Source organism: Sylvia atricapilla, chromosome 5 (assembly GCF_009819655.1).
Source record: "Sylvia atricapilla isolate bSylAtr1 chromosome 5, bSylAtr1.pri, whole genome shotgun sequence".
Classification (NCBI taxonomy): Eukaryota; Metazoa; Chordata; class Aves; order Passeriformes; family Sylviidae; genus Sylvia; species Sylvia atricapilla.
In genome coordinates this window covers 13,101,201-13,173,289 of record NC_089144.1, presented here as the reverse complement: position 1 = coordinate 13,173,289, position 72,089 = coordinate 13,101,201, and the positions used below count along the sequence as shown (strand labels likewise).

The window sequence follows — 72,089 nt, the reverse complement described above, 5'->3', positions numbered from 1 at the left end:
AAGGGTGAAGATAATACAGCATAGACATTAAAAATGCAGTGTGGTGACAGGATCACCAGAAGCTCTTTCAGACCCTGGTTGTGCAAAAACCCTCTGGATCTTTCCCGCTAGAACATCTCCCACTTGTCACCCTCTTGCCTTCGAGCCATCTGTTGCTCAATACTCTGATTCTTAATCTGATCCTGGAAATGCCAAATCAGCATCATAAGGATCAAAGAGGGAAAGAAGCACTAAAGAAGGGAGTGCCAGTGTGAGGTACATGAGGAGGCAAAAAAATTAGCTCAGTTTTAGGAGAGGCTTCCCTATGCTGTGCAGGATCTGATAAAGTTCCAGATTTTCTGCCAATTTCTTAATTGTCACTTTCAAGTTACTTAATTCCACACCTAAGTGTTCCAAGGTCTTGAAACAATTTTTATCATCTCACGTAGTACCTAGTGTGAACTATGTGTCCTTCATACAAAGTACAAACAAGGGAGCACCTGCATAACCCACCCAGAGAGGAAAAGCAAAGCAAGGCTCTACATGTTAGATACATTCCTCATTTATCACAGGGTGTTTAGCTATGAACTCTCAGCTATGGAGATGGACTCCTCCATGGACAGTTCCTCCTAAGAGGGTCTGTTGAACAGATCACCCCCATTTCAGTATTTGAATCAATTCTCATTTCTCCACGTACCTCTGAATGACAGATCTTTTGCTATAATGCTGCTCAGGGGGAACTGAAAGGATGAAGGTGTTGATGGTTTTTTCCTACCTGATTCACCAAGCATGGCTCCAGCTTCTATCTCAGCAGCTTTCAGTGTGTTCACTGACAGCCTGTGTGTCTGTTTAGAGAAGCAGGGGTGTCCTGGGGTGCCCTGAGTGTGAGCACTGGTTGTCCATGTGTAGCCCTTCACAGTTCCTTGACTGTTTTGAGCCACTCCAACCAACCCTAGCACGCTGGACACAGGAGAATCAGCCTCAGTATTCCTCACTTGGTTATGGTACCTTTTTATTTTTGCACTATCAAAAGAGTCTTAGAACTTAGGGGAATGACATTTTTTATGGAAGCTTGTAATGTCTAAATGTTAAAGGCACCTGAAGTATCTCTAGCTTAGCTAAATCTATCTCCCTCTTTGCTCGTTGAAGAAAGTTAGAACACTGGAGAAACAATTCACATCCTTGGAAATTAGTCCTCTTCTGCTTTCTCTATAGTCCAGAGGGAAGCTGAACTGATTGCCCTCCTAATCTCACTGAATCTACTAAATAAATGGAATTGTTTCCCAAATCCTCTTGGGTGTAATTTTCTAATTTATAATTATCCTCACATTAGCACTGAGGATAAATGCATATATAGGTATTTAAAGCAGAGTGACTGGAACTAGACCAAAGAGTGCTGTGTGTGTAGGTAAGGATGAGATACTTAACTGCTGCAGTGATGCTAGGGCTCTTGCTCTATGCCTTCACTGAGGGGAGAAGACACTGGGATCTTCCTGCCTATACGAGGGCCTCATTATAATATTCTTTTTTAAAGTCTTCCATTTCATTTACTTCAATGCTAAAAGCATATCTTTGCTTTCACAGAGCTGGAACACAGGATCCTCTTTTTTTTTTTTTTTTTTTCCCTAAAGCATGCATGACCTAAACAGCTCTTGCAACATACAATAATAATAATAGTTGACAAAAAAGAAAAGAAAGAGCACTGTAATCCCAGTAATTAAAAATAAGTATTTACTATAATTATTCCTTAAGAGAAAACCCTTAAATGTTCCTAGTTTGCACCAATGTTACTTGCACCATGTTTGCCCAATATATTCTTTAATTAGTGCAATGCTCCCTTAATCCAGAATTGCAGGGTGTGGACCAAATACTCCATATCGCCCAGGCTGCATGTTCTGGACCTTCACCACCGTCAAACTACCATCTTGGCAAATGGTGCAGAATCTGCAATCCTGCTTCAGCTCTTTGGAGGACAGTGGTGGAAATCTCCAGTCTTTAGTTGAGGAGTTTTGGTTTTGTTTTCATTTCAGAGATTTTTCCTTTGCACATTTCATAAATTGCAATAATGCCTACAGCTAAAGACACAAATGGCAACCTGCAACCTGGTACTTTTTAAGGCAATGCTTAAGCCTTGGAAGTCTTGGGAGAACATAGTTATCACCCGTGTCATGATTTCCAAGGAAGTGGCAACCCGAAGACCCCTTGTTTGCAATGACTTTTTTATAAAGTTTCATTAATTTTGTCATTCTGATACAGAGTTTAAAAAAAAAAAAAAAGTAGCATAAGTCAAGGACAAATATTTAGCCACTGAAGCTGAAAATCTACCTCCAGCAACAGTGTCACTGATTTTAATTTGTCTTGACTTTTAAGGGTCAAAAGTATTTTTGCATAAACTTGACTGATATTTATAAACAAAATCATCATATTTTGAGGAAGGAAGAAAAGGAGGGCTTGACATAGCCACTGTGCAAATTGTTCTGTTTCCTAATTAGTTATCTGTTATTACCCATATACATAAACTATAGTATTTGTAATCCCCCAAAATACTTCAAATCATACCAATATAAATTATTTTGCTCTGCTTGTTTTAAAATATACTTTGAGTGCTTATGGATCATCCCAGAGTTAGATAAAACAGATAAAACAGTTAAATCCTTGCACTGCTGACATGACTCTTTCACCTGTGCTGCTGACAAATATGGGACTTAAGCACCAGAGCTAAAAAATAGTAATTCCAATATTGAGAGTACAGCAAGCATATAGCATGGCTTAAGCGGCATTCAAATCCTGTTTTCAGGACACATGGACTTTCTCCTAAGTCACCACAATAGCCTGTGGCTTTCTAAATTTGATTTACAATATCACAAAGACTTGAAGCACAGGAGAGAAGCTGTACCAACCACATCATGGGGACCCTCAGGAGACAGATTTGAGGTTAATCTTTAGAAGCACATAAGAGAAAAATTGCTCCAATTAAACAGTCTCTAGTGTAAATGAACAAAGACCTATTTGTAAGAGGAAGTATCAGAAAAGACACAAAAATAGCTTGTGCATTATGAGTAAGAGTCACGACAGGAAAGCCACAAGTGAAGTGTCACGTGAAAAATCTACTTACATGCACAGTCAAGGAAATCCTTCACCCAGAGATGGTAATTTAGATGTTCTGGCTTAACCACAGAAAGAATATAAGCTTAAACCAAGCAAAAATTGCTTTTAGGGATCAAGGTAAACCTAGTGTTGGCTTTCAGTCAGACAGGCCAATGCAGAAAGTACCCAAATGGCCAAAGTGGTGGTTAATAGTTGTATATCACATTTCTAGGACCAGAGAACAAACCCCTACTAGTACTTGTGCATGACAACTAATTAAACCATAGAAAAGTCATTTCAATTCAGGAGACCTGTAAGTGTTAGCAGGATCAGAAATCTTGTTCTACTTTCCTGACAGCAGACAAGGTTAGACTTTTCTAAACTCCTAAATTCAATTTTAGAATTCAATGTAGATGACATTGTAGTCAGCATCTCTCTTGAGGAACTTGTTCTCTGTATTTTCTTACAGACTCACTCAAAATTCACTTGATCGAAGAATCACCCTAAATAGGATTATATTTTTTGACTACATAATTCTGCAGCTTTGTGCATTGCACAGTTCTACAGCTATTTGCATTCAAACAGCAAGGCTGTGGCCCACAGAGAAAGACGTGAACAAATCTTTCTAACTCTTCATCTAGTTTTCTGAAAAGTTGTGGTCAAACTGTGAAGTTGGCCCCACGGTGTTTAATGAATTCACCCAACTAAATTAATTAAGAGCACCAAATGATTAAAATCATTGATTCTGGTTGAACTTCAAATCTGTAATCAGGCAAAATTTGTTCCTGGACATTAGACAAGGGGTTTATTCTAAAAGCTTGATAAAAAAAAAAAAAAAAAAAAAAAGCTTAATTAATTACTACTGTCATCATACATTGTCCTGAAGGCTCAGTGGAGAATCTGCACTTTTCAAAACAACCAGTTTCTTTGAAGGGCATAAAATGAGAATGTTTACTTCTAATTATGAAGTATGAAGGCTGATAAATGTAAAGAGGCCACAGCACAAAGGGTTGGTCTAAGCAGCAAGTGGCAATATGAGTTATGTAATTGTGTGTAAAGAGCATTTGGATGATGATGGCCATCCATTTTTTAATTAAGTGGTGAGACAATTTACGTCAGATGGTCAGCTAGGACACCATTCCTGCTTGTTGGGAGTGTCCCTTCAGCATGTCCATGTTGTGGTTTAAAAACAAACCAAGTAAGAGGCTCTAAGTCAGAAATAAAATTTAATGAGAAGAAAAGAAAAATAAAATAGAATAAAATAAAATAAATACAAAAAGAAAAACCAGTGTCAGAGTCAGAATACAACCTGATCAGGGTGATGGAAACAGTCCAGACGAGGTGGTCTTCTTGAAACAGAAATCTTGTAGAAAGGTCTGGTAGCTCCGGTCCTCTGGGAATCCAGTGGAAGAGGGCTGCTTCTACTGTCCCAAATCCCAGCTTATATCCAGGTGAGAATGCTTGGCTCTTCCCCATGGGCGGAGCATCTCACAATGGGATGATGAGTCATGGAAGAGAGCCTTAATGGCCCATTAAAGAGAGAGATAACGCCCGGAGGGAGTTATCTCTGAGTCATGCAAAAGGCATTGATGGGCCATTAACTGAAGATGGTGATAGAATACACCCTAAACTACAACCCAGGACAATCCACCCCTTATTCTATTACCATCTACAACATGCCTAAATCAATACATTCTTACAGATGAATGCATATATACATACAGAATGAAACCTTACACACTGCTCTCACTTAAAATTAAGTCTCCCTGTGGTACACAACGGGTTTCTCCATCTTTCTGCATTACCCACCAAGTGTAGCCAGGTCCTTGAGCAAAGACAATCCCATGGACGGGTCTGCCTTTGCCTGAAGTGGGATTAATCCAAACACTCTTTCCTAAAATGCCCTTCATGTGTACCACAGGTACTTTGTCTCCATCCACTGTGTGTAAGGGTTCAGACTGGGCAGGACCACCTCGATTGACAGACCCTCGGGTGTTAACTATCCATGTGGCTTTGGCTAAGTTTAGTTCCCAATTCTTGAAGGTTCCCCCACCAAGTGCCTTCAGGGCAGTCTTTAATAGTCCATTGCACCGTTCAACTTTCCCGGCAGCTGGTGCATGATAGGGAATGTGGTATATCCATTCAATACCATGTTCTCTAGCCCAGGTGTTTATAAGGTTGTTCTTGAAATGGGTCCCATTGTCCGACTCAATTCTCTCAGGGGTGCCGTGTCTCCACAGGATTTGTTTTTCAAGGCCCAGGATGGTGTTCCGGGCAGTGGCATGAGGCACAGGGTGGGTTTCCAGCCATCCAGTGGTGACTTCCACCATGGTCAGCACGTACCGCTTTCCTTGGCGTGTTTGGGGAAGGGTGATATAGTCAATTTGCCAGGCTTCCCCGTACCTGTACTTCAGCCATCGTCCACCATACCACAGAGGCTTCATTCGCTTGGCCTGTTTGATTGCAGCGCAGGTTTCACAGCTGTGGATGACCTGTGAGATGCTGTCCATAGTAAGGTCCACCCCTCGGTCACGGGCCCATCGATATGTTGCATCTCTTCCCTGATGACCAGAGGCATCATGGGCCCAACGAGCTAGGAATAATTCTCCCTTGTGCTGCCAATCTAGATCCACTTGTGATATTTTCACCTTGGCAGCTTTGTCTACCTGCTCGTTGTTGCGATGCTCCTCATTAGCCCGGCTTTTGGGTATATGCGCATCCACATGTCGAACCTTCACGGTCAGCCTCTCTACTCGGGCGGCGATGTCTTGCCAAATGTCAGCGGCCCAGATGGGTTTTCCTCTGCGCTGCCAATTGGCCTTTTTCCAGCGATTCAGCCATCCCCACAGAGCATTAGCTACCATCCATGAGTCAGTGTAGAGATAAAGCCTCGGCCACTTTTCTCGTTCAGCAATTTCCAAAGCCAGCTGGACAGCTTTAAGCTCTGCAACTTGACTCGATCCACCTTGTCCCTCGGTAGCTTGTGCAACTTGTCGTGTGGGGCTCCATGCTGCAGCTTTCCATTTCCGGTTAGCTCCTACAATTCGGCAGGAGCCATCAGTGAACAGAGCATATCGTCTTTCAGTCTCCGGTAGCTCATTATATGGTGGGGCTTCCTCAGCGCGTGTTACTTGCTTTTCTTCTTCTTCTTCTTCAGATGATAATCCAAAAGTTTCACCTTCCGGCCAGTTCGTTATAACTTCCAGAATCCCAGGGCGATTTGGGTTTCCAATGCGGGCGCGCTGTGTAATGAGGGCAATCCATTTGCTCCATGTGGTATCGGTGGCATGATGTGTGGAAGGAACCTTTCCCTTAAACATCCACCCCAGCACTGGCAGTCGGGGTGCCAAAAGCAGCTGTGTTTCAGTGCCAATCACTTCTGAGGCGGCTTGAACTCCTTCATAGGCAGCCAAGATCTCCTTCTCTGTGGGAGTGTAGTTGGCCTCGGAGCCTCTGTAACTTCTGCTCCAGAATCCCAATGGTCGGCCTCGAGTCTCCCCAGGCACCTTCTGCCAAAGGCTCCAAGACAAACCATTGTTTCCAGCTGCGGAGTAAAGCACATTCCTCACATCTGGTCCCGTCCTGACGGGGCCCAGGGCTACTGCATGAGCAATCTCTTGCTTGATCTGAACAAAAGCTTGTTGCTGTTCAGGCCCCCAGTGGAAATCATTCTTCTTGCGGGTCACCAAGTAGAGAGGGCTCACGATCTGACTGTACTCAGGAATGTGCATCCTCCAAAAGCCTATGGCACCTAGGAAAGCTTGTGTTTCCTTTTTGTTGGTAGGTGCGGACATGGCTGTGATCTTGTTGATTATCTCTGTGGGGATTTGGCGACGACCATCCTGCCATTTGACCCCCAAGAACTGGATTTCTTGAGCTGGTCCCTTAACCTTGCTTCTTTTAATGGCAAAACCAGCTTTCAGCAGAATTTGGATAATTTCTTCTCCTTTCTTGAAGACCTCCTCTGGTGTATTCCCCCATATGATGATGTCGTCAATGTACTGCAGATGCTCTGGAGCCTCACCCTTTTCCAGTGCAGCCTGGATCAGTCCATGGCAGATGGTGGGGCTGTGTTTCCACCCCTGGGGCAGTCGGTTCCAGGTGTACTGCACGCCCCTCCAGGTGAAGGCAAACTGAGGTCTGCACTCCGCTGCCAAAGGAATGGAGAAGAAGGCGTTGGCGATATCAATGGTTGCATACCACTTTGCTGCTTTGGACTCCAGCTCGTACTGAAGCTCTAACATGTCTGGCACAGCAGCGCTCAGTGGTGGCGTGACTTCATTCAGACCACGATAATCCACCGTCAGTCTCCATTCTCCACTGGACTTACGCACCGGCCAAATCGGGCTGTTGAAAGGTGAACGGGCCTTACTGACCACCCCTTGGCTTTCCAGTTTGCGGATCATCTCATGTATGGGGATCACAGAGTCTCTGTCTGTGCGGTATTGCCGACGGTGTACTGTTGCTGTGGCAATTGGTACTTCTTGTTCTTCTACTTTCAGCAGTCCCACAGCAGAGGGGTCATCTGAGAGACCAGGCAAGGTATTCAATTGTCTGATGCCTTCTTTCATCACTGCGGCTATCCCAAAAGCCCAACGATATCCTTTTGGATCTTTGAAATATCCATTCCTGAGATAGTCTATGCCGAGGATGCATGGGGCCTCTGGGCCAGTTGCGATAGGGTGTTTCTGCCACTCCTTCCCAGTTAAACTCACTTCGGCCTCTAATACAGTCAGTTCCTGGGACCCTCCTGTTACTCCTGTAATAGAAATGGATTCTGTTCCTACATACCTTGATGGCATCATGGTACATTGGGCCCCAGTGTCAACCAATGCCGTATATCTTTGTGGGTCAGATGTGCCAGGCCATCGGATCCACACAGTCCAGTAGATCCGATTGTCCCTTTCCTCTTCCTGGCTAGAGGCAGGGCCCCCCTATTCCTGGTCATCGCATACGTTGTTCTCTTCCTGTAAATGAGTTGCTGAGGTTCCTTCAAGAGGATCAGTCATATCATCATTCCTGTAACGTCTGGAGTTCTGTGCACGAGAGACCGGAGCAACACTGATTCTAGATGAGCTTTTTGTTGTAGGCATTTCTCTTTTCAGTTCACGTACCCGGGCTGCTAAGGAGGAGGTAGGTTTTCCATCCCACTTCTTCATATCTTCTCCATGCTCCCGAAGAAAAGACCAAAGGTTACCTCGGGGTGTGTATCCTCTCTCCCTGGCTGGGGGACGCCTGCTCCTAATCGCAGAGACTCTCGTCGGCTCTGGTGAAATATCGTAAATTTCTTCCTTAAGTTCTTTTTTCAGTTTCTGATGGCCTTCTTCAATTAAGTTCCTGACTTGCTCAGCCAGTCTTGTTTCCACAGATGAGACATGGGCACGAACTGGGGCGGTGACAGTGTCCTCGTAAATCCTTAGTTTATTAGCCAGGACACCCACCTTGTCCTCACCTTCTCTCCATTGCAGTGTTGCCAGGTAACGTGAGTACATTTCTGGTCCAAGCCGTGCAAATCTCAACCACATCCGTGATGTGCACTGGACATCATCTGGGCTCTTAGGAAATCTCTCATCTTCTGCAAAAATGATCTCCAGCACAGCCAATTCCCTTAGGCATCGGATACCTTGTTCTATTGTGTTCCATTTTCCTTGGTGCACTAGGAGGTCTTCTTTACAAAGGTATCTGTCTTTCACACTTGTTAGCAGTCGCTGCCAGAGGCTGAGAGTTTCTTGGGTTTTTCCAATTCCCTGGTCAATGACCACATCCCGGGACAGTGATCCCAGTTGCCTGGCCTCAGTTCCATCCAGAATGGTGTCATTGGCTGCAGCATCCCAGATGCGGAGCAGCCAGGTGAGGATGGACTCGTTGGTCTGACGGGTGAATTCCCTTCGCAGGTCACGCAGTTCACCCAGAGATAGAGAGCGGGTGATGATCTCTGTCTCTGTCTCTTCAGCTGAGTGCGAAGGTCCTGCTCCATCCTCGTCAGTCGCTATGCGGACTGATTTGCTCCTTGATTTCTTCTTCTGAGTGGTGGCAACTGCTACTGGTTTAGGCTGTTCCAGTTCAGTGACGGTTTGTGTGGAGATGCTGACAGCACTTTTGGTTCCTTTTTCCTCTGTGAGAGTCTGTGTAGTCGTCGATGTTATTGCTTTGCTTCTTTTTACCTCTTCTACTTCTTTAAGAACATGCTCCAACACACCATGCAGTGTTTTGATTCTAAGCATGGTGCAGGCTGTACAGAGAAAACCAAGCAAGACTAACAAGAACATTATGCTGTCCTTGGCATCCAGAGGGTACTCAATATTTTCAAAAACTGCTGTGTCCTTCCTGAAAAGCTGGAAAAAATCATTCTTTACTCCTCCCCACAGGGGCTGGGTGAGATTGTTGAGGCTCCAGACGTAGCATCCTAGACTAGAACAAGAATACAAAACTGGGTATATATTCTGAATAATGTTCATTGCCTCAGATTTTATCAAGCAATGGACATAATAGACCAGTAAAGCAATTTTAGTACCATATCCTGGTCTATGCAGGAGTATTAAGGCCGGCAGATAGTGCCCCATGTTTGGAAAAATATAGAGAGATAGGTATAAGACACATGTAAGCATGTTGGGCATCATAACAGACAGGTGTCCTCAATAAGATTGTAATTTCTGACTTTTCTTATTGCCTCTGCCGCACGTTGGGCGCCAAAAATATGTTGTGGTTTAAAAACAAACCAAGTAAGAGGCTCTAAGTCAGAAATAAAATTTAATGAGAAGAAAAGAAAAATAAAATAGAATAAAATAAAATAAATACAAAAAGAAAAACCAGTGTCAGAGTCAGAATACAACCTGATCAGGGTGATGGAAACAGTCCAGACGAGGTGGTCTTCTTGAAACAGAAATCTTGTAGAAAGGTCTGGTAGCTCCGGTCCTCTGGGAATCCAGTGGAAGAGGGCTGCTTCTACTGTCCCAAATCCCAGCTTATATCCAGGTGAGAATGCTTGGCTCTTCCCCATGGGCGGAGCATCTCACAATGGGATGATGAGTCATGGAAGAGAGCCTTAATGGCCCATTAAAGAGAGAGATAACGCCCGGAGGGAGTTATCTCTGAGTCATGCAAAAGGCATTGATGGGCCATTAACTGAAGATGGTGATAGAATACACCCTAAACTACAACCCAGGACAGTCCAGCTCACTGACTGCTGCAAGTCAGAACTGAAAAATGAGGTCCTGGGAAGGAAAGGGTTTCTGGACAGGAGAACCTTGAGCTGTCTCTTTCGTAACAGAGGATCTCCTAGAAAAGGAGTTCAGCATTACAGAAAGACTTGAACAGGCATTTCTTCTTTTGTGTGTTATTTTAAGCATTCCTCATCAAACACCAGGTTGTCCCCAGCCCTTGATCTGTTTCTTTTTCTTGATCATTACAATCAAGCCCCTTTTTATTCATTGATTAGATTTCAGCTGGATATGTTCACTAACACAAACCTGAAGCAATACAAACAGAGGGATTAAAGAGAATGGTAAAAGTGTAGGAGTTGCTTCATTATTTTAAATCACATTTATGCCAAATATCTAAAAATGGCATGTGGCAGCTGGATGGGCAAGTCAACCCCTTCATAGTTAAGTTTGTAACATAATCCAGGCACTAGTGGGGCTTCTTTATTGTCAAACAGCATCAATAAGGAGTTCCTAGAAATCTCCTGGAAAGAAACCTACGTTCTAAAAAATCATGTTTAATGGCTTCATCATTCACTATTGATTAAAATTTAGTTTTTATCACAGGTCATATAAAGGCCAACATTTTATTGCTGAGCTAGAGATCAGATCTAGAAAAAGATTTGAATGCAAAGTACCTCACACAGGGAACAAAACAAAACAAAAAATCCATACCTGCATATGTTGAGGATGATTGTTTGAAGGATCATTTTTGCAAGGCCAAACTCCAGCTCATGGTGCCATGGGTAATCTCCCAGCTCAGATTGCTCAGCTGAAGTATGCTGGAATTCAGGATTCAACTGACTCAGCAATAATTTATCAGGTGAAATACAGCTGCATAATGGAGGCAAAGTTTGGTGTAGTAAAAATGAGAGTCCCAAAACTCTTAAAATTGAAGAGTACTCTTAAAAGTGAAAGTAAGAGCATTTATAGGGAAAAAAAAGAAAAAAAAACCTGAAGTAAAATAAGTACGAATGTGAAGCAAAACAAATCATTATGATGTACTTTGTTTTTTCCACACAAGCGTTAAGCATTTGAAACTGTCTAAGGTTTAAACAGGGAGAGGTTTCCCTTAAGGATCTGTAGTAGTCTTACATTTGTATGTACAAAGTGTATTCTTGGGTCACATTGCAAAGTGCAGAAAATAGTGGCAACCTGAAGTCAGATACAAGTCATAGGACAATCTCATAATACCTGAAGTGAATTCTTACTCCTTTTCTTTAGTGTAACATCTTTAGATAAACCAAGTAAATAGACATTCATTTGAACTTGAGCTGAATGAAGATCCGCAAGAGAAATTATTCTCAGAAGTGTTAGCTGAAAAGGATATGTCCAGAGGTCTCAGGTCTGACTTCCTGCTTAAATCAAGAGTTTTACCAGCTGCAGCTCTCCTTAGCTGTGCACTGAAACTCTCAAAGGACAGATTCTCCACAGTCTTCCAATTCTGCATTATCCTGTGCCCATTAAATAAAGAGGCTTTTTCTAGTGTTCAAAATTGTTCAGTCTCTGGCTCTCTTCTCATAGATCTGTCACTGTTGAGAAGATTTTGGTTTTCACTTTACAATTTCCTCTCAAGTAGTTTTAGACTGCAGTTACATCTCCCCTTAGTCTCTAAAACCACATTAACCATATTTTTGTGGTCAGAAAGTCAAAGCTAATACAGTTTCATACTATCAAGGAAGTTCATGCAATTTTATACTACAAAGACTAATTGGTTCTACATTTAGGGGCTGAGATTTTCTTAACATGGATTGGATTCTTGTCTTGTCTGGATTCTCTAACTTTTCAAAAAAAATAGTGCACTGGAACTAGAACATTTTCACCTGCAGAATCTAAAGATTTCTTAGATTGTGTGCACAAACTAACTTCCTCTCCTACTAAAAACCTCCTATGGGAGCATGAGTTTGTGATCAGGATTTCTGCACTAATTTTGATGATATTTGCCGACATTTCATTTCAGACTTGAAGCTTATGGGGCTCTCACCTTAGGAGCATCTAGTTCTGTCAGAATTATGTTAGAAAGGTTCTAGATCATACAAGCAGACAAAAACCTTTCAGTTTGGTGTTGCCTCAACAGAAGCTCTTGCTGGTGAGCATACCAAGGCTGTCAACTGCACAACTGTGTCATGACAATGAGTGCAGGGGAGCCATGAAAACTGCCAGAGCTTTGCAAAAGCAGAACTCCTGTTTCTAACTCCTTTCTAACTTCCCTTTCTCCTTCTTTCTAACTCCTGTTTCTAGTTTTCCTTTCTCTTAAGGTTTCAAGAAAAGTTCCCATGTCTTACAGCATGTTTACCGCTTTGTGGATAGTGGATGGTGGCTACACATTTATTTCAGTTCATGTGAGTGGCACATAGCTGCTGGCTAAATTTGTCTCCATGTGTTGTCACAATCTCATCAGCACTCATTCCTTTCTGTTTCATGTATCACCTCAGCTCTCTGCTGTAAATTTGTCCTATCTTAGGACAACTCTGCAAAAAGTGATTATCCTTCACTGGTGCCCTTGCACTTGAGTGCTTCAAAACTGGCATCTAGCCAAGATCATGTAATCTCCAAATGTCACTGGACTTTCACTTCTATGCTAATCCAGCAGCTCACATTTGAAGACACATTTTAATGAAAACCAAATATGTTTTAGTGAAGCTCAAATTTTTGTTCTGTCCTAGAGAACAATCACAATAAATTCTGCATCTTGCAATATGCTGGGAGTCGGGTGGCTGGTTGGTTAATCACAGCTTAGCCTCACCGGGGCCTCACAGCTTCAACCAGGACTTCCCAGTCCACAGCCAAAGCTCCTGGTGCCAGAACGGACAGCAAATCTCCAAATTCCCTCCCTTTACTGTGTGACAAGTGCTCCCCCACTTTTCGAGTGGGATGACACTAAATATATTGCTAAGTGAAGAAATGTGGGTATTTTGCAGAGGCATGGAGAACATGCTGGGGCCTTTCTTTTATCTCAAGTCAGAAGAAGCTAACCTAGCAAGGAGAATCTAAAATAAATATTTTTAATATTTAACTAAGCTTATCAAGAATAGTGGATTGGGCAAACAATAAGGTGCACATCTAATACTGCCTTATTATTACAAAATCCCTAATACTTCGTCATAAAAATGGCAAAGATAAATGGAAAATATAAAGCTATATGTAAATATAAAATTTGATTATATAAAATAAAAAACACACTTAAGCCATATATAAATATAAAATATATTTTATTACAAAAATATAAGATAAAAATAATTATAAAATATAGGTAACATAATAGGTAAATATAATAAAAATCGAATTATATCATAAAAGTGAGACCATTTAGGTAGAAAAAAGTATTTACATTTTATTATTGAATATTTTCTGAAAAAATCATTATGTGTGCATTTGTCATGTAAGAACTGTGAATTCTGTTTTATGTTCATCAAGAACAAAAAAAAAGATAATTGTTTATTATTGTTGGTCAATAACTGCACACGTGGCAGGGAATTCTGAGATTTTTTTGACAGGCTACTAAAAAAACAAGTGTGTGCACAACTTTTGGTCAAAATCATGTATTTAGAAATACTAACAATACATTTTTTTATTATTGGAGTGAATTATTAAATCATATAGAGTTCAAATTTATATATATTATTCAAATATCTATATAGCAAACTTCTGAAAAATTTCCTAGGGCAAAAATGAGCACAAAGGGCTGACAGAAAGAGTCAGGCTGGAGCAGGACACTCATAAGATGAGCAGCCTGCAGCTGTTCACTTACTTGATAGCAAACTGGAGAGCTTTTCATTTTTTTAGCATCAGCATTTTCCCAGTGCTCTATTACAGCAGAAAATTATCAGCTGCTTTAACAGGTCCTTTAAATTATTAATCCAGTGCACTGTTTTCTTTGCAAAGTGATACAATTAGAGTATGCAAAGGTTTGATTTTAGATCTTGTTTGGCATAGTGGAACATGGCCAGAAAGATCCCTTTGCATTACAGAGGGCAGAGCTGATTATGTTCTGCTACACACACTGAAATACTCTAAGTCAAAGTTTAAGTGAATTATTTAATATCAAATGTCTAAGGCTAAAGAACTCAATTCTTCAGTTCTCCATGCATGATGAATTTCCTTCTGCCGTTGGAAAGACTTTTCACAGATGCAGAGATTTGTCCGTGAATTTTTCGATGGCTGTGGTGGGTCACTGCAGCAAGCACTGTTTGCAGGGAACTGTGGAGGATGTAATATGAGTTTACTGCTGAGTCAGACATTTTGAAATGTGTAATCCAACAATTGCACAAGTAGCCTTTATTCTAAAATAAGTATTTTTTAAAGGAACACTGGCTGAAATCCTCAACAAAATGGAACTCTGATTATTATTTTGAGGAATAAGTGATAAGTGACTGCTGTGGTCTTTAAAGTAGGAGGCAATCTGTGAAGTGCTTGGTGGAAACAGGTTTTACTAAGTCTCTAGCTGTGCCTCTGGGAGTGGCACAGAACTACCAGCAGCCAGCTGCATTTTATGTAGCGCTGCTGAGAACAGTGTGTGAATATTTGTATAAACAGTTTGTCCTTGTTATTTTACCGAGGGGAAAAAAACTGTGCAGTTTCCAACTGTGTCTAAATTTGAGCCTTCCTGTATCTTGAAGAGTAATCACGTTTTTGAGTTAAGTAAGCAGGAAGTGGCTTCTAATCACTGAGCAATCGGGGGAGGACCTGTGCTCTAGTAATGTGCTTGGGGTTTGCTGAGCCATAGCTCTGGGAAATGCAGGGATACTGGGATAACTGCTCCTCTGAAGCATTATCTGTGAGACCATGCGATAGCAAGAATTAACTACAAAGAACTTAAACCCCTTTATATTCACCTATAGTGCAACAAATTTCTCAAATTCACTGTTGCATTTTGTTACAGAGGATGAGGGAGAAAACAGAAACCACCGAGTGTTCTGTGACTGTGTTCATTACATACACATGAACATGTTAAGGATAATTAAATATCTTCTGCTACTCCTGCAGCTCCATCATGGAGGCAACCCCGCTGATATGCTTGTTCCTTAACAGTTAAGGGCACAGAAGGATATTTCACACTGATACAGAGCAGATTTGGAAGAAAATCCCTGGAGTGAGTAGGATAATTCAGCAGTAATTCAAAAGTCCAGACCAGGCTCCAGTTTTTCTGTTTTAGAAAAGCATTGCTATGTTTTCCTTCCGTATTTTTTCAGACTTTACTTTGCTGACTTGGATTTTTTGTTTTGTTTTGTTTTGTCACAGGAGTTCTTTTTTTTGTTTGTTTTCTCTGTGTGTGTATGTAAGACTGCTTTCAAAGGTTGCAATGAAATGACAAAGCATAAGAACCACAGCAGCCTCTGTCTCAGTCTTGAGAAAGCATCTAAAAACCCATAAAGATAATATATCCTCTTCCCCAAGCTTTGTGTTCCCCTGGAAAAGTTCCATATCCCCCCCCTTCTAAAGAAAAAAACAAATCTTTCTACATATTTTTGATCCATTTGGTTTGGGTCTTTAGTAGGGAATATCGTGCAAATGACAAAAAAACCCAGTGAGAACAGAGAAACTGCTGGTGGTGCTGGACAGAGGACTCTGGGCAGCAAAGGGCTGAGTGGCTGCTGGTCAGAGGGAGGGTAAGGAGGCATGATCACATGCACCTTGTCACATTTACTGACAGCAGCAGCTCCACTAAGCAGCATTCTGCAAACTGAAAGGTCAGCGTCCCTCAGGGGTAACAGCAAATCACAACTGGGAGGTCCCTTTACAGCTGGAAATGGGTTGGGGGGTTTGGTGTTTTGAAGTGGGGTTTTGGGGAGGTTGTTTCTTGTTTCACCAAATCATAGCATCTACATTGCTGATACATTGCAGCAGAAGGAAAATTCACGGGCATAGTAATGAAAAGTCGTTCAATTCAAATTGGTAACTTAAAGGGGTTAAAAAGTATAGCCTTGCCCTCTCAATTATCTGTTACTCTTTGAGAAAGTTTCAAAACTTCAGTCCAGTGAGAATTAAAAGACCAAATTCAGAAATTGTTACCTAAAACACAAAAATAAAATGTTCTTAAACAATCTATTCAAAAAAAGGCATTATACCAAGCTTACCTGTCAATAGTTATAATATCATGAAAGTTTCAGAAGTATTTTGAAGACAAACACAAATATACATTTTTCATTCAAGAAACAGATTGATAAGAAATTAAATTTTCACAGAAAGTATCTATATTTTCAAGGAATTTCTAATTACTTTACTGGCTTCCATGGTACAAATCTGCAAAAATGCAAAGAAATTAGAAGTGAGATGACACTAAGTACTAGCCCATATTACTTTAAATCCAGTTTCTATACAGCTAGAACATTGAAACTTTCCAGAAATTATACATACACATCATTTAAACACAGTTCAATAATTTCTTTCATGGTGTTTGTATTAACACAATGCAGCAGTCCCTCAAAATAAACACATCAGGGCAACTGTGTTTCTCTAAGTAAAAGCCATGTAGCCTCTCTCAAAAATACTTAAAGACCTAAACATGAAATTATATTGCTACAGAAGATGCAGCCCCTGCTTCGGTGAAGCAGTAGTATGAAAAATTAAGACGAGTAGCATTTGAAATTACAACTTTCACAAAGCATAGAATTACATAGAATATTCACTATGCCAACTAGAAAATAACTAATAAGAAGAATCAGCCAGAGATGTTGTTTAGTCCATTAAAGGAAATTCCCCCAATGTGTTCCTTTTTAGAAAGCAATCTCCAACAGTTGTTTTGCAGAACCAGCAAAAAGAATTTTAGAAGCAGCATTCACTAATAAAGAAAAACGCCACCAAGGCAACAGATAATCTCTGTGGGAAGTGGAAGTCCTTGACTTTGTTTACAGCCTCCAAGAATCAAGGTCATTATGTAGAGTGTATTCAACATTTATAAAGATTTTTAAGTATTTCTGAAAATGTGGATGGAAGCCAGCCATTAATGAATGTCTATGGACATCAGCCATGTCCGTGACAGTGGCCATGACTATGTTACTCAGACTTACAATAATCCACTTAAGTTTTGAAAGAGTGAGGTGGAAGTGTTTTCTGACTGAAAAATGTGCAGTGGTGTTTTATTTCAGTGACAGCAATGAACCAGCAAGAGATGACATAAATATGTCTATGAAATAGGGGCATTCTGACAATTCTTGGGTACCAACTTCTACAGTCAGAGGCATGTGCTTGTGCTCAAGGGCAAACACAAATAAACTTTTTAACTTGTCTCTGTTAATCCTTACACCTCTTTCTTATAAATAAATCTGAAACTCAGGTGTTGGATGTGAAGGTTTATTAAGATAAAAAAGTAAAAAGTAGAAAAAGATGAAGAAAAATGGGGGAAAATAAAAATATATAATTTGCACGAGAAAAGTAAGCCAAGAAAGTAGAAGGTGTCTCGACATTTTGGAAGCCACTTGCCAAAAAGAGGTGTAGCAGGAACATGTTCTAGGCAGGGTTTCCATGCTACAAAATGTTCCAAATGGAGCAACACAATGGTTTTCAGTTTTTATAAAAATACCTGATGAGTTTGCCAAAAGGAAACTGTCAACAGATTGGACTAATACCAATAAACCTTGACATAGAAAAGGTGAAATCAGCTCAAATGGAGACTTGTCTTGCTAGAATTATATTGTACTTGAGATAAATCGATGATAGCTTGAGAGGCTGCCCACAGCCATTTCTGTCAATGTTGTTCTGAGAAACCAGATTGCCTTGTTTTTTTCTCTAACAAGCAGAGTCAGAAATCACACTTCATTCCTACAGGATATTGACTCGCTCCTATTAATGATTGATTTGCCCATGGGCAATGAAGGCACCTGCTTAGAAAAGAGAAAAAAGACCCAAACATCTGCACTTCTCCCCTGCCATGGTTTATGGCAACTGCAGCTTTACAAAGGTGTCTCTCTGGTGAGTGGGCTGGTGCACAGTGTTGGAGAGAGGGGAAGAGGAGCTCCCTCCACCGCCAGGCATCAGACACCATCCTTTATTTCCCTGTCTCCTGGGAGTGAGCAGTAGCAGCAAGTCCAGCCTGACACATTTTCCCACCACCTTCCTTTTCCCTCCTTGTAGGAGGAGCTGCTCAGCCCCAGCCAACCTCTCATCCCAGGTCTATTTCTTGAAGAAGCAAAATTCAGTATTAGTTCCAAGGCTTGTTCTGTCTTTAGTGCTTATATTCAAGGAGGGATATCTGTGCCAGGTAAAGCTTGAATCTAGGAAGACACTGAGACACAACATGAAGAAAAAATGTGACTCCAAAACAAATAAAGATTAATCCTATGGTTCCATTTCATTTCCTATGAAATGTTTTATAGAACATACAATAGGGAAGATGTAGCACAACATGAGATGAGCACACTGTAATCTTGTTTTCTCTGAAATCTCTCCTAGAGGATTGCATTACACTTACCTGTCTAAGGGTAGCTTCAGACTTTTAATTTAATTTCAGGTTCCCATTAGAAGACATAACTCTTCTCTTCTTTGGGAGACTACTTTTAAACTCACCCTAACATAAAACTTTGTTTATAAATGTATTTGTTATAGATGTGGTTTTGTGTGTCTGTTTCAGTACTTTTCCAAACAAATGAAAAAACTTGGCTAGGAAGAGATTTCACTAGTTCCTTCCCAATCTGCATATAGAATTTGCTTTCCCATCTTTTTCTATCTTTTTATGAACTGTGTGATTTTACATTAACAGTATTTTTATGTTAGAGCTTCAGTCATATATGTTATAAAGTCCAGTAAAAAATTACTTCAGCCTTAAGAAATACTAATAAACACCTTTTTTGGCTTTGCTTTAAATCTCACATCTTAGGCAAAAAAAGAGGCAAAATGGGGGGAGAAAAAGGATTTGTGGGAGAAAGGGAGAGAGACAAACTTTATCAGTTTGGGGATGGGAGCTATATTGGTGGGCTGTGGCTTGAGGTGTGATCATGTATTTGTGCCATATTATTGAAACATAGACCCTGGAAGTCCTTAAGAGGAGCTGCATGGTGTACCTTACAAGAATTTAGTTATACATAACCTTTGTCCTTATCACTGTCCCTGACTGGGAGGGCCCCACACTGAGTACATCTGAACAAACCGCCAGGGAGGATGTGGAGAACCCACAACCAGAATGATGCTAAAATCTTAAATTCTGCTGCTAGTGCTGCATTGGAGCTCTCTAGTGGAATACATGCTGCAGAGCTGGCTTCTCTTATTTTGGCTGCCTAACAAACCACACCAAAATATGGGACTTGACTGTTATTCTGAGGTCCTGTGAAGCGGTGTACAAACAAAGAAGTTAACACATTTCCTAGTATTCTTTTTTTAATATCTAGAATGAGTTTAGTTTACTCTAAACTCTTTGAATTCCTCAACAGCATCATCTGGCAGAGGAGTAATTCTTCTGTGATTAAGGGTAGGGTTTCTGGACTGCCAGCACATCATGTAATTTGGCTCACATTTGAGAATTTTCTCTATCTGAACACAGATAAAAATCAAAACCACAGGACGAGACCGAGCTTGATTCTCTGTTAGCCATATATTTTTACTGGTTACTTAAATGTTCAAGTCATTTGAATAGATATGCCTACCTATTGAATGGTCCAGCAGAAGTGAGATAGGACTGCTGTGATTTGAGTAACTGAGATAAACAGGAGGTGACCAGCACTCTCTGTTATCCATTCATGGATACTGTAATCTAAAACTCTTATCTTTTCTTGTGCTCCCTCTTCTTAAGGGAAACTCACCTAAGTGGGGCTGCTGAGAGAGTCACAGCCTGCAGAGGGTGAGCTGACTCATCCCCTATCTTATTTCCTTTTTACACTGCTATTCAGCCTCATGTTGCTCAGAAGCACCTTTTCAGTCCCTCATTTCAGATCCAGTATCAGTACAGGGCTTCAGGAAGACCCTTGTCCAGTCCTGCTTTATCTTTGGATCCCTCCACTTCCTGATCTAACGTCATGAAATTAAGGGGGAATAGCTGAGGAAAATATATACAAAGGGAAGTAATGCATATAAAATTAGAACAAGTGATATGTGGATTTCTACTGCATCTAAGCACTCGTGAAGAAACAATACAGCAAAAGGTTCTGGTTTGTGGGAGCAGCTGAGGCTGAATAGAAAAGATGTACAGCAGTCTATAAACATTGCCAGTGGAGTTACTGAAAGCTTTTTTTGAAGGAAGGCATGCATTCATGCTTATAAATGTCTTGCTGATCAGTTAGTTGTCATCAGTGTAAGGAATCAGCTCCTACATTCCCTGAGTTATTAGGGACCCTGACACACATCACTAACCATGCTTTCGTGCCTGGTGTTTCCACAGAACTTAAATGCACCAAGTGAGTATCAGGATTTTTCTGTGTAGAGCTGAGCAGAAATGCAGCACAAGTCAGTCCATAACTGGAAAATCTATTGCTGAACTATGAATATAATTTCTGACTGCCTAACACATGACATAGGACTTCCCTGAAATCTTGTTTGAACAGCTCCACTCTTGCAAAACTCCCTCTTTGGCGTCTTTGTAATTATCAATCAGTGAAACAATAAGAGATGGAGGGGAAGGAAGATCAGGAACAATAAAATAAGCCTAAATATGAGGAGGTTTCAGCCCAAGACCTGTGTTTTTTATCACCACAGAAGCAATGTTCTAGTTTTTAATAAGTGTTCAACAGAAGAAGGAAACAGGCAGTAGTTAAAGTACATTAAAGTAGTTAAACAATTTCCTCACCCTTAACAGCTGTTTTCAAGTCTTCAGTGCATCCATAAAAAATCAAAACATCCTAGGAATTTCTGAAATAAAGATCCATTCACATCTCTTAAGTTAATAAGGCTCACACAAATTTATATGTTTCTCTTGTGGAAAGCACACAAAGGATGTGTGCTTCCTTTGTGTGCTTTCTAATGTTGAAAACACACAAAGGATGAGTTTCAGATCACCTACTCTGGTGACAGTGAGAAACCTGAAGAACAACTAAGAATCTTGGGATGAATTAAGAAAATCCCAGTATTCACAGTCCAGCATGAAGTCACCCTGAATGTGGTCAGGTTCAGATTTATATTTTATGCTATAAGGTCCTTCAAAAAAATCTTGATCAAAGCAGCCATGAATATTTCTCATAGATATAATTCTCATCCTCAATCAGACTTATAAGGTGAGTTTAACTCTCCATAAATAGGGCAGAACATCCTTATTCTGGTTTTACCAGTTGTCCAGTACTAGATATGAAGAAAAAATATGTACATTCTTGAGTACCTATCCACTGCAGTGAACTGAACCACTAGCCTACAGAGCCATCTTACTTTATGATCTCCCTCTTAACATTTTCTTGTTGGTGGTAGTCTAAGTTAAATTTCACACTCATGACCTCTTTGGAGAGTTGAGGCACTCTCCTGGAAGTGACAGGCTCCTACTACTGACAGCATCAAGAACCTTGCTGCCCAACTTGAGCACTCTGACTTAACCCACAGGTCCAGGTCAGCCCCAAAACACACTGGAGTGGCTAATCCAGGTGGTCAGAGTAATTCTGAATGGTCATTTTGAATCTGGATGAAATCAGAAACTATACTGAAGTAAATAGGAATTCCTCTGGACTAAATTATTGTGCAGCTTTTTTTTTTTTTTTTTTTTTTTTTTTTAATACTGTTTTGTATACTGAGAACTCCCCTTTTAGTCCTGGAATCCTGTCAAAAATATGAAGCGTCAGGTACTTGGAGGCTCTAGAAAAAATCCTTAGCCTAAACAAAGTTTCTCAAATCCTTGTAATTCTCTTTGAAGTGAGTAAAGAGTTATGTTCTAATCTGGCCTACATTTAGGCATATGGTACAATATTTCAGTGTATCATTCAGGAAGGAAAGGCGAACAATCCTTGTAGATAGCCAAAAAGACTATTTGAGGAAGAAGTCACTGAGATAACTAAATTTTGTAAAAGCATGCTGGATTCACGTGAATGAGAAAACAAAATGAAATGTAATAATACATAGGACTTTAAAAGCTTCAAAAGTTTCATTCTGTCTCTCTGCATTAAATATGCTGTATTTAGTTTGCCACAACAATGTCTGATATGTGACTATTATGGTTATGATTTCCATAGCCTTCATATAAAATATCTTACAGTGCTCAAGACGTTACAATTAGGTTTTCATAAGATTTAATATAAAAATTCCCTTAAATTATGGTCTTTTTTTCCTGGCCTGAGCATTTGACTTCCATTGCCTTGAAAATGCATGTTTGGTATTTTTATTATTGAGCACTTTCACACTTCATTTCCTTGTTAGTTTTTCTTCCAATCTTAAAAAAAATCAGTTGTGGGTTCGGTTTTTTTCACTATGATTATTATTTGCATAAGCTCATTATTGTCTAATGCCTAATGTAACTTCTCTTTGCTTTGTTACTTAAACACCATAACCCTTTGCATATTCTTATCAATTAATAATGGAAAAACACATCTAAACTGTCAAAACTATTAGAAATAAAAAAAAATTATGGACATACTTTTAAATTGCCTGTCTTACACTGGATAAATACTTTAAGAAATTCTATGTATTTCTTGCAAAAATTAGATCATAACCGAGGTCAGTTGCCCCTTACATTCAGCTGGTATTTATTTACCAAGTGATAATGTGAATATACACAACATTTTTGTCTAGAATGCACCTGACATTTTCAATCAGAAAATGTGTAAAATGAGAAAGAAGACTTTTGCCTCCATAATGAGCTTCTGCACTTGTCTCTAAGAGGCTTCTCTAAGAATATGATGAAACCAAGCACCTTCCCTTGTATTATGAAACTCTGCTTGGATTTCAGCCACATAATGTTATTTCTGGGAAGAGTTCTCCTTGGTGATGTTGGCTGGGATATTGTCAGCTATAATTCCTTTCAGGTATGCCTGTTATGACAGATCTGTAATTCTAAGACAGGCATCCTATTCAGAAGATTTCTGTACATCCACTTGCTTCTTGCCCTTAGTACATATGAAGTAATGAGTGTTTCAACATTTTCCTCCTCCTAAAGCCATGTCTCTTTTTTTTCCCTGATATGATTTCCATGTACACCCACACAGACTCAATACAATTCAAAATTCGACCTGTAGGAAAACAGAGGTTTTTCTGTAGTGGATCATAATTCAGTGTAGTCAGATACACAGTAACCAATATTTTTTGCTTATGGAGTTCATTCGTATTTCTTTTTGTGCTAGAGAAAACATTCCTGTTCAAATTTTGTTGGTCTAGCTTTTTAGGTTTGGGTTTGCTTTGGGTTTTTTTCTTTCATTCTGAAAGACATGGGTTCTGAACAAATGTTTTATTATTCAGACTGCTAGATAAAGGAGCAGGTAGAATTTATCTCAGAGATGGATTCCATTCCTAGTTACCAATTGGATATAACATCTGACAAAAAACAGTCCTTGTAAAAGTGATATCTAAATGAATGTTTAAATGATTGAATTATTTGGGTAAAGGGAAATTAAATGTGTTGTCTTGCATGAAGAATAGGGAAAAACCCCAACCACCCAAGTACAAAGGATCTCTTGTCAACACAAAGATGAATGTGGCTGTCACCATAGGGATGTTCCCTGTCTCCCATTGCCCTTGATCACCATTTCAGTTTGTGTTCATAGAGCAACCACTGGACTATTTAAACAAAATAGATGATTTTATCAATAAAATCCCTACAGCTTTTAATTTCTATTACAGCATGCTGGAAATTATCACTGGCTTTAGCCATTATACAACTTTCTATCAATTTTCCAAACTTTGTGGAGTACTCATGAATTTCACATGGACCTTTTGCCCCGCAGGTCTTGGAGTTCAGGAGGATGTCTCATGTGACAGCACCAACCACTGCAGGCAGCCTCCAGTAACCTCTGCAGGCAACTGCCAGTAACAAGCCAGATGTGTTCATGCACTGAAGTCTGGAAAACCTGCTTACTTCAGGATCTTTACACAGTGCTTTCCTAAAACAGGAAGCTGACCTTTGTCTCTTTGAGTCCTTCTGGACATTACTGACATTGTCAGTTGTCCAACAACTCTGAAAAAAATCAGTTCACCCATAGCTACGGCACCAGCTACTTGCATGGGAGAAGGACACTATTAAAATTCTCCCTGGAGAGCTGCTGAATTTAGAACAGTGAAAAAAATCAGGAGGGTTCTGAGGAAAAGGATTTTCTTTTGGTGAGAAACATGATCAGAAGAACTCTTGTGACAATATAAGTGAGACAAAATGATTTTAGTGTTCTTGCTGAAGGTTTTTGGCAGCAAAAGATGAAACCTCTGCACTGCATACTTCAAGTATGACAGAAAACTGAACTGTGGAAGTGTCAATTATTTTTATTGCCTATAAAAATGACTGAAGGTGACTTGTCCAGATATAACCTTGTACACTGTAGGCATCTGCAGACAGTTGCAACTCATGTCAAAATACACATTTCAAGATGGCAACAGCAGTGACAGAATAAAGTTTTATTAACCATTCATGATTTTAATTAGTTATAAATAAGTAGTACACATAGCACAAAAGTGAGCAATAAATTACTACATATACACAAAAACTGCAAAACCTCTCCGTTTTATCATTAAGTTACACATTTGGCATGGAAATCGGTATGTTAGTTCTTGGCCTACCGTATAAACACACAGCAGTATGTTTTGGATAAAGGGATAGGGTGAACTGGAAGAGAGAAAGGAAGGATGAATTAAAGAAAGAGAGAAAAGGAGAGAGAGAGAAAGAGAAAATTTGCCATGTAAGGGGTGTGAATTCTATTTAATTTTCATTGAGAACCAAAAAAATAATTGGTTTATTATTGTTTGTCAAGTACACATGTGGTAGAGAATTATAAGATTTGTTTCACAGGATACTGAGTGTGCAATATTGTTGTTTAAAATCATGTATTTAGAAATACTTATAGCACATTTTTCATTATTGAAGCGAATGAGAAAGCATATATAGAATTCAAATTTATATACGCCTTTTCTGAGTTGAGGTGATTTACAGTTTACATGACACACAAACATAAACCTTCCACAGTGCAGCTTGGGGCCATTTTCTCTTGTTCTGACACTTTTTACTTGGGACAAGAGACCAACTTCCACTTGTTTGCAACTTCCTTTGAGGCAGCTGTATGGACTGACTGTGTCCCCCCTGAGCCTCCTTTTCCCCAGAATAATCACCCCCAGCTCCATCAGCTGCTCCTCAGGAGACTTGTGCTCCAGACCCTTCCCCAGTCCTGTTGTCTCTGGCAAGACAACTTTATGATTTACCCTTACTGTGAAAGAACGTATTTCCCAAGATGATGATACAGGGAGGATGCTGAGCAGGTGACTGATCAGAGCCTTGAGCAAAAAATGCTGGTTCTAGATACAGGCTACAGACAGACCAATAATTTCAACAGATTGCCATCATTGCCTGTTCTCTTCTGAACACAGGACCTTCCAGGTGTTAACCTTGAGGATTCTCCACAAGCCAGAAAAGAATAATAAACTGATGGGAAAAATAGGAAAATAGGCTGCTCTGCTTTTCCCTTGACAGTACTTAGGGTTTCAGAAGGAGTGGAAGGGAGGTGCCAGCTGCCCACAGAACACTGAAGAGCGCTTTGCTGAATAGTTATTGTGTTGCTGATTCACATGGGTATTGCCTTCCACACACATGGATCAGGATAGATGGTACTGTAAAATAAGCAGGATGCTGCAGCCATCTGAACAGAAGTGCCATGACAACTCCAGAACGTGTGACTCACACCTATAGGAATTGAGAACAATTATCACAGTCCAGCTCAAGTCTATTAATAAACTGTCACTCTTCAAACCAGAGAGGTTGTAAACAATCTGCCTTTAGTCGTGCCAATTTTGTCTGACCAAGTGTATGAATTGTTCAGAGAATGTCATAAACACATAAAATTCTTTATTGGGACTGTCCTAAGACATACAAGCACAGAGAATCTGGTTCCAGGAAAACTGCCAGGCATTCTTGAATTTACTAATATAGCTGATGCCTATAAATTCAAAGTATAACTGAGGTCAGGAGGCAAATACAGAGTAAGAAGATGTGTTTCTCTCTGTCACGTGCCACAAGATTATCCATGAGAGCAGGTCATGTGGAAAAGCAGCATGCATTGCTAACCATGCCTAGGAAGGGTTTAACTGTAAAGTGGAAATCTGAACAGAATATGAGATTGAATACATACATATGAGAAGTTTGATCACAAACACAGGAGTCCAGCCCTGAGGAATCTGTGCTTCAGAGAGATTTAAAAACTGAGCAGGTACAAATGAAATACAAGACCAAAGCAGAGCACCACACTGAAGCACGAGTCATGACTGCTTAGCCAGCAGGACTGTGACAGGGATGTGAGCTGGAATCACACAGGGCAGTGCCTGGCATCTGACCAGCAGCTCAACCCCAGAGGGGACTTTTCCTCAGGGTGACTCTGGAGCAGCAGAGGGCACGCAGATAAATAGCCTGACAGAGGTGGGTGAGGTATCAGTAACACAGCTTGCCAGCCGCACAGCACGTTAAAATACAAGACAGGCACTGCAGTCACTTCTAAAGGAAATGTCACCCTGCATCCCACAAAAGTGCTACCACAACTGATTTAGTAATAAATACAAAAACAAAACATCAAGTGCCAGAATAAACAAAATGTTTCAGACATTTGATGCTACAGTATGGGCTGCTTAACGTAATCCTAGAGTGTCCTAAACAGCTGCAGCCTTACCTTGCAGTAATGAGAAAATTACTCGAACAAGAAAATACAAGAACAGACATTGTACAAAAACCTGGCAGATTCTGCTCCACACTTCAGTTAGAGAAAGACTCAGATAAAGATAACTTTGAGACATGAAAAATGCTAGAAAGTGAAGAAATTAAAGAGACATTTTCAAAAAATATCTGTAGCTGCCAAGAAAACAAGATATCAAAAGACTAGAAAGTAAGCTTTCGTAAATTTGTAACTTGGAGAATAAAACAGGAGGGATGTTTAACTCTGGAAAAGATTGTCTGATTTCGAGAAGCAAAAACATCATCTCTGAAGGCATAGACTAATATGCTGTCTGAAGGCATGGTAGTGTTCCCCATCTCAACATGCCATTCTATAAATACCCAATTACATTCCTTTTTAACCCTTTGTTGAAGCCGTAGACTCACTCCTGTCTGTGATTTCTTGAGGAGCAGCACTTAGACACTACTTCTCTTTCCTTTGCACCTAAGTCCTGACCTCAATTCTTATGAGACCTGAGGTGTCAGAGGTTTATATTTTTCCCATTAACTTATTGAATGTGGGTGGAGTTATTAACATATGTGCTTAGGATCTCCCTTCCCATATACTAAGGGAGCTTGATCTGTGCTCAATCCATTCAGGAGAGTAATAAAAACATTTTTGTTGTTGTTTTTCCTTCCCTATCTAAGAACAGAACATTTTGGGGTGGAGGCCAACCTAGCTCAGGAAGAAATGCTCAGTTGTTTAAAATTTCTCTAAGGGGAGTGGGAGATTAGATGAATGAGATAATTTCCCTTTTCCCTTGAATTCTTCCCAGGACAATGCATACTTTTCTAGAGGAAATGTCAACTAGGGTTGTATTAATTAGAATATGGCTTCATAATTAGAATGGAAGAGTAAAAAAACATCATTAGTCCTTAGAATTCCCAAAGAGTAAAAATTCCCAGTATTACCTTCATATGCTGCGTGGCTTGGCATGAGGTATGTCATGCCACCATCTCACAGCATACCATCAAGACAGGAAGCACTTTGGGTATTTAATTAAAGACCTTTAAAAGTTAGGGAGATTTGACCATGGAGGAGGACAATGTATAGGACTAAATCAGAGGCTAAAATGATTACAAACCACAAAGGTAGTAAGAGACAACTTTGCTTCTCTGCAGAAATAACTTTTCTTTCAGAAGTTACATTGAGCAAGAGAGAAGAGCTTTCTGAGAATTATTTGAATATTATAGATTACTAGGAAATCTCTCTCTTCTGCCTTACCATATTTAGGTGCCATTCTCTATCCTTTTAAATACTTAAGTTTAACATATGGTTACAATGAAGTGAATCTTTTAAAAAGGTAACATTTTTTAAAATTTGTTTTAAAAATAATCTCTAAAAAACTATCAAAATAAGGATCTTATTTAGTTATTATGTCCTGGAGTGTGAGTGAAAGAACAAACATAATGCAGCAGATGTCAACCAGCTTCCATAAGTATGCAATATAAGAATCCATGCAGAATAAAACAGATCTCTTCAGATGAAGTGCATTAGCTCAGCAGCAGAACAAGCTCTTCTACAGTCATTTCCATAGGTATTGTGGCAATATGGAAACAGCTCCTATGGAAATTTTGTGGACACCCTCCACATAGGACAGTTTGATTCAGCTGACATCCTGGAAATCACTCCAAGCTCTGAAACTACACAGGTACATCTTTGTCAGCATTCAGAAATCAGATTTTATCCAGCCACTACACAGTGTCAGTACAGAGCTGCATGCACTCTGATGAGGGGACCACAGTCACAAGTTTTCTTAGCTGGAAAATTTCTGCCAAATAAAAGAGAAGGAATGCTAATCTGCTGGGAAAAAAAAAAAATCCTTTTTTTTTTTTTTTTTTTTTTTGTAATTTGTGTTGTATGTTTGTTTGACACTAAAAGCAAAGATTAAAATATTTGTCATATTAAAGTCAAATCAGAATTGTGTTCACTTTTACTTTTTTCATTAATTTCTGGATATTGAGGAACAATGGGACTTAATGAATCAGTATATGGCTCTACTGGGAATAGGAATTGTTCAGAGTGGGATGTTGACAAAATGTTTTCCCATTGTTCTAAGCTCTTTTTTTTTTTTTTTTTTGGTGTACCTTTTGCCTGTTCACCTTGTACTAGAAAATTAATCCTTTTATCAGAGCAAGCATCACCCAGTTCCCCACTAAGACTGCCTTTTCCTTTTTTTCCTTTTCTAGCCCCTGCAAAAAAAAATACCAGGTGCACCTCTTACAGGAGTCAGAAGGAGAGAGTCTTGGACAATCCAGTGGGAAATAAATGAGTTCAAAACCTCAAACCATTTATAATCCACTAACTCCTGACTGTCCTTTTCCATTTTCTTGTGTGAATCAGCAATAAGCCACAAGAAAAATAAACTTACCATAGCAGAGAGATGATTTTTTTAATCTTTGTAGAAAGGTCAGAGCCTGAAATATTTGCTGTTCTTATGTGAGAAGTCAGGTGAAATTGCCAAGCTCAGTGCAGCTCTGTCAAACACATCCCAGGCATCCTGTAAGCACAGACTGGAATAAGAGTATTGGTTCAAGAGACACTGAAGGGTTTGGGGTTTTATAGCTTTGCACTGGATATTGCTTTTTTTTTTTACCCCACTGGTCAGCCAAATATATATATATCAAGTTTCAGACTTTTGGAATGACCAGTTCTTAACGTGAGCACAGCAGCTCAGCCATACATCTACCATCAAAAATTGGCATGGGTTTCCTGCAAACACAGAGAATGCTAGAAGTACTGGCAGAACTCAGTGGGTCTTACCCACACCAATTCCCAGCCAGTGTGTCCCCCAGTGCTCAATGATCTTTTCTCACAAAATGCCACATTCCATTGAATCAGCATAAGCTGCAATTCCAGAACAATGATTGTACTGAAGCCAGAACAGCTCACCTGTGTCATAGCGGGACTAAGTTTTCACAGAAAGGGAAAAATATTGCTGTTTATACCAATACTTGAGGAAAAAAAATGTTTGACAGGATTGAAAACACAGGAACTCTTTATTGTTGTTAAAATATTTGCTTTTGACATCTATAATGCTGTTGCTATCCTTCCTTTTTTTTTTTTAATCTCTGTAAGCAGTAAAAATGAATTACATTCATTTTCAGTCATTCCTTTTATCTTTCTTACAGAAATAAATGGCTTTGCAAATAATTCAGTATCACCACTGTACTAATAAAGAGCTAGGAGCAAAGACTTCCTTTTTACTTCTGCTATTTGACAAGGTTTCCTATAGAGAAGATGACAAATTGGGGGATGAGGTGCCAAAATAACACAAAAATCTTAGCTTTCACTCCAGATTTTCACATTTATCTCCTATAAAGAAAAGGGAAACAGAAAGCTTAGGAAGCAGCATAGTGAATAAAAAGAAATTAATTAATGTTTTATATTTTTATTAATATTGAGAGTAAAAAAAGAAGAAAAACTAAGGCCTTAGTAACTCATAGACAAGCTTCATAAATTAAAGGCAAGGTAAAACTAGTTGAATTTTCTCTCGAAATAGAGAAACTATAGAACTCTCTTTGTTGGGAGGGACCTCCTGCAGTCTCTAGCCCAATCCTCAGCTCAAAGCAGAAAGAAGTTCAAACTGAAATTTTCGTGGGCTTTTCCTTGCTGAATCATGAAGCTTCTTCTGGGTCCATCTTACATCCTTGTGGAAAACCCCCAGGAGGACTAACCCCCATCTGGCACCCTGCCCCGTGCAGGTGACAATCCAGCCTGTGCAGGTCACACAGAGCAGCCCAGCCCTGTGCGGGGACACTGACTCAGCTAAACAAATATTTTGATCCCGTGGCTGTGGCCCAGTGCCAGGGCTCTTCACAGGTCTCAAAAGCTAAAATATTTGTCATTGAGCAGGGATATTTACACGTGGGTAATTATTGAAGCCTGCATGAGTTTGTCAATATTTCAGTGGGTCTTTTCCCCGTTGAAATGTTGCCAGCGTGTAACTGGAAGGTGCATTGCAAGAAATTCAGTAGCCAGACGAAAGAGATGAACAGTTTCCTCTGATTGTAAGAGGCATTGTACTGAAGATTTTTGAAGCTTCCTTTATTTAGAAGCATACTGAAGGATTTGTGTTAGAAGTTCCTAAATTTAGACACATCTATTCTTTCTAAAACTTCCTTCTTTTTCATACACATTACTCTGCTAAATTATATCAGGAAAAAGGCAAAACATTCATTTTAGAGAAAAAGTGGAATAGATTACTAAATTCCAGAAATGTAAATGCAAAGACCTGGAGAGAAAGGAAAAGAAACTTAAAGGTATGAATTTCCTGAGCTATTCCTCTTTCTTTGACTGGGTCATGTTTAGTACTTTCAGATGAAACTGAAAGTGAAAATGAAAACCTAAGTTACTTGAGAACTCTATTAGCAGGACAATCTATATTATTTGCCAAAAAAGTCCCAGATCAGTAAAACTTTAATATAGAATAAAAATTTGCGACTGAAATCTGAAGAGATCTGAAGACATCGCTTGATCACTGCCTTTCAGACAGTCTGAGAGCTCAGACAGCTGCAGAATGCTTTAGTGAACACCCTATATTATCAGCACCACCTAGAGTGAATCACCAGAAACAACTCCAGCCCCAAAACTAATATTCTTTACAAAGCCTAACTTCATTTCAAAGGACCATTTTCCAGACTTACCTTCAAAGATTTCTGTTCCAAATAACGGGGGTTGGAACAATGGAAGAGAAGCAAGATGAGACCATATTTTTATTATTGCACCTAGGAGAGGTCGAGATATCAAAAAAAGCATTTTAGAATCACCTGAACCTTGTAAGAAATTGTCTATTAATTCTTGTTTAATCATCAGCAGATTTTTTCTTAATCAAAACACTGTTAGTGAGGATGAGGAGGAAGAGGAGGAGGATGTCTAAAACAAAACAGAATCCTGCTTACCCTCTAATGAAATAGAAACAGATTGGTGTGGAGTTTTTTCCAGTAAACTCTTAACAGTTTCAGGGTAGAACTGAGTAAATAAAATGGACAATATGTACACTGCATATTTATGAAATAAATGGTTTTATGTTTATGCACATTCTCTTTACAGTCTGCTTGATTTAAACACCTACTTATTTAAAGCCACTTCCTGTACATAATCATAATAACAGAGAATGTTAGGAAACTTCTATTATGGGATGTACATTGATTTTCCATTTTTTTCCATCTAGGAAAAATTATTTAAATGAGGATTAGTTTACACCCATCCAGTAAACTGAATGGTTTACCCTTACCCTCTTCCAGTTTGATACTGCGAAAATCAAATGCACAATTAATAGACTAGAAATGTGTAGAACTACTCAGTAGTGAATTGGGCCTGTAATTTGGAGATGATATTCATGTGTGATATCAGTTGATGTTTAGTTCTGATAGGTTTTAGAAATGCTTATTTTTCAACCTCCCTGAAACCCCTAAGAAGAGTGAAGGTGGCTACAGTTCTGATAAACAGACACCTGGCACTGATATCACACTTCCAAAGTTGCTTATTTTCATTTTTTAAACAAATCAGTTACTACTATGGCAGTGTAAAGATCTTGTGACGGCCTATTTTAAACAAAGTAGGAATATAAGCTTAACAAAACGGAGAACTTCCTTGCATTGTAAATATATATGCAAAAATTCAGCCATTAACGAGCACTGATTTTTTGTTTCAGGCAGCTCAGTGCAAGGAGACTGAAAACTGCATGTCCTCGTGTGCTGCTGACTGCAGAATGCACTGACAAACCACAGCGTTGTGTCTTTCCTGCAGCTTGTGGGCTGAAAATGCAGCCTGAGAACTCAGTCGGTGCTGAATGGGACAACCACAGCAAATCTTTTTCTTTTTTGTTTCAGAGGACACACATCACTCACAGCTCAGAACTGATGAGTGCACTGGTGATATTTATTCTGCTCACTCTCAACTTCCCCACCCTGCAGCAGTTGTTGCATCTGGGCTCTGCTGTGGGGAAGTTTCCTTTCACTGGGATGGGACGAGTTTGCCTCTGGCCCTCTTCCCCATCTATCTTCTGACCTAAAAATACTTCTAACATAAATCAAAACAACCTGTATCTTATTTTGTCCTTAAACATTATTCTCGTGCTGAACTTTGTATATTTAGATACTGTGAAGTTAGAGTATTATTAACTAGTATTAGTGAATAATTGTAGAATTGTAATGTTTCATGTTTATGCTTTTTATATAACCAAAATACTTTATAAAGTGAATAAGTACAAGTCTAGAATGAATTATGGCCTTTCGCACTGATGATATTTATTTAATTAAAATTCCTAATCTGAAGAGAAAGGGAAAGAAATCTATTTTTTATCTTTCATTTCTGACATTAGTTCTACACTTTTTCACTGCCAAACTATTATAGTATTACAGTAGATATATTTTCTGAATCTACTGCTGACGCCACATGCCAAGTAATATTTCCATCATATCACATAAAACATTTCTATAATACTCTTGCACTATGAAGAAACTAAGATTGAAATATTACATCTATGGGGAGAATCTGACCTGTGTCCCTTCTTACATAAGAAGATGTGTGGTGCTTTCAGCCAAAACTGAAAGAAATAACTTTTAAAAATGGCAAAGAATCTGACCTTAATCAAGGAATGTCTGCACAAAAATATTACAAAGATATTACAAATTACTGTAAGGTGTCTTTTACCATTCCAAGAAAATAAATGTGCTTGCCATAATATGAAAATGCAGCAAACATTCCACAGGCTAGTTAATAAATCAAAAATAATGAATCAATATAATAAATAGAAAATATCTTTACTATGTAAATTCAAATTCTGTCATTTGAAAATATAGGATACATATATTTAGAGCTATGACTACTGAGAAAAATGAAAACTAAGAAATGTAAATGCTGAGTTTTTTTGCTTCAAGGCATGCATCCTACTTCACAAGCTGAAATTTTTATTCAATAATTATTTCCAATCCTTTTCCAAGACATTTTTCACTCTTTTTTGCAGTGTGTGAAACAAAATCTCCCTGACCAAGAAGATAGATCTATGCATGCCTTGGTTGGATCTTGAATGGACAACTTTAATTCTATGACATCATAACACTTCCTCTTTGTGTTCCTATGTAAATGCTGGACTGCAGCATCTCCAGGTCATGTGACAGGTGAAAAAGGACCATTTGATTTGAGGGCTGACCAGAGAGGTCAAATGGGATTTTAAAATTTTCTTTAAGCACTGATGGTTGTCCTTCTGAATTAAAGCAATTGGTCTGATAAGGAGTAAATCAGCTGCATAAAGAGAATTTTTATCGTCTCAAGATGGGCAGTGGAGCCAGTTCAGAGAGCAAGGAGTCGGCCAGGAGATCCAGGGAACTGGAAAAGAAACTGCAGGAAGACGCAGAGAGGGAAGCCAGGACAGTCAAACTACTACTGTTGGGTAAATAGAATAAAAATTGTTCATAATGCTTTTCCATTGAGGGATTGTTTTTCTCTGGAATTACATTTCAATACAGTGAATTTCTCACCTCTTACTATTTTATTTGAAGAAGACAATTCTGTAATATATGTTTAAAATATTTTCTGGCTGTGGCCACTCATGAAGTCACAAGGAACATGTTGGGAACAGCTATGTCACTCCATGTATTCAATTTGAAATGTTCTAAATCCCTGACTTTGAATATGTTTGAGAAATGAGAACCTGTTGTTAGAATAAATGTCATTATACAAACTAACACAGAACATAGCAAACCTATCTCTTTTTTTTTTCATGGATCTACCCTCATTTATTTGCAGGGAGATTAAGATAAGTGGTTGCATAAAAAATCCACAGGTATCACAAGATATTGATATTGTTTGTCTTGCAAAGAGTTTCATTCTATTTTTTAAAGAAGCAGAAATTGATTTAGAATGGCTTTTTTTGATGTATAATGAAGAGTGGAATGAAAAGTACTCAGATGAATACAGATAAATATTCTCACAAAATACTATTTCTTATCCCCACTATGATCAATTTCTTAGCAGACAGAGGCTGTTATAGTAAAAAAAAGACAATTTTTTTTCTTCATATGACTTTATTCTTGTATTTTTTTTTCCATGGTCCTGTGCAGCTTACAAAAAATATCTCAGAGCACATTAACACCATCATTGTCTTAATATTTTGCTTCTAACAGCCTCTTGTAAAAGTTAACAGTGATTTCTCCCAATGAACAGAAAAGTCTTTGATCATTGGAGTGTTTCTCTTTTTGTCTTTCTTGTAACTGCAGTTCTTGCAAATGCTTTTAAACTTACATTTGTTCAGACAAAGCTAGATCCCTTAGATAAAGTAAATCAACTCTGTTGCTCTGTATCTTAGTAAAAAGGTCTATTTATACCTGTTAAAAATCAAACAATTATTAACCAAAACTAAATCAGAGAAGAAAATGCAGGTTTTTCAAATAATAATAGGAAAGCAGCAGTTTGATTCTCTTTATGTGCCATCACTATTTGGATTGTGGCTTACAAAGCTTTTCAGTCCAGTTAAAAATGCCATGATTTTCTGTGCCACAGTAATATAAAATAGTGCTCCTAATGAGGAAAGTTTAAGTTGATAAAAAAACCCAGAACAACATCTTCATTTGAAATTCCATAAATTTAAATTAATTTATATGTATTGTTAAAAAAAAGAAATTGGGACACTGAGTTAGAACCAGGATTCATCTAATTCAGCATATTGTCTTTGACCTCATCCAACCTTATCCATGAGGAAAAAGTAAGAAATCCTTTAAGAAGAATGTATAGGATAAAGAGGAATTTTCCAGATAAAGAGGAATTTATAAGTTAAGCAGTTTTATCTTCAAGCTTTTATGCCCTTACAGTATTACTGAAGGCTGTTTTACAGCAGGACACCAAGTAAATTACTCCCCCCAGTGAACATATGTATGTATTTAGTATTAAGGACTTCAGTTTTAAATGTTTCCTAATGTTTATAATCAGTCTTCTTCTGACACTATTAATATCAGCCTTGAGATACTTTTAGTAAAATATTTTAAATTCAAGGCAAGCTACATGAAAAATGCTTCTATTATGTTCATTTCCAACCTGAACATATTTCAGTTTCATTAGCTACACAAGCACTCTTTTCATGAGACAAGATCTTAAATACTTCTTTATAGATTTTCACAATATCTTCCTTTACTCATATCACACATGATAAAAATTCAAATTTTTCAGTGGGTAATGTTTTGAAAGGCTTTTTGTTTTCCCTGAACAACAAATCAGAAAGTCTTCGTAAAAAAAAAATATCGAAGAGACAAAAAAACCCTAAAACTTATTAATGCAAATTTTATTGTTCTTAAAAAAATGGGAGATGAATAAACTATATCTGAAGCCTATTGCACTACCAGAGTGAAAGTGTCTTTGGAACATGTGGAACCAGAGGTGCTGAAGCAATGTGCAGAAGGGGGACCATATTATGCCTTCTCTAGGAACTGTGTGAAACGGCCAGATAGGAAAGGATTAAATTTACCATGTTCAGATTTGTACCTGTTATCTTTCCACACCTCTGAGGTGATATCAGAAATTATACAAATTTTAGACTTTATAAATCAAGGACAGCTCTATTCAAGCCAGCCTAGTCCTACCTAGGCCTAGCTTTCTGCTCAGCCAGACTTTATAATGCCTTTCTATTTCAGACCAGATGTCATCATTTCTTTTTGCAATAGGCAGGTTGGTAGAAAATACTCAAAAAAAAAAAAAAGAAGAGATGCATATCAAAAGATTTTCAGTGTAATCACTTTTTTTCTTACACTTAAAATATAAAAATAATAGTGTATTCTGACTCTTTTCAGAGAGAGTTATTTAAAATCTACGGTAGTGTCTCTACAGCCTCCAGCAGATCCCTTTACAAAAAAGAGACATTATATTCAGAATAAAAGGCACCCTGTTTGTTTATGTTAGGTTCTATGACCTGGGCAGACACACTATCTGGGTTGAGATGATTTACAGTTTATAGGGCACGCAGATATAAACTGGGGGAGGAGGGGAAGTCTGTAATTTTCTGCCGTTCTTCACACGCTGGCCAGGAGCCAAGAGCATTAAAGTCCTCTCTGCTAGGTGTTCCCATGTTGCCAGACCTATCCCATCCCCCAAAATGTCCACAAATCTGGTCCCTACACATGTATACTTCAAAAAGATGAGGTAGTTTTATGAGTCTGGAACAAACTCCAAGGTGAAAGTTTTATTTCCTTTGTATCAGGGCTGTGTTTGGCCTGCCACATCACCTGTGGTTTGCATGCTTTGTGGGATGCCAGCTTTCAATTTTTATCTGTGCAAAGAACAATGCACACTCCAAATACAGCCAAAATAGCTGATGCTCACAGTGATGTTTCACAGAAATAAGAACTTAGATTCAGTTTAAGCAATCATTAATTTTTTTTATTTATTTACTTATTTATTTTCAAAGTATTATTCCATGTCTCATTGTCTACAGTTTTCACTGTCAAGACAAAAGCCACCCTCAACAGAACTGGTTGAACATCTTCATCTCACTTTACTCCCTTTTGGGGCACACCTCACACAATTTAATTTCCATATCTGCTTCAGGGGAACAGAAATTGAAGCTCTTTAAATTAGTATTTGTAGCAAATATTTTTCTCCACTGATTGATTATAAAAGGTCTCTGGTAGGTAATCTGAATGTAGAAATTTATAGATACTTTAACACCAGTTAAATGAATCATTTACTGTAGTACTGAACCTTAACTTCCTGTTATTAACACCCAATATTACACCTGCAAACACAGGCTTTGGGCATAAAGAGAGCCCAATAATCCCACTGATGGGAATATACTGATTTTGTTTTTGGATGGTAGGGCAGTATTTAAGGACTTTATTCTCTCAAGAGGGTTAGATCCTAGAATTTTTTTCTCAAATTTCTTTCTGTCATACACTAAGTTTGTTGAGCTTCATAAGAGGTATGATTTCCATTCTAGCTCACAATATCCAGAGCTCTGAATGGAGCAAACAAAGCTCAGGCACAGGTGTGAAATATTTTCTGATTTTATTTGAATGTTTTCCTTTACTGCTTTTTGCTGATTTATGTCATTGTCAGTGGGTTTTCTGACAGGTTTTGAACAAAGTATTCAGCAGGGGTTTTTTATTTCCTTATGTTTAATTCTGGAAAACTTTCTAAACTAAACCTTTCCTTCCACAGGGATAACAACTGTAAAGAGATTATAATTCTTTATTTGAGACAAAAAAGCACCTTAATATATAAGAACCTTCTTCAAAGTCTCAGCAGATACTAATCTTGAAAGCTGGTACTCTCTACGTCTATCTAAACAAATTCTGCTTAGAAAAAACAAAAATACCAAATCAAAGCTAAGACCCTGGGTTCTGTTTCTGCTTGAATTTGTGAGGTTTTTACTGGGTTTCAAGACATCCATGTTTGTTTTTTTTCTCTGTATCTGCTCTGTGTACATGCCATAGTGCCCTGCAGGGAAGAGGCTGAGCACTCCCAGAGCAGGAGGCAGATTTGTGTCAAGCTGCTGGGGGGCAGCCCCTTTCAGCCTTGCTGCAGGACTGTTCCCCCTGAACCTGCTCTTCAGTGCCAGGATGACCAGAACCATGGCAGGCTTGGGACATGGTGGGATGCAGCTCTGGAATACCCAAAGCAAGAAGAGATGCAGGTTACAGCCAGCCAGAGTTCAGCACCTCACTTAGGGTGAATGTGGCATGTCCTGTGGCATGGTGGAGGTGATCTCTGGGAAGAAATGTTGATGTTACTGGCAGTGGGGATATCTTCCAGCTCCCAGGAACAGTGCCTTCTGAACAACTTGGTGTTTCAGGCATTGACTGAGACTTTTGTGTCAGTACTCTCTGTGCAGTTATCCATGGCAAGGAAATAGACAAAAATGAGAGTAAATTTAAGCTGGATCTTAAATAGGCAAGATATAAAATATGGCAATGACTTATCACTAGTATCAGTCAGAGGGAGCCATAAATCTTCATAGCTGACAGAGTTTTTCAAAATTCCAATTAAGTTCTTTCTGAGTCTCAGGACAAGACTGTTTGTCCTAAGTTCTCGTCTTTGATTCAGAAAATCTGGGCTTGAAAAAGATGCCTTCAGCTCCCTGTGTCACATTAGATCTTTTGTGATGCACTTTTCCCACTATTTCTGCAAGTTGAAATCCACAGCAGCAGGTGGAAGTTCACCTTATCCCTGGTCTTCCACACCAGGGATGGCCAAAGGAGGATGTTACATGGTGAAGATAAGGAATAAAAAAGGAGCAAAGAAAATTATTCCTGACCCACTTCCTGGCATGACAATGCTGCTACAACTAAGATGATACTCAGTGGTGAGACCAAAGTCTGAATGTCATCTGTTGTTTAGATAAAAGCATTATTGGATCATAAATTAAAGATGAGCAGAGGTAGAAAAATGCATCCAAAATATATAAATTATGCCTCTCACTCTATTTTAACACTGTCTTTCAGGTCTGGAAGAGAAATTAATTTCCATATTATGTTTCCTGGCATTTTTCCATGAGGTGAATGTATGAATTCTCAGTACAGCCTCCTCTCTTCCCTGCAAAAAGTGTAGCAAACAGTATCTTGCTGACAGGCCTTTACCTAGTTCTTCAGAAGGTCACTGAAATATAATAAATCATCTACAACAAATTTGCATTTTTTCCAAACCATGGCAGATGGCAGCATCAGCCCATTTTGCATGGGCTTGTTTTTCTCTTGCACTTTCTACCATTCACATTATGGGTTTCAGAAAACGCTTTGACTATGGCTTGCTGTCTTTTGTGATTCATTTGAGTAAATTAGTCCTTGTCATTTGAATACTGTTACCTTTACAGAATGTGTTTGAAAAGTCTGTAATCAGTTTGTTCCATTTACTGAGAAGTCTTTGGTTTAAAAACCCAGGCCTCAGATTTTGATTTTTTCAGAAGTGTTTGACACCACACCATGGGGGAAAAGGGTAATCTACAGAGAGAAAAGCAGTAAGGAATCTTTTTGTACTTTTTTGTACACCAGACCTTTTGATACTTTCTCTCACTTTATCCAGAGATCCTTCTGGATAAAATGTCCAGGTCAGAGCTGGATAACCGAGTTACACAATGGGAGAGCAGCTGGCTCACAAGTCAGGCACAAAGGTTACAGTGAATGGGGGGACATCAGGCTGGGGACCTGTCACTGGTGGGGCTCCACTGGGCTCCATCCTCAGCCTGCTTCTCTTCACCATCGGCTTAAATGCTGGACTTGTAGGACTACTGAGGAAGTTTCTCAAAAAAAAAAAAAAAAAAATTGGAGAAGCTGTCAGTTCCCTCCTGGGCAGAGAGACCCTGCAGAGAGATCTCAACAAATTAGAGACATGGGCCATATGAAGTTCAAACAGGGACAGGGCTGGATTCTGCACATAGGACAGGGCAACCTGAATGAGAGGCTGGACAGCAGTGCTGGGCAAAGGGACCTGAGAGTCCTGGTCCATGGAAAGCTGAACATGGGCCAGCAGTGTCCTGGCAGCCAGGAGGGCCAGCCCTGCCCTGGGGGATTCAGGCACATCATTGCCACCCAGGACAGAGTGCACAAATTTTGGTAATAAATAGTTCAGTTTCCTAAAAATCTGACAAATATTTGTCACCTTGAATCCTGTGTGCAGTTTTTGGCAGCACAATGTAAAAAGCCATTAATTAATTGGAGAGCATCCAAAGAAGGTCCAGGAGGATGGTGAAAGGTCAGGAGGGGAATTGTTATGAGGAGCAGCTGAGATCTGTTCAGCCTGGGGAAGACTGAGGGGAGATCTCATTGCAGTCTTCAGCACCCTCATGAGGGGAAACAGTGCTAAACACTTCAAGATCAGTGGCAGGACTCAAAGAAAGAGCATGATGTTGTGTCAGGGGAAGTTTAGGTTGGATATTGGGAAAAGATTCTTCACCCAGAGGGTGGTTGGGCACTGGAACAGGCTCCTCAGGGGAGGACTCACAGCACCAAACCTGCAGAGTTCAAGCATTTGGATGATGCTTTCAGGCACCTAGTGTGATTCTTGGGGTGTCTTGTGAGGACCAGCATATTCTCTGATTCTTGAATCCTGTCCTGTGCATTCACAAAGTTAAATCCTCACTTGAGATGCTTTCAAAATCCATCTCTTCATTGGCAGCTCTTGCAACCCTCATCACTCTTGTTGACCAGAGATGATAGTCACTCGTGTTGATATGAAATGGAGACACTTTGCATTGTGATTACTCAATTTCCATGAGATAAGAAGGCAGATTAGTAGCACACAATCTGGCTAAACCTATGCCCTAGTTCTTCAACTGACTGTGTAAGAAAAAGTCTGCACCTCCTCAGCAGCTGTGGGGTTTTCCTGCAGAATCATTTCCAAGGTGGAACTGGTGCACTGCTTTGCATGTCTCCCACTTCCAGCCACAACACTTCATGGCAGAGGAACTGACAAAAAACCCAAAAAACAGTGTTAAGACTTTTGCTCATGTGCTGCCTTTGCATGATGAGCTAGACCACATGTAAGTCCTTGCATTCTGGTTTTCCAGTTGCTCATGGAAGCTGGTTAAAGGGCATGGAGCTGGCTAATTTGGCTTACAAAAGGTCATAATACACATTAAAAGAGCAGTTACAAATCAAGTAATAAATAGGACACTATCAGAGACAGTACTTTGTTCATGTTTTTGTGCCCATCTGCCAGAGATGAAATAAAAATATTATCCATATTTTATTTAGTTGCTAATTAAAAATTCTGTACTTTTCTTTAATTGACTGAATAGTCACTTCTTTTCAAGTGTCCCTTTCCTTTTCAGTATTAATACTTTTACCCAGACTTTGCTCTTTTTAAATCCAAATGGACATTAGGGAGGGCTTATGCAATGAGAAACTAAGACGCTTGTACTTCTCTTCATGGATAGAAAATTTGGTGTTCCAGAGAGTTATTTTTAATACTTGCTTCTTATTCATCTATCAATCATATCTTCTCAACATTCCCCTTCTGCAGGTGCTGGAGAGTCAGGAAAGAGCACTATTGTAAAGCAAATGAAGTAAGTATCTGAATATGCATATCAGCTGTTGAATGTGGTATTTGTTGTATAAGCTGTCTAGCTAAAGTCTTATTACAATGTTTATGCTTATTTGAATAAAATGCAAAGAAACATCATTCAAATCAAGTTTCCATTCAAACACACTATAAAGAAAATTACCAAGTGTCTGAGACACACAGGTGGAGTGGTAGTCAAATCTGAATGGCCAAATCATGCACTGGGCCATGCACAGAGACCAGGGAATCTGCTTCCTTGGCCTTGGTGGGAGGTGGGAATGTGACAGTATGAGAAAGGCAGTGAGGGCTCACCCACCTGGCAGCGCAGCAGATGCAGATGCCAGTGAAGCAGATGCAGTGTTTGCAATTATCAGGCCAGCCAAGCCAACACACTTGTGCTGGATACCCTGGCAGCATCTGATGAAGTGAGGCTTGGGAACCATCCTGAGCTGGAGACAGCACCACCCTAGAGTAGCCCTCAGTTAATTCATGTCTGCTCTTGAAATACAATGAAATAAAATAAAATTATTAGGAGTGGTCATTCACACCAAGTGCAATTAAACTGTGGAACTACTTGCTGTAGAATGCTGTGGATGTTGTTAATTTGCAACAAAAGTTCCGGGGGCAAATTTCAAAATATTCACATTGTACCATAGAACAGAGAGGGGTTTCTTCCTATTTTTTTTTTTTTTTTTTGGGGGGGGGGGGGGGAGGCGGGGGGGGTGGTGAGTATTTCAGTTTGGGTTTTTTGTTTGTTTTGTTCCTTTGTTTTGTTTCATTGTTTTTTCCCCCGAATTGGCCTCTATAGATCATTCTTGGTCTCCAGAACTCCTGTCGAGTTTTAAAAGGTCTCCCACAGGCCAGGGGAGAACATATTTAACCACCAGCCTGCACAGGGACCAGCTGCTACCCATAAAACCTCGGGGAGGGATTGATGTAAGAGCTGCTTTTAGTAAGAAAATGGTCAGCACAAAAAGTTTTGGTGCAATGATCAATCTGGAAAACAACCCAGGCTGTACAAGTTCATAGGCAGAAGTCCCAGTTCCAATTTGGACTGACTATCTGTTTACAGAGATACTGTGGGTACCTCGTAAATCTACTGCAAGAATACTTGTAGTTGTTTGTTCAAAGTGCACAAGGTGCCTCACAGATTGAAGTCAGGAACTCCAATTCCCTTTTTTCATATGTAGTAAAACAGGCTACAACTAAATTCATATGTATCTTTCTTTAAGGGTAGCCAAAATGCTAATTATGTATCTGGTTTAAACTAATAATCCACCAAAGTTCAAGGGACCATACTTAAAAGTGATGGCAAATGTCCTCCTTTACTGTGCAACCTGATAAAATAATGCTGTTGTGTCTAGACTTATTTTGATAGGGAGGTCCAGGTTTCGTTCCTAAATCTGTCCAAATACAGAAAAAAAATTACACAGAGATTGTAGCTGTTTAGATTTAATCCCAATTTGTGAGCACCAATCTCTTCCTGTGTAAAAATTAAGCCACTTGTTTATGAAATAGGTAATACTATTCTGAACTTAAGTTCCCCTACCTCTTTATCTTTACCTATGCATTTTAAAGAGATAAATAAAAAGTATTATGTCATAAGAACAAATTTCTACTATTTAAGCAACTCATTTTGTAATAATGCACATTCAGAGCTATCCACCAAATACTTTGCTATTTTTTTTTCCATTTAAATAGTAGATACATTTATTTCTGGTTTGAGTTCCATTCAGGAGACCCTCCTTATTCAGCAAACCATTGAGGTGTGTTGTGCTCAAAGTTTCCCCAAGCAGGAGCAGATTAAAGATGTCCCTGTGAATTGAACACTTTAAGAAGGCTGATAAGCTTTGAGAGCATGGAGGAGGGGGAGAACACTCCAAAGCTGAGAGTTATATTTAAGGACTTGTGCATTTATGAGCTGTCAAATTGATCACAAATATGAATTATTTTACAGGAAAACTGTTCATAACCTTCTGTTTTTTCATATAAAATATGATCTTTCTGTCACAACCAAGGACCTTTTTCAGGGGTTTTTTTTGGGTTTTTTTTCCGTTGAAACCCCCAATATTGGAAATTTTTTTTCAGGGAAACATAATTTTTTTCTAAAGACCACTGCTAGCTGCGTACAAAAGAAATATTTTTGCTGAAAATGCAGTTTCCAGCAAAATCATAGTAATTCTTTGACTAATAACATAACTTACTAATTGATAAATCCCTTTTTTCTCAGTCCTAATTAAAATTATATCCATCCACTAAGCTTTAAAAATTATCTTCTGATACTCAAAATTTAGGTATGCTGCAAGGCCATTGCAGCATAAAAAGATGAGGATGGTTATGAGAATTACTAAAAAGAAAAAAGAAATCTCTGGAGCTCTGTGCTTCTAACTGCATAATTTCCAATGTAAAATCTAGCTTTTTTAAAACCAAGTTGTGTATCTCTGGGCTGTGCTCTTATTTAGCAGTATGAAGCTTCTACAAACATTTCAGTGAATGGAAAGCAGGAAGCAAAATATTTGGTAACTCATCATGTCTGTTGAGACTGAATCAAAGCCACCTATCTGATGAGAAGCCCTGCTTTTGTGAATAGAAGCCTCAGAAGGCTGCATCCATAAAATGGGGGAGTGGTCTCTTCTCCACGAGCTCCTCTTTTCTCTTTCTCACAAGTTCAATAAGACGCCTTTGAATCTTGCAGAATTCATTTGAATTCTTGATGAAAACAGCATTGAGAGAAAAAAAAACAAAAATCAAAGCTTCAAAAGAGAGTTCATAGAGTTGCCTGATCTATAAGTGATTGGGAAAACATTTTTAAAACTTTTTTTTCCTACAGATGTTATTCCTACAGGCACAGGAATGCAACTTTTGAATTTTCTGACATCCATAAATCAGAGAGATGTTAAGACACATCAGTTGTCATCTGGGTTTTGTGTGTGTTTGTGACTGAATTATTTTCTGACAGGGCTGACTTGGCCACTTAGGTAGCTCTCTGCAGAGTGTATCCCAGGCAAGACAGGGTAAAATACCAAACCTCAAAGCCCAAAAATTCTGTGTTTAATAGCCTTCATCTCTGACCAGCTGAGGTGAGGAAGAATAGAGCCTTGGTTCCAGCAGCCAAAGCAGTTCAGTGTCTCTTCATTGAGAGCACACCAGGCCAAAGTGGATGGAGATTTCATCCCTTTTCACGACTCTAAGATGTCTCTAAGACATGATAAAATCACACTGACTTGGAGAACTTAACCACATGCCTTTTTTCAGTCAAGGAGGATTATGAAATTCTAATTCCTCTGTCAGAATTAGATTACTGAAATGGATTACTAAGGCTCTTTAAACTCTGGAGTAAAATGTATGTCTCCAAAGCCTGGAGATAATAAGACCTTGCTATAACTAGAAACTGTAGCTCAGTTTCTAGTTATGATGTGCAAAGAAATATAATTTGTTTGTTTGTTTGTTTTCTTGATAAGTGCCTGCCATTGTTGAAATATTTTTTTTCCAGTAATTTTTCTATCTAGGTAAGATTCTGGATAAAAATCAGAATGATTGAACAAACAAAACCAGCCCATGATAATACTGTAGTTTCTGATAGTAAAACATTCGGGATCTAAGTACAGAAATGCATCTTGCCCTGTATCTCCAGAGATGGACCTGCCTCCTGTTCTAGACTCATGCCTTGTTTTAAATTAACCTGCAAGGGGAAAAACAGCATCTATTCACTCAGACTGGGCACAGAAAATTAACTTCACATAGACAGAAACTGCTGATGTCCTGTTCTAGCAGAATAGGCAGATCAACCATTGAAAAATGCTTTCTCTAAGGCTAAATGGATTCAGTTCTTTCTCACATTGACCACAAAAGCACCTGATCAAACTTTACATTACTTTTTTCTTTTTTTCTTTTTTTTTTTTTTTTAATGTGTCCCAAGAGCGTTTTGTTGTTGTTGTTGTTGTTGTTTTACCAGGATCATCCATAAAGATGGTTTCACCCACGAGGAACGCGTGGAGTTCAGACCTATCGTTTACAGTAACGCAGTGCAGTCTATCCTGGCTATTGTGAAAGCAATGACTAAGTTAGGAATCGGTTATGAAAACCCTGCTAGAATTGTGAGTATGATACCCTTTCTCTTGAAATAGGCATTGGAACACTTTTTTTTTTAGTAATATAATATGTAGAGACTAGTAGAACAAAGAGGATCCGGTATTTCCTTTATGACAGTGGAAACTGAGTGCCATTTGAGTTACATGTGACAAAATGTCCTTTCTTATTTTTTTCCCTCAAAACTGATGTCTGAGGTCTAACCTTTGCACGAACTCCCATTTTGATTGCTACAAAAGAAATATTTGAGTTGCAAAGACATTAAAAAAAAAAAAAAAACAAAAAAAAAAAAAAAAAAAAAAAAAAAAAAAAACAGAAAAAGAAAACACAGAACATTTTCTATTTTCTTAGCTGCTTAGTCACTTATTTATTTCTATTAGGAAATGCAAAAAATATATTCCTTTTATGACCAAACCTTGGGGTTCAGCCATGTAAGGAAAGGTCATGTAGACATAATGGGAGCATTTCAGTCTGTCTTTGCTCCTGGAGCAGAGACCTCCCTGTTGTGTGGATGCAGGACTAGCACCACAGAGAAGTGGCATCCAGCATTCCTGACACAGTCAACAAGTCTCTGCACAGGCACAAGGAGGTAAAGCCACAGGAAGAAGACCTGTTATCTTCTGTCAATAATGCTGTATTTTCAAAGACAGAAATAAAGGAAAAACTTTTCTTTTCCATGCAATGATTTAGTCTGTTGGCCTGTAATTCAGATCTTGTTGAGAATTTCTTAAATGCCTGTCAGAATATCAGTTGATTCCAGTTTTGGCAAATTCTGCCTAATCCCTAGAGGTTTATCTTGGAGAGAATAACATCTGCTTATCTGAAAGAGCTTTACTTGTTCCAGAAGTCTACATTTCATTATCATGACATGTGGTACTTTGACCTAAAAAAATGATAAACAAAACCTTCAGAGGTTACTAAAGCTCATACTGGCTTTTGACAAAACAGAAATTAAATATTTTCCACAAATGCAAGTCATTCGAACGAATGTAGCAAGGCCCAAAAGCAGCACACAGCAAACAGGGCAATGTTAATGTGCTGTATAAGGAGCCATCAACCACCCTGCATGGCTCAAGCCATGGCTACAGCTGGACCTTGCAGCACTGGCCACGGGTCCTGCCTGGCTCAGCACAGACACCCACCACATGGTGCAGACTCTGCCACCTGCTACTGAGATGTGTTCTCCCTGTGCCCCAGCATTTCAGTCTCTTTTCTCAACCCTGGCAAATTTTCTGAGATATCTGCACAGGCTCACTCTATGCCAGTTTCATAGACAGCCTTTTCAAGGGACTTCACAGCACAGAGAACTTGTTAAATAGCCCAGTCTGTTTCTTAGGATTATATATAACCAAATGCAGAAAATATACAGCTTTTGTAAGTTTATCATTTATAGCAATCGGCTCACTCTTGCTGGCATTGCAGAATAGACCTCTAGGAACACAGCTGAATACATCTGTATAGAATGTCTGCAGTGTCTGTCTTCTTTTCCCCCAGAATGACAGAAGAGTAACCTGGATGTGATTTTTAGAGGAAATAGAAATTTTGGTCACATTTACTTGAATTGCCACTAAGCATTGCCTTTCCTTCCAACAACCTCCAAAAACTTAGCTTACATTTCCCATAAAATCATAAGCCATTCATAAGCTTGAGTTGTTTTGATATAAGCTTTGATTTCAGCTGGACTTTGTTCTTGCTGGGTGCTCTGGTCCAGATTTAGCTGCTCAAAGTCATCTAGTTCAAGGACCAGGATTATCTTAGTCCCAAAAGCAATGTGCTTATCCATGTTCCAGGTCTGCCTCCAAGTCTTACTGGTACAGAAAAGGCCTTAGCATTTAATTTAAAGAACATCTGTTCTGGGGATCGAGGTAACTTTTTATTTCTGAAACATCATTCCAATCTATTTTTAATATGAAAACCATCTGAAGTCTTTGTAAATGCCAGAAAGAAACAAAAAAATTGTACAAATTATGTCTGTGATAAATTCAATCTGCTGCTATCTTCTTTTATTATGTAAGCACCAAAACCCACATGTACCCCCTTTTGCATAATAATCAATGAACATTTACCCTCTACACCTAGAGATTCTGAGCTCAAGGCTTCTCACTGTAGGCCATTCAGCCTAGAAATCCAGTCTAGTGGGTGGGTAGCTGTAATCACTCCGTGATATGTCATATCTGGAAGCAGAGGACATTCCAGCTCTTATCTTGCGAAGTGTGCACCCTGGAGACAAACGCGGGGCACACGCGGGAGAGCGTGACTGGCTTCTGCTGATGCCAGCCCTGCAGGAGGGGATGGGGGTGTGAATGGAGCTGGTGCTGTTTGATGCACAAGGACAATTATCCTGCTGTCTTCCTCCCTCGTTCCAGTGAAGGCAAATTTCTAGTGGTTATTTCACCCATTTTTGCTTTTTTTTCTCTGTGCCTACTCAATTTCTATTTTTTTTCTTTCCTCCATGCCTACTCAATTTCTCTTTCAGAAAAAAAATGCAATGTTTAATTTTTGATCTGTCTCTGACTTTCATAAAGTTTCCTATAAACTGCAGCTCCTCTTGAGACATAAAGATATAGCACATTCCTAAAATAAATTTGTTAAAAATTTTTGTGAAGATGCTTCCTGGTTTTGAATAAAACATAATCCCTGCCAAAACAGCGTCTGCCAGAATCCATTTATACTTTTACAACTATTGACTGCAAGTCACTTGAGTTGTCTACTTCTACAACTAGGAAGGAATTATGTTTTATAATTATCCCTTGCTGTAGCAGTGTATCAAATTACTATTTTAATAATGTTCTTTATTTACAGTAAATTCCTACAATGTTAACTACTGAAAATAATTTTTTTAAATGAAGTAGATTAGTTTAAAAAATTTATTTGACGAGGAAAGAAAAAAACTTTTATTTGAAAGGAAGAAGTTGCAGAGTAATATATTTAAAATATTTGGGATTTTATTCTGTAGCAGTTTCTTCTTCCCCACATATGGAAAATGAAATTCACTTGTTACATTCACTTCATCACATTTCTTACTGGGGTCTAAAGCTAGAATTTTTTTTTCTTACATTCAAAACCACCTTTAAATATAGATTTCCGCATTGATATAGTTATAATGAGTTTTAATTTTAGATGTCCTTTTTAATTCAATTTTTGATACCCTATTACCTAATATAAAAGCCTTCCATCCAAGTCGGACTATTTGTGAATGTTTATGGCAAGCTGAAACTAACCCCTCAGATGGACAAAACAAAACAGTAAAAAAGATGAAAACTCTGTGTATCACAATTTCATCCTAACCTTGGCCACTACCTAAAGGGAAGAGAGCTTGTAAAAGGATGTTTACACGCACAGGCCCGTGCATGATGACCTGACAAAAACAGAGAAAACGAGGAATTTTGCCCTTGCGATTCATTATAAACCAAGCACATCTTCAAGGAGGTGAAGGGGCACAGCGCGCTCGCACAGTATTTACTGAACTCTCTCTTTAGGAAGATGAAAGGAAGCTGTGTGCCATGGCAACAACTCTGGAGGATGGCAGGCTGTCTCCTGAGCTGGTGGAACTCATCAAGCAGCTGTGGTGCGACGGCGGGACGCAGACCTGCTTCTCCAGGGCGGCCGAGTACCAGCTCAGTGACTCGGCGGCGTAGTAGGTGACACCAGCTGCTGAGCAGCTGGATCCTGCTGCAGCTGTAACCGTGCCCCATGCCCAACAGCCTGGGGAAATCATGGCTCGTTAACCTGGAAAAATTAGAGGGGGTTGGTAAGGTTTATAGTACACCAGAAATTGGAGGAAAGAAGTGAAAATGCCGTTTCCGAAACGGTTTGTTTCTGTGAGTTAGTTTCAATGGTTAAAAAAAAAAAAAAAAAAAAGTAAAAAATAAGTGTATTCTCCCTCTGAGTATTTCTAAGATTGATAAAATGAGGGAAAAGTGACTTGAAACAGCTTAGGTTTTACCTGGAGTGATGGATCTTGCAAGATGCTAAATGTAAGTCTGGAGGAAACTATAAAAACTTTCCTCTAAACTAACCCGGCTGCATGGACAGATCTTCTCTGGGCCATTGCCACCTCAGCTGGACCAAGGGTGCTGCAGCTCCAACCTAACAGCCCCAGTTCCATTTCTGAGCCCTGGGAGGTGCCAGACAGATGAGCAGGGGGCTGACTGGGGCTGCCCAACCCCACCAAGGATCACCATGCAGCTGGACCACATCTCTTACCTCAGATGTAGTCAGTGGTTTCAGAGTTTTCAGGAGTTCCTGTCTTGGCTGCTTCTGCAGCCATTCTTGCAGGCTCCAGCCCTGCTTGGCTGCCATCTCAGCTCATACAGGGCCGTGGAGGGAGATGTCACTGTGGCAGAGTCTTTCGTGAGTGCTCAAGTCTGACTCCAGACCTGGGACAGAGGTTTGAGCAGAGGTCCATCTTCTGGGACCTGGAGGTTTCCCCGCTCCTGGAGCTCCTCCTACAGGCTGAGGACACCTGCAGGGTGAAGCCTTCCAAGGTGCTGGGTGTCCCTTCTACAAGGCAGGAAAAGAAAGGCATGGCTTTCTCCTTTCCAAACAGTGTTGGACCTCAGGAGGCAAGCTGACGGCATCCATAGTTCAATGATTGTAGATACAGTGCAGGGAAGAGGCAGAGAAAATATTAAAATTTTTCATCTCTTTGTGTCTTCCAAACAAGAATGAAAACCTTTTATATGAGTCCTAAACAAAGAAAATATTGCCTGTGTTGATTTGTGCCTGATTTGACAGTATTTTATAGCAGTGTTGTATTTTTATAAAATATTACAGAGCCATTTTTTTCCAGCATACCCCTTCTGACAGGTTCCACTGCCATTCCCACTAAAAGTCCGTAACAAGCTAGTCAAAATAAGTAAAAAGAAAACTACCTATTAAATTTAAAAAATAAAATTTAAACCCTGTTTACCAGTTGGCACGCTTTTGTGTACACTCTGCCTGGCAAATTAGGTTTTGTTGTCTAGCAAAAAGACAGGAGAACCTAAATCAATTTCCTCCCAGTGCTACTGTTTGTTTTAACTTGCAAGAGGTTTCAGTATTTAAGGAGGTTAATATAGATTGTGTCAGTAGTCACTATTTATTTCTAGACTTACGTTAAAAAACAACTACAGTGAAATGTGTTTCATATGCTTGAACATTTCTGCTAATTCCTTGAAAATCTTGATTCTCTGTCTTCATCTTTTGGTACCTGATGCTTCTAAAATTCTAGCCTTTGGCTCTGAACCATTAAAATTAACTTAATATTTGCCCTTGCTGCTGGGCTTCTAATGATGATGTCAGAGTCAGCTACAGTCAATCAACCATCTAATGCTGCAGTTCAATTTCTTTTAAACCTGAAACCCTGTTTCTCAGTGCCTGTGAATCAGAGTATTGATTAATACTGTGTAAACTCTGACTTTCTGAGGTTATCTTCTCTGACATTTTTCATTATTAATTCATGCTAATGAAGTTTGATCACTGCTTTTCCTTTATGTGTTGAAAAAAAAAAAAAAAAGACATCTCCTGAATAATAGAAAAATTCCCTCCTGGTCAAATTTGGCAGGAATTTCCCCCTTAGAACTGGAACTGATTTTGTTTTAAAACAGAATGAAGGGTATGCAAGGGTAAGATTGGGATGATAAATTGTGACTTTAGATGTCATTGTACAGCTGCCAGGAGTACATGGTGCATCTTGCTAGCTCCATCATTTTCCTCTCAGGGTAGGAGTTCTGTCACCTCATCCAAGCCAAGGAGGGACCAGCATTTACTGACCTACCAATTTCCATTCCCTCCTTTCCCAATGAAGAGTCTCCCCTTGGAGCTGCCCATGGCTCTGGGAAGAGCCTAAAATTGCCTCCTGCTCCTTTAATTAGATATTTGGCTTGGTCTAAATTTTTATGCTATTACAATTGGCTGTGTTGAATTGAGTTTAGGCACTTGTGGCTAAGAATTATGAGAACTTCATTGCACATTCAAGTGTTTATTTTAGTGCTTACATGCCTTATAAATAGCAAAACATCCTTTGTTTCTGCCTTCCACAAAGGTGAGCTGAGATGAGTTTGCCTCAGGCCCTACTCAGAAACAGAGCTATATTGTTTTTTTTTTTTTTTCTTTCCCCAACAGATTGTTTCCTGGCCTCAAATTGTGGGAAAACATTGAATTACCCATATCAGGTTCAAAACCCCTTGCAAACTGAATACAGTTTATTCAACTTAAAAAAAGAAAATCCCACTTCCAAACACTATGTGGAAATACTCAAATAAAAAGCTCTAGCTTTTTAATTTTTTTATTTTAATTTTATTTCATTCTTCTTCTTTTTCTATTTTTTTTAACTTACAAATCCACTGAATATTGCACACAAGGATAGTGATCTGTGGGGTTTCTTTTGGAAGATTCTGGTTAAATTGAGCAGCAGAACTTCCTGCTGGGCAGATTTAGTGTAGAGAGGAAAAAAAGAAGGCATGGAGCCTAATAGACATTAGACACCCAGTGTTTGGTTTGTCAGAGACCAAAGGCTACAAGTAGGAAGGTGCCAACTGGACACTGAAAACACTTCAGCTGTTGTGCAGTTTCTTGCTTTTGGCTTTGGTCTTTATTTGAATATTAGTAGCTAAAATGTAGGAAGTTACTCAGGCATCACCCTTTCTTTTCCTTTTGTCATCTCATAACCCCTCTGCACAGACTCCCAGAGCAGCCAGCAGGATTCAGAGGCTCTGCCCAGCTATTTAAAGAAAGCTGTCTGCCCCTAGAAGAGACAGGAGCAGTGTTGGACAAAAAACATGCTTCAAAGATCTGGTTTGGGTCCTCATATAATGCAGATTTTATCTCTGTATATCAGAAGTAAAAACAGATAATCTAATTTTTCAAGGGCTCATCAGCATACTAACCCAGGGCATCCTCAGCTTCATTGAAGCTTTTGGCTTTGACTAAAAAATGTATTTTTTAAAATCACTGTGTACCTTCTTGTAAATTGAGAGGTCTACAGGGAAAACAACACTCAAAAGTGAATTCCCTCAAAATATTATGCCCTTCCTTTCACTTAGGAAGGAAAATACTGTTGCAACCAGTCTGACAGGCTGAGGTGATTCCTCATGAATCTGCTCCTGCAGGATGCTTGAGGTTCTTCCCCTGAGGCAGCAAATTCCACTTGCTGAGAGAAAATAGCCAAAATGCTTTTGCTGACAAGGTGGTTTTCAAGCATTCCTAAGGAAAAGAAGGATTTTCCTTAGCTGCAATTCTCAGAAAGATATGTATTATGTGCAAATGAATTTCACTTCTATATACAAGAAAAAAAATAGGCTCTGAATTGTGGAACTCAGTTGTCTAAAACCCAACAATATTGTATTTAAACATGTAACTTACATAACATATTTAAAAGTGGCTCAGTGTGGAACGATGATGTAATGGGCATTTCACTTTTTGAATTCCCCAACCACCATTTCTCTCTTACTCTCCCCAGTTACCTCAATGATTTGGACAGGCTGGCAAAGCCAGACTATGTCCCTACTGAGCAAGATGTCCTGCACTCCAGGGTGCAGACAACTGGGATTATAGAGACTCAGTTTTCTTTCAAGGATTTAAACTTCAGGTATGAAAGCCATATTTTACAGTCTTCTTGGGGTTTATCTTTCTGAAGTATTTTCTTTCACAGATATTGTCTTACTGCTATCACTGTGATATCATTGAATCAAGTCTTATTTAACATTTTTACGCAGCTGAAAAAGCAAGATATTTTATTATCAGGACTCCAGCTTTGAGCATAAAATGGACCATTATAAGCAGGTCACAGAATACTGGGTTCTAAAAGGACCTTTTTACATATGTAAAAGTCTAAAAAGGTTTTGTTTTATTCTGCCATTTGAAAAATTGTGACATGAAATTTGTGTACTTAAATGTCCTGAAGAGCACACAAAAAGCATTTGATGTCTACCAATTTGCATGCACTCTCAACTTTTCACTCTTCTTTTGAGAGTGGAAATAACTGCTTTTAGCACTGGAATGCCCTACAGTTGGCAAAAACAACAACAAAAAAACCCAAACAAACAAAAGAAAATTCTCTCCCATGGGAAATTTCAGTATTATCAATCATGTCTTCATGCTCATTTAAGATGAAAACCAAAATGTTCAGAAAAAAATTTTGAAAATAATGCCTCTGAGAAATTTGAGTGAATTGTTTTACTCTTTCAGATATTCAAGATCTAGTTATGCTTGGTGAACCAATTAAGAACATCTAATTGCACATGAAAATGGATTTGAATGAATTATTATTGTTTCAGAGCTCTATAATGTTTTTCTCTGTGGACTGAAATCCATTTAATTCTTAATTTAAAGACTGGGGTGCATATTGAGGAATGCAGTCTAGACAAGAAACTGCCTGTAGAGACAGATTTATAAAGCATGAGGATTATAACTTTTACATTTTTCATTGGGCTCCTTTTGATCTAATGTGCCAATTAAGCATTCCTCAAACCATCTATGCTACCACACAGATGCTTTAACACAACAGAGATTTCACACACAAAACGAGATCCTGAAGTAGATGTCTCACAAATAAATTGTTATCATCTATCAATATTCTGGTCACTCATGAAAATTCATGAGACACTCACAAGTGCTACAGTGCAGTGTCACAGACATCATCTGCTTTTTCTCTGATTAACGTATTTCCAGACAGCTTTGTGCACTGGAAATTTGAATGCCTTCAGTTACAATCATAGTTCATGTAAGAAATAAATTCAGGGTGGAGGGAGAAACTATCAGAGGAAAATCGTTGTTGACATGGATGCTATCAGTCCTGATACTAGAGTATCAGCAGTGTTGGTGTTTGGGTCTAGCTGAAATGCAGCACAACTGGGAATTTAGTGACCTGAGTGTCTGCAAAAGGGAGGAAGGCTCTTAATGCCACAACAAACACAAACCCCTCTCTGGGTGGTGTTTTTACCCTCTCTGCTGGGCATCACAGTTATGTTATGTGAGTAAATTCATTGGAGGTTTCAGGCAGTTCAGTAATGTTAGGTAAAATCACCACAGAGGAGTCTGAGGGGTTGAGTTTCTAAAGTGGTGCAGAACAATTATAAATCCATGTAAAACAAGCCAGGTACTGCTACTTTGCATTGTCATAGCGATGCAAAACAGCTGGAGGATCCTGATGTCTCTGCACCAAATTTGATAAGTACTATAGGAACATCTGTAAAGAGAGGAACACTTACACATTCAGAGTGAGTTTTGGCTGATGTTCTGATGGGGCTTCAGGTCACAAGCCATACATGGATTCAAAAAAGCCATGAACAGATGCCTCATTTACTAAACACTTGTCCCTTTACTGAACTGAATGAGACAGAAAATATTTTGTATCTGTGCAGTGAAAGTCTGAATCCTAGTACTGCTCCAGGGAACTGAATTACATTTTCACAGAAAACATCAATTTTTATTTGCTCCTTGCTTCGTGGTTACTTTGCTGGTTTAGTGCACTTTAGCTTATGTGTGCTCTTCAATATATTTCACTAATGTTGACTTAGAGCTCAGAACATATTTAAATGTATTTCAAAGGAGATCTGATCTTCATAGGTCCTCTTCTAGTGTCCTCTCTATTCGTGTGGTAGGAGGAGTTTGACAGAAATCAGGCAAGCTTTGTTTTAGTCTTCAGGCCTCCTGTGTGTACCATTGAATGAGTATATAGTTAATTCTGTATCTGCAGCTAAGCTTTTCAAGAGCAGTTCTGGGAAAATATAGAGATTTCTAGACTAACTTTGACTATCTTGGTAAAATAAGATCACCTCATTTTCTACCACTTATGGACGGACTTTGGTTTAACATGTTTGGCACGTGTTAAATTCTGGGCTGGGAAGAGGAAAGCAAACTAAGGCTAGTCCAACAAAAACTGCCCATAAGCATTACCTCTGGCCTTGGTCTTGTCCTTTTTAACTGACTTCTCATGAATATTCAAAGAGCTCACAGGAAGTGAATGCTGATTCACATGATTATGTATACTGAAATAAAACCATCTTGAAGATTAAATTTTGAAGTTTTTAATTTTTTTTCCTGCCCTAACCCTGATTTCAGAGTTATACACCACAAATCAAGAAAGGCATGTAATTATAGGTGACTTTTGACTACTAATCAGAGACAGAAGTCAAGATACTTTATTTATGCTGACTCCACTCTTCAGTAGACTTTCTGAACTCAGTGAAGATATGCTTGGAAGAATGCCGTTACTATTATCAATATCTTGTTCCACAACAATTTCCCAATTTCCAAAATAATTCACTTTTATAGACACTAAATAAAAAAATTAAATGTACCAGAAAAAATTGATTACTCCTCAACATTATGAGCATTGGAAAAAGTTTCATTTTTTCTAAGGATGAAAAAATTATAAAAAATAACCTTTTTTAACATCAGCTGCATTGCCGATGGTGAAGAAAACAAAGGACTAAGATACTGCAAAAAAACAATGTTTCAGTAACAAATTATTCTTACTCTGTTTACTACTGACATGATTGTTTCTTGTTGAATTCCATTATATTTGTTGCTATAAGCATTGAGTTGTGTTTCATTTTCAAATACTGCAGGATCCAGAGATCTAATGCATATTCTTGAAAGAAGGGGTAATCCAACAGGGGATTAGGATTTACAGTATTAAGTTCAACAGCAGGCAGCACAGGGAAAAGTCATCATGCACACTAGGAAACAGAAAACCTAAGGGCAGGACAAATTTGGTTTTTTATGTTCTCCCTGCTTTCTAATGCATTTGAAAAATCTTCAAGTTCTGCACCTTTTGTTTCAGAAAAACAGTGAAAAGAAATCCCTGGCCCTTATCACTGAAGAATTGCAAATGGGAGTTTTGGAAGCCAGGGCTAAGGGCCTTAACTAGGTCCCAGCTAGGTGTGCCCAGCTGGCTTTGGATCCCACAGAGAGTCCATATAAAGTTCATATGACACTACCCAAAGGTAGTAGCAATTCCTGGCAAAGGGGTAAGGAAATTATTGCAGAGAAGGAGAGCCCTACAGTTCCTGATGTACAAAGGTAGGGATGCCTACACTCCAGGAACTGCTGCTTAAGAGCAGCACATGAGATGGACAGGGAAGAGACCCTCCAAAGGTGTGATGCATGTTGTGTACACAATTCACTGTTGGGAAGTGAGCTCAGTGGTCACTCCAGGGCAGTGAGCAGATGGCAACATCTATTTGTGCACAACAAGGGGTCAGTGTGTGACTGGCCTACAGTTGTATGTCTTATTGGTAAACGTGTCAGCTCGCTGCAGGAAAACCGTGAAGTAGCAAATGGCACTGGATCTGAGGGTCTTCCATTGATGTCTCAGAGCTCTGCCCTAAATGATTTCTGGCCTCCAAGTCTTAGTCCTGCACTGAGCACCACCACCTCAACACAAAGTGCTACATGAAAGTACTGAGTATTAGTCCTACATGCAGGTATTTAAGCCTTTTTATTTCATTTTATACCCACGACAAAGCCATGAGTAACAACACACAGCACTCCTTGACCTCTTGGGGTAGAAACAGACTAGTATTTGGAAAAGCTGTATATTTGCCATTCATCTCCATTTGAACTCTGTGCATTAAAAGCATGACTACATCCTTATTAGAGCTTTACATTGTACATATGTTATTTTTTCCTGCAAAGGATGTTTGATGTGGGTGGACAACGATCAGAGAGAAAAAAGTGGATTCACTGCTTTGAAGGAGTTACTTGCATCATATTCTGTGCTGCACTCAGTGCCTATGACATGGTTCTGGTGGAAGATAAAGAAGTGGTGAGTCAGAACAGACAAACAGCCCTTTCTGCTTCTAAGTTTTAATGTACTCCCTGATGGTACATTCCCATTCTCTGATAACCATTTAAAGGCTATTACACTGTATTGGTTCTTTCCAGTAAAGAGCATTGCAGTAAAAATGACATATGGCAATGAGATTTGTCAGTCTCATGTTTATCTTTTGCACCTCAACAGAACAGAATGCATGAAAGCCTTCATCTGTTCAACAGCATCTGCAACCATAAGTGCTTTGCAGCCACTTCCATTGTGCTGTTCCTGAACAAAAAAGACCTCTTTCAAGAGAAAATAACAAAAGTTCACTTGAATATCTGCTTTCCTGAATATAATGGTAAGTTTGGAGTGTTCAGAAGAAAACACATTCAGATATTTAGTGTAGGCCATGCATTATAGACTAAGACTTTGACTCATGTCACCTATATATAAGCCTTTAAATATTAAGCCTCTTATCTCATGAAAGAATGATATGAGACAGACAGAGCCAGAATTCAACTCATCTCACCTACTCACCATGCTTGTCCTTGGGTGGGTTCATTTCTTTCCCTGAATGAAGATGCTTATTTCTGTCCACTGGTGGTAGAGGAAGCTAAGCAAACTAAAAGTTTCAGATGGCTGAAGGGTGCTGTGGTGGACTCAGCCAATATTTCAGTACAAGTTAGTATCTTATCACTCACACACACACCACAACTGAATCCAAGATTTTTGTCCCTATTTTAAGAACTCGTTCCATAAGGGAAGTCTGTCTCTTTTTGCATGTCACAATAGTCTACTGTGACACTCAAAAATAACTACTGGAAATTAAAAGCCACCAGATGTTCCCAGCTGAGGCAAGAGAATTTATAAGGCTGTGTCAGAAATTGCCAGAGAAAAACCAGTTTAGATACAAAATTTTCATACCTAATGCATTAAGTTAATTCAAATAGAAAGCAAAGCAAAAAAAAAAAAAAAAGGCAGAAAACATTATTTCTTGTCTCTTTGCAGTCATAAGGATGTACCAGTCAAAATGTGTCTTCTTTTGTTTTTCCTTGTCTTTCCACTAGGACAAAACACATTTGAAGATGCTGCAAATTACATCAAGAAACAATTTCTAGATTTGAACATAAGGAAACAAGATAAAGAGATCTATTGTCACTTGACGTGTGCCACAGACACCCAGAATGTCAAATTTGTTTTTGATGCAGTCACAGACATAATAATCAAAGAAAATCTGAAAGACTGTGGGCTTTTCTAACCATTCATTCTGTTGTTCAGAGCTTCAGTCCACTTTCCTTTCTTTATCTGATGCACTGATCAAAATTGAAAAAAATTCCTCTAGGTAAGAAAAAATATCAATTAGTCACCCATTAGGATCCATTGAAGGGTTGGGTACAGCCTAAGCATTGCAGACCAACACAGACCTTCCTGATATCATAAGAAAATTTTAAAAATTGTTCCTGTTCTACAAAGATGACAGCTGATAAATCCTACTGGAATCAAAGTCACATTCATTTTTAAATCAGTATCATGGAAATACAGAACCATAGAATTCTTTGGTTTGGACAAGTCTTTAAAGATCATCTAGTTCTAAGCCCCATGCCATAGGTGGACACATTTTCCACATGACCAGACAATCAGCACTTCTCAGGAAACTATGGACTCCTCAGCATCCTGTGTTTCTAGTCATAGGATAAAAAAAGATAGTATATAACAACTGACTTATTTATAATTGAGGCCTAAAGAAAACTGTATCTTTAAACAGTATCAATACATAATTTACATTCTGTTTTGTATCCATGTTACATAAATAACTGAAAGTGAGAAGCCATTTATTCAACAAAAACAAACCTGCCCAGACTTAGATGGTGTATGATGAAGAGCAGTGCAAATCTGAATTTTAAACTGTACTGTTTTGTTAGAAGAGCTGAGGGACATATGGGTAAAAACTGGACACAAAGAAAATTGACAAAATTTCCAGTTTGAGAAAAATTAAACACAATAAGATGGAGGCAAGTTTTGTAAATCCCTAAGGAGAAAAAAAATTATGACTGTCAGTTTCTGCATAAGCCACAAAGACAAGTTGAAACTTTTTTGGCTTACAATTAAATATGAGACTTCCTTAAAATGCAATTAATAATCCTGCAACTCAACAGAAATGGCAGAAGTAGCTGCAGAGCTGATATAAACTACCAGTTATGGCAAAAACACATCCTTGGGACTTTGGCACGTCTCTTTACACAAAAACCTTGTTAATGCAGAACTGCTCTCCCTTAACTCTTGTTCACTTATTGTAACTACAGGAAATATTTGACTATTTTAAATAGAATGGGACTCACTCCTGGTTTCAGCTGGGATAGAGTTAATTTTCTCCCTAGTAGCTGTCAGAGTGCTGAGTGTTGCATTTAGTGCAAGAATAATGATAGCACATTGATGGTTTAGTTGTTGCTCAGCAGTGCTGATCCTACAACAAGGACTTTTCAGTATCTCATGCTCTGCCAGTGAGAGATGCCACAAGATGCATGCATGGCCAGGACAGCTAACCTGAACTGGCCAGAGGGATATTCTAGAACACAGAACATCATGCCCAGTGAAGGAGCTGGGGGTGGTTGGCCAGAAGGTTTGATCACTGCTCAGGGATGAACTGGGAATGTGTTTGCAGGTAGTGAGCAGCTGCATGGAGCGCCCCTTGGTTTTCCTAGGTTTTATTGCTCTCTCTCTTTTTCATTTTTCTTACTATTATTATTGATGCTATTATTATTATTATATCTTACTTTTTTCAGTTATTAAATTGTTCTAATATCAAGCCATGGACTTTGTCTTTTCCTCATTCTCTTCCCAGCCCCACTGCAGGTTTTGGGGGGTGTGTGAGCAAGCGGCTGTGTGGTACTTATTTGCCAGCTTAAGTTAGAGCATGACAAAGCTCCAAAAATATTCAACTGAAATTTGGCCTCGAAATAACAGTTACTTTTAAAATAGAATCATCGATGAAGGGTTTCTTTCTGCCATTTAAAATTGTTAATTTTAAACTGTCATTGTCTTTTTTTTTTTTTTTTTTTTTAATACATTTCAACCCAATTTTCACCAGGGACTCCCTGTGTTCCCGTTAATTTAATTAGAGTAGGAAACTTGGCCACTGAACAGCAGCATCCTGCAAGCTGTCTTCATGACCAGGGCCATCAGGGTGCATAGATCTCCCAAAAGGAGTTGGAGTGAAGAGCCAAAATACATTTTGCATTGCCTGGATTTCTGCTGCTGCCTCATTGGTAGTGCTTCACTTGATTAATTTCTTGTTTCTATTGAAAGTAATGGATTTCTAGGGGTAAGGATTCTGGATTCATTTCCAGGAATAAATCTAACTTGAAATGAATGATTTGAACTATGGTGACATCAACATTAATTCCTGATGCCTTGATAGCATAATAAAAGCCAAGGTCTTTAAGAAAAAAATCCATGAGTAAACATATCTCAAATATATTCTTCAAGCAAATGCCTGAGAAGTCAAACAGGCTTTACACACATCCTGAAAGCTGACACAAGTCAGACTGCTCGGATTGGGTTTCCAGCTCATGTGGAAGAAGTCTGGGAGGCCTGAGTGTGCCAAGTGACAGGAGTGAGGCTGCAGGCAGTGCCACCAGGGCCCCAGGGCACGGAGGGACACCTGGGGGCACAGCACAGGTCAGGGTGCTGGGGAGCCCCTGCAGCCCAGTCAGGAGCTCTGTGTCCCAGTGACACCACAGGGAGCTCGGCTGGGGTGGGTGCCTGCACCCAGTGCTGTGTGCAGCAGTGCTGCAGCATCTAACCCTGTGCCTGTATCCCAAATAACCCTATTCCAGGGGCTGCTGCTGCCACCCACAGCCCCAGGCCAGGCAGGAACAGCAGCCAAGCCCTGCCCAGGAGTGCAGTCTCAGGATGCCTCTCATTTCTTCCTACAGACACACCCAGAGGGAGGCAGGGAAAGAGCCCAAGGGTAGCAGCTCTTACTGCATGGGGTGAAATCCAGGTCACCTGCACCTGCTTGGCCTGAGTTATCCCAGAGAACAAGTAGGATCACTCTCTTCTCAATCCTGGCTAATCCTTTAAGGTCATTAAGTATTTCTGAGCGTTCCTTGTGGAGTCGCTGAGTTTCTGGACACCCACCCGTGGTCAGCAGTGCCAAACCTGCACTGACACCCAGCACTGAAACCTGGCCCTGCACAGCCCTGCAGCAACCTGGACGGGGCCTGAATTCCCTACAAGGGCAAAAAAGTGAGGGGTGAGGAGGATTATGGTGAACAGGCTGTGGAGGAGGACAGGAGGAAGAGTGAAGACTGTGATATCAGCCACGGTGACTTATTCTTTTCTCTCTATATACGCACCTTGCTGTTGAAAACAGGGATTTTTTTACAAGGAAAAGAAATTTTTGAGATGCAATGGAAACATGAAAAATGACTTCCAGTGAAATGATAGCCAGAGGTTCCTGAAAATCTTCCCAGGAATGTGTCTGCACTAGAAAAGGCACTAAATAAGAAACCGTTCCAGCCCCTAACCTAACTGCAACTTTTGCCTTAGCTAGAAACTAAGTTAATCCTATAAGCTGAGAATGATGAAGGAAAAGTGTCTCCAACAGTCTAAAACCTGCTCCATGCACATCATCTGTACTGGGGACAAAATGGCCAGAAAGGCCACTCAAGAAACACCAGAAGTTTATTTTTCCTCACTGAGGATTACATGAAGATTTTCTACATTGGCCCTAAGAGAAAACTGAAGAGGAAAGGTCATGCTCCTTCTCAACTCTGAGTCAGCCACTTGTCCTAACAGATTGAATTAAAATCTCTTCAGTCCATTCTTTCATCCACTGGGACCTATAAATCTGATTAATGTGAATGCAAGTAGCAAGACACTCAGAAAAGGTAGCATACCCTTCTTACAATGTGTATCTATACGATGCATTTCATGTTCTGAAACCACTTTCTGTAACATCACAGAAAACCTGCCATAAATACAATCCTTTTCTGTAACATCTTAAAAGCATAGGAATGGCACATAAATCACAGGACAGTGAGACACTGAGGATGAGCATTGTGAAAGCTTCTTATCCTTGCTACAACCCTTAAAACAAATCACAAATTCTGAAGTAGCACATATGGGGATCCTCTGAGGCCTAAGATCAAAGGGCACTTACATGTTGAACACACATTGATCAAACCTGTTAGCTCTGTTACCCCTGGGTGCCAATCCTGTCCACACAGGAGCAGGGAGCTGTAAAATGAGATTATTCAGCTATGAGAGGAATTCACATGATATCTTACTCAAAAGATACTAAACTACAATTTGCTACCTAGCAGGACTGTTCAGTGGGTGGTTTTGTGATAGCAAGATGTGTAGAGAGGAGTGAGATAGACTGATACTCTATTTAGTTTATGAGGGGAAAGAACATAGTAGATCTGAGGATATTTTTACAAGTTGTGTGTGTTGATTCAAGCTGTGGTAAAGAGCTGCAGCTCAAGGGGACATAATGTTCATTGCAGTTAGAAACAGAGATTTGTAAAAAGGAAGCCTTAATGTCTCTCTTAAGTGTATTTTCCCCCTGTAAAATAGGCAGTTATTTGGCTTGCAAGCTACACCCACCATATAGATGTCATGATACCGAGTTTTGGTCAAAGCTCACCATGAATTACATGTAGTGGGTTGTGCTGCATAACACCAACAACATGTTGTACTACAGGCAACATATTTCCTCATGATTATTTTGATTTTATAATTTTTTTTATACCTTATGGGGCTATTTTTGAAAAGCCAATATAACCTTGTTTAGGAGTTCTGTTCAAAACTGATGCTCATTGTATTTGTAATAGAACAGCAATTAGTAGTTAGTTATTAGTAGTTAGTTTTTATGTTGACTCTTTGAGAATTCCCATTGCATTTTTATGTATATGTGTGTGGAAATGACTAAGTTTACTTTCTTGTCTCTTTCCTTTTTCTTAATTTACATCGGATCAATAATGACCCTGTTGAATAATGTGTCTTGTTGCTTACTCTAATGTACTTCTATCAGAAAAAAAAAAAAAAAAAAAAAAAAACCCAAACAAACAACAAAGAAGCCATTAGGTAAATAGAGACAGCAAGTAGAACTTTCATGAAAGTAAAATGACATCTAGGTCTTCATAACACACTTGAGACATCTTTTTTGTAAAAAAAAACTATATTTTTTTTATCAGTGCACCTTTAAAAAAACACTCAGCCAGTGTTTTTCATACTATAAGTAATCTGAATTTCTAAATAAATACTCCTCTGAAAAGCCACAGGAAGTAGAGAAAATAATTGTGCAACAGTTTTGGAGCTTCAGAGAACGGGAACTATGGAAAGAAGGTGAAAGTGGCCAGACTCACAGAAAAGGGAATTAAATGAAGGACAGGTATTTTTTCTGACTAAATAGTTTTCTCCCTATCAAAACAGTTGTGGGAGGTTTGTTTTGTTTTGTTGTGGGTTTTTTAATTTGTTTGTTTCATTTGGGGTTTGTTTTGTTTTTTGTTTTATTTTAATTTGCATATTATAGCAGAAAAGTTTCAAAGTTCAGAAAAAGCAACTTGTTGTTTTGTTCTGAAATAGAATATTGTGTTAGATCCCAAATATTCCCCTTGTCAAGTGTGAAGATATACCAGCATTTATTAAAACCAGCAAGAAAAATAAAGGCTGAAAATGTCAGAACCTACCTGATGGGGAATGCCCAGTCTTTGCACAGCTCTAGTCACAGCAGCATTTGTTCCTTTGGTTCAGCAGTGTTTTGCTAAGTCTGACTCTGCACCAGCAGAGAGCAGTAGTAGCCCCATCATTAAGGGCTAGACCCTGCCAGATGTGGGGGTTTTGTTTGATTTAGGGACACACCGGGGTCTGCGGGCACCAGCTGACCTGTGGCACCCAGAAAACTCCCAGAATCTCATCTCCTTGCTGTGCCTCAGTTCTCCCAGCTCAGGGCCTGCGCAGGTATTTTGCTGTTCTTTATAATTTTGTTCAGGCTGACAGGAACAGTGAGGAATTATGCCCAAAATATTTGCTTGTCATCTCTGAGCTCACAAGTGGGAAGGAGCTGCTGCTTTCTCCTTTCAATATTGAATATGCAGTTGCTTTTAACTTCTGCTTACTGAATTTAGGTTTATTAAATTTTCTTCCATAAAGCAATGTTTATATACATATACATTCCTGTTTATATTATAACAAGATTTCTACTTTTTATGAAGACTGTTCAAGCAAACACAGACTTTCTAGTTCCACGAGGCCCCAGCAAATGCCTGTTTACATTATTCCTGTGATCTGTAACAACTGAGAACCCAGCTGAGCCCCTACAGATTTACAAGCCCAGTGAATCCTTGAGGTTAAGATATCAAACATCCACTTGCTAATTGTGACATTAATCTCACACTGTCTGCTGCTGAGACGTTATTGCTATCCTAGTGCCACATTGCCATTTAAAGTCATTTCATCCTGTAGTGCATGTCATGTGGTTCTGTCTGCTGGTACAGATCCAACAGATGGATTGAGAAGAAATAAGAAGTAGAAGGCAAAATGCAGAGACTCGTTAATTTTAAAGTATGGCATTTTCAGAGGTAGCCTTTGCTTTTTTTGATTTCTTGGTTCTTAAGAACCTAAAATAAGGTGAGGGGCTCTCGTATCCAGGTAGCTCAGACAGACACCCAGACCTGGGTGCTGGGGAATGCTGCAGTTTACACAGGGTAAAGGGATTTAGACACAGAAAAGCAGATTTTGAAGTAAAATTCACTCCCTTGAGTATAGCAGTAAAATTCCCCACGAAGTGAGAATTTTCCCACGAAGTGAGAGGGAAGAGTTCAGCAAGTGAGCTTGAGCTACCGAGAGTCAGCACGCAGCAGAAGGAGCCAGGAAGTCCTGCAGAGAAGGTTTTGATGCAGAGATTGACTTTTCTAAACATAAGTGGGAAGCCAGACACCTCTTTGAAGGAGAAGCTGATACCCACAAAGACCTTGCTGTGTAGGTTCTCTGTGGAAGGACTCGAGCACTTTGCTGGGAGTACTTAGCACTTGATAGAACTGGAATCTGAGATGTTACTTTCTTCATGAATGAGTTGTGCAACAAGAATGGCATATAATAGAATTTGTGACAATAAGCAAAATTGCCAAAAGTCTGAATGTACCTGAATGTTTCCATTTCCATTAACTGGATGCTAAAATCAAATAACATCCACCTAATGGCAGAGAATAGCAACATATCTTAGAATTTATGTATACAATCAAAATAAGTAAAAAGCTGAACCCTGAGTGGTCATAAAGATAACATTGAAAAAAGGTATTACAGAGAACACATTTCTGAGTCAGAAGAATGTGTGGTGTCTTGAAAGATTATTGTAAGAATATTTTCATAGCCAACAAAAACCAAGAAAGGCTTACATAGATGTTTTTAGTGCAAGTTTTTATACCTAATTCTGACAGACATGAGACCAAGAGAGAAAAGTTGGGAAAGCTGCAGCCCATTCTAGGGAAGCAGCTGCTTTCAACTGGAATTGAGTGAGAGTTGTTATGAGTGAAAAAATGTTATCCAAGAAAAAACTTCTACTTGACACCTTATAGAAGGTTCAGTCGGTTTTCTCTCTCCTTCTCCCTCTCTCTGGATAGTTTATTAGCAAGTGGGTCTTTCCTGCTCAGGCTGAAGCTGCCACAAACCAGATTTTTTTAGCTAATAGAGTAATGTATTCTTCTTGTTAGTCTCTCTGTTTAGCTTCTACCTCCTCAAGGTTTCAGTGTTATATGGGATTGTACAATACAAAAGAATAATTTTAATGCAATCAGTACAGTGAAATGGGATTAATAATGACTGTTCAGTCTGGCAGAATGAAACAGAGGGTTCCTCATAAATAGGGACAGATTCTGCATTATTAACACTGAGTTTTCTTTTCCCAAGTTCATCAGCTTCATTTTCTTCCTCTGAGGAAACTGATTTGCAGGGAAACCTTTTATGCTTTGGAAATATTGTTTGATGAGAGGAAAATATGCCATGTACTGAGGGCTGAACTTGTGGGAAATGCCCACAGCATTTCCCAGAGAAGCTTGCAGCCTGCAGTGAGGCTGATTAACATCTTCAGTTCGTTTCTCCAAAGATCCATATTAACATTTTCCAATAATCCTTTTTGTTGTCTGAGGAGAGGACCAGGTCACCAACACCAGCTGACCACCAACAAAAAGAAGATCAAGTACAGCCTTAGGATAATGTTTCCCCTCTTACCTTGTGCCAAGTAATTCAAAGGTTTTTGGACCTTCTGGAAAGAATTTTTTTCCCCATTTTCACAGGGGTAAGATGACCTGGATAGTTTTGCTGATTACAATCATCTTATTATAGTTGGCTATACCTAGCACTGACTATACAGTCTCTGGAAATTATGCAGCCCTAACTTTGACCCCTCTAGAGGCCAGCTGACTACAAGTGAGGTGAAGATGTTCAGCCAGGTCTCTCTGGAAAAGAAATGACTGAGGCAATCTTGGCCCACAAGATGAATCTCTGTCACTGGACATTAGTCAGAACAGTGACGTGCCAAAATGTGCATGTGTGCATATACGCAAGCATCTTTACACGAGCATATGAAAAGTTTAAGGGTTGCTTTTGTTATATTCAGTTTCACAGAACTCTCCTGGGAGTAAGAGTTCCCAATCTCTCCATCTGTACACAACATACATTTTCTTCCAAACAATTCAAGTGCAACATGCCATTTTCTGCAGCTACAAAGAATGCAGCACAGTAAGGAGGCTGCTAATCCAGCACCACATACAACATGAAGCCTTAAACTCATAATCATCTGAAAGCTTTTCTTAGCTGTAGCAAAACATTTCTTGTGCTTCTAGTAACCTATAATAAGGATTCAAACTTTATCCCCCAGAACTGTGAAGCAGGCATTTAAATCGATAAAGCCATCATTTCCTGTAGAATTTTCTGTTTAAAAGAAAAACACAGATTCATGTTTATCTTCCAGCTCGCTGAAGACTGGGATTTTGTATGAACTTGTGCTGTTGGGAGAGGTATTGTTTATGAGTTTGTCTAGCTGCCACTATAAACACAGGCCTGCCTTTGTGTGCATCAGGTCTTTGTGTGACCATTGTGAGGGATGTGGGGTTCTCCAGAAAGCAGCACAGGCCAGGGCTTTGCCTGGAAGGGTGAGAAATGCATATGGGTGATCTTTATTCCTGGAAACTGATGGGCTTCTCAGATGTCAAGATGACACTGTTCTCCCTCCTCCTTCCCTTTCAGGCTCTTCAAAGGTTCGCTGCCATTGCATCCTCTGCCCACAGCAGCATTCATCACAGCACAGACTTAGAGGCTGAACAGAGCATCTGATAAATTCAGCCTCCTGTTGCCTACAAAGAGGCAGCTCACAGCACAGGAGCACAGGGGAATGGTGAAGGTGGTGACTGAAGAAATACATCCCTTCAAAAGGAAAAGCAAAACCCTAGGAAAGCCATTTCTCCCCCCTCCTCATTTCTCCTGAGTGCACACAGGTGCTGTGGGAAGCAGTAGAAGCAGCTCAGCTCCTCAGGAGCAGTGTTACACCTGTTTCCATCTCTTGAAAACTCCATCAGAGGGAGGCTGGGGCTGGGAGCTGAGCCTGTGGGGGCTATCTGAGGCTGGCCACTCTCAGGAGTGACTTTAAAGGGCTGGTTCAGTTGTGTTTATTCTGAAACACAAAACAAAAGTAGCCACCAAATATCTTCATCAGGGCTTCCTTTAGGTCTAGCACTGGGATAAGGTTAGTCATGTTGGAAATTCCTTAGAAAAATAACTGTGACTTAGAGGAGACTACTGAAGGGTGAGAGGCATCTCCTGCTCATTCTCTCTGTTTGAGTGAAGCACAGCAATTTTACCATTGTTGCTTTTAAGAACAAGAGACTCTATATGTTCACAAAGGTGTCTTTCCTTTGGTGATTGCTGGCGTTAATGCCTCACTCTAACACAGGATTGATTTTAGACTTCAGGAACTACACAAGACTGAAGTCTTGGATAGCCTTTGTTCCATTGGCATGATTCCTTACCACAGAGCTTTGGTCACCACCTGTCCTCATGCTACATTTCTCACCACTGCTGAAGCTGGGCTTCTAAATCCAAGCAGAATCAACAATTCACAAGAAGTTTTAGAGGCAGTAGAGCTCCCTTCATCTTCTCTGATCATTGCTTCAAAAAAAAAAGTTGGAGTGTTTTTGTGAGTCCAGATGAACAAGAATGACAGCAGTACCTCAACAGCATCAATCTGTAGCTCCATGGAGCTGAGAAAAAAAGTATTTTTACTGCAAAAGACTGGCATATGATTTGTCTAAAGGCAAGATGAAGTAATTATGCACTTTTAATGTAGCCTGGAGTGTTTAGGATGCAGAGGAACAGATTTTAAAAGTGTGCACCAATCCTGCCTGCTCATAGAAGGATGGTGATCAACAGCTTCTTCCAAAAATAATTTCCCTGAATCTAATTAGAATTCCCTTAACATCTGCCTCAGATGTAGGGAGACAATGCAAGTCCAGGACAGTACACACTCTAGTGCTCAAAAACCCTGGTACAAATCTCAGCAGCCCTGGGATCACAGCATAAATCATAACGGTGTGGAAGCTGGCTCTGAAGGATAGACAGACAGAGCTGGAAGTGCTTTTGCCTGATACCAGTAATCAGTGCTATTCCTGTCAGTGATTATACCCAGTGCTGCCATTAGCAAAGGCAGCATCTATAAAAAATATTTTTAAATTCCTGATTTAGACTATTGCAGCTGGAAACATTTTAAGCAATCAGTGCTTCTCCCTCTACAGATTAAGCCGGAGGGTGGAACTTGTTTTTCAAGAGAATTTCAGGATTTCAGTGTTTGACTTTATTCTGATAGGAATCAGTGTTACAGATTTTTCTTGAAGATAAGACACAAAAGCACAGAAACAAAAAGCTGGAACCATTCTCAGTGTTTACTTTTAGAAAAACTGAAATACTTTCAGATTAGAAAAAATGAAATAGTTTTTACTGACTTTTAAAGATATGTTATTTGGCTAGTAAAAAGACAAAGAAAAGTCTTACGAACTAAGCAGAAATCCAAATGTCTTGCTCTGAATCTTTCCAAATAAAATTACATTACTGGAATCTTTTCCATTGAAGGAACTCTGGAGAGATCAATCTGATTTTACAATGTGTTTTAGATCCAGTTGAAGGCATATTCAGATGCAAATTCAGTCCATCAAAATTGCTCTCAGCAGTTCTACTTGGGATACAAAAGTTCATCTAATTAGCATCCACCAGGATGCTTATTTGCTCATTCAAGATGAGAGACCAATTTTCAAAGCAAAATTACATCCTCTGAGTAGAATAGGAATCCTGACATGACACTCAGCTTTTCAATAACTATTTTCAATGCAAATAAGGTTTCAAAGGACTGTTCTGAGAAAAAAGAAAAACTCACAAAGTGAACACGTTCCTTCCTGTCTCCTTAAAGTATACAGTATGACAGTTTGAATTACTAATATGAAGGACGAGCATAAAATATGTTTTCTTAGAATTACGAGCACATTTACACATTACCTCTCTGTCTCTCTATTCACTGAAGATGCAAACAAAACTGTTGTTGGTAGCTTCATTCATTTTGAAATATGAATGGAGGTAAGAGGCCTGTCCCCTGTTCCTCTGGACAGCAGCAGAGCCGGGCCTGACTGAGGTAAAACTTTAATCAAAATCTGTCAAAGCAGCATAACTTATGATGAACATTTTTAAAATGAGTTTTACATCATATAAAATGAGACTAAAGCATCTGCTACACCATGACTTGTGATTATTTTGTCACTTCTGGTCAGCGTGTGTCTTTCTGTGTGTGACAGAACTAGTGCTGCAAGCAGTATTGCTAAGTATCTTACATTTAAGTGGCATTTGCAATAAAAATAAAGCAGAAAATGCTTTTCTGGGAGGGGGTACTCAGCTGTCAAAAGCACTTCTTGAATTGCTACATCACACTTAACCTTGTTGCTATACGTAAAGAACCATTCCTTATATAAATACCCTATAAATATCACAGACATCAGCTCGTTCCCATCGTCACAGAGAGACTCAAAGCAATGCATAAATAGAGCAGAAAGCTGACTGGGGAATGAGGTGTTGTATCCATGATAAATTTCCATGCTCCCTTTCCCTGCATACTGACATTTTTTAAAGACTTCATGCTAGCTGAGATAAAGTCCATATTTTGTTGATGGGAGACAAAAAGAGTTACTGTTTCTTCTTGCTTAGAAGACATTCAGACGCTGTGCTGACAGCCATAATAGAAATGCCCACATAGATTAGAGCAAGAGAAAGAGGGAAACACTGCAGAGCTCGAGCTCTGCAGATAATCATAAGATAATAGGTATACTAGATCACTGCAAATTTTTTCTCTCTGTTACTATTTGCTGGATTCTTTCTTGGGGCAGACATTTTTAGGATATGATCCTGGTTTTCCTCTCCTCAGTCTCACGCTGTTGTCTGAATCACCTGTCAGTCACTTGTCATGGGCAGTCACCCATCACCTTGGGGATCTGTTTGTGCTACATAAACCCCCCTGTCTGGGAGGGGTGTTCTGGGCTTGGTGACAAATGAACAGCTATAAAGTCTGAGTTCATTGCTGATGTCACTTTATAGCCCAACTGGAGAAAGAACGTGAAGCTGACCTTGCATCAAAGCATTTCAAGTTTATTGATGGTTTTGTTTTCGTGCGGTTTAGCAGAGAAATTTTCTGTGGCAGTGTTTCCCTGAGGCAGAGGATGCTGTGAGCACAGCCTGCTGCCTTTGCTCATCAGGAGCATCCCCAGGGCTTGTGCTGGAGGCACAGACCCATCCCAGGACCTGGCACTCAGCTGACTCCCACCTCCACTCCTGGATTTTCCCTGAGCTCTTTGCAGCTCTGCATGTAAGCTCCTCTTGCCATGGGCACTGGCAAAGTGCTGCCATTTCCTGAACACACTCGTGCAAATCCCAGATGATTCCAGTGGATTTGGGAGATTTATTTTGGATTTTCACTGAATTTGTTGATGGCTTTTTCTTAGCTTTAGTATAAAAAAGGGGTAAAGGAAATAGATTTCTGAGAAAAGCTGAAACAGATGACAAACTTTGCATAATATTTACATATTTCCCACTGATGTTCATAGGATGGCCCACATGCACAAACATACATGAACATGCATTTGCAGGCAGAATTTCTGATGTGTTAGAAGCATAGTTAAAATGTTTATATTTGCGAAACAGAAAGCAGCCAAAACTATCATTTCAAATCAACAAAAG

General features: G+C 39.3%; 1 protein-coding gene across 1 annotated transcript; it reads left to right on the top strand.

The window, feature by feature from the left end:
* The first annotated feature begins 34,279 nt into the window (after positions 1-34,279).
* GNAT3 (G protein subunit alpha transducin 3) lies at positions 34,280-59,117 on the top strand. The gene is made up of 8 exons (XM_066320265.1): positions 34,280-34,397; positions 41,948-41,990; positions 45,942-46,083; positions 49,555-49,712; positions 53,517-53,645; positions 57,698-57,827; positions 58,023-58,176; positions 58,886-59,117. Exons 1-8 carry the CDS (start codon positions 34,280-34,282, stop codon positions 59,074-59,076), a joined length of 1,065 nt encoding a protein of 354 aa, XP_066176362.1. The 3' UTR covers positions 59,077-59,117.
* Positions 59,118-72,089: the final 12,972 nt, after the last annotated feature.

Excerpts from the sequence above, each read along its gene's own strand:
- GNAT3 (XM_066320265.1), top strand. The coding sequence starts at position 34,280 with ATGGGCAGTGGAGCCAGTTCAGAGAGCAAGGAGTCGGCCAGGAGATCC. Across the intron at positions 34,398-41,947 it reads AGTCAAACTACTACTGTTGG|GTGCTGGAGAGTCAGGAAAG; the intron begins GTAAATAGAATA and ends CCCCTTCTGCAG. Across the intron at positions 41,991-45,941 it reads ACTATTGTAAAGCAAATGAA|GATCATCCATAAAGATGGTT; the intron begins GTAAGTATCTGA and ends TTGTTTTACCAG.